The sequence below is a fragment of the Cherax quadricarinatus genome, chromosome 75 (assembly GCF_038502225.1).
Source record: "Cherax quadricarinatus isolate ZL_2023a chromosome 75, ASM3850222v1, whole genome shotgun sequence".
NCBI lineage: Eukaryota > Metazoa > Arthropoda > Malacostraca > Decapoda > Parastacidae > Cherax > Cherax quadricarinatus.
The window spans coordinates 21,885,288-21,957,376 of NC_091366.1; the positions used below are offsets into that span (position 1 = coordinate 21,885,288).

General features: G+C 42.8%; 2 protein-coding genes across 2 annotated transcripts; both read right to left on the bottom strand.

Annotated features, from left to right (window-relative positions):
- Positions 1 to 42,826: 42,826 nt before the first annotated feature.
- Positions 42,827 to 48,492, bottom strand: LOC138854944 (uncharacterized). Its single transcript, XM_070101091.1, has 2 exons — positions 46,874 to 48,492; positions 42,827 to 43,604 (listed from the first exon to the last, which is right to left on the bottom strand). Exon 1 carries the CDS (start codon positions 48,490 to 48,492, stop codon positions 46,963 to 46,965), a length of 1,530 nt encoding a protein of 509 aa, XP_069957192.1. The 3' UTR covers positions 42,827 to 43,604; positions 46,874 to 46,962.
- An 8,123-nt stretch (positions 48,493 to 56,615) lies between these two features.
- On the bottom strand, positions 56,616 to 58,576 carry LOC128691952 (gastrula zinc finger protein XlCGF57.1-like). Its single transcript, XM_053780941.2, has one exon. The coding sequence runs from the start codon at positions 58,014 to 58,016 to the stop codon at positions 56,952 to 56,954; it is 1,065 nt and encodes a 354-aa protein (XP_053636916.2). The 5' UTR covers positions 58,017 to 58,576; the 3' UTR covers positions 56,616 to 56,951.
- Positions 58,577 to 72,089: the final 13,513 nt, after the last annotated feature.

The following is a 72,089-nucleotide window of genomic DNA, read 5'->3' on the forward strand; positions in this document are numbered from 1 at the left end:
TTTTCTAAATGCATTGTATTATATTGTTTTGTACTGATTCTGATTGGGTCTTCAACCTGGAGATCTTAACTTAGTCAATAATTCTAAATCATGCCTATTGTCTTAACTTTGCTGTTAATTCCAAGAGTCTGATAACTCTTCTGCTTAGGAATGGTAACTGATTTACTTCCTTAAAGCTCCCATAGTCGTTCTTATTTGAACTGTTCATTGTAATTATTGTATTATGCTTAATTCATAAGGATTTGAACATAAGCGTTATATTAAGAATGTCAGTTTCATGTAGTGGGAAACCACTAGTTGGAGCACCAGTTACTAGTTCAGGTACTGGCCTGTCTCCCGCCAAGTCACGTGATCCATCCTGACGTCAGTTTACCACTCAGTGGTACCATCAGTAGGTTCACAGCACTTGCTCAGAGAAGGTTCACCACCCTTGTTCTGAGTATGTTCCCACGTTCACTCTGACTAGCACTCCCACTTCTAATCTGATTTCTAAGAGTTCACTGATCATGTTACTTAAAATCGTATTTTAGCAACATATTGATTGCCTAACTCTACTACTGAGAATTGTTTCCTAGTAGACTCTTGTGTTGCAACAATAGTTGTATATATATATATATGTCGTACCGAATAGGCAGAACTTGCGATCTTGGCTTAAATAGCAACGCTCATCTTGCCATATAGGACAAGTGAAAATTTGTGTATGCAATAATTTCGCCAAAATCATTCTGAACCTAACGAAAAAAATATATTTCACTGTGTTTGTTTAGTATTAAATTATTGTAAACAGATCTAAAATATATTTAGTTGAGTTAGGCTAAAATAAATTGTTCTTGTTATAATAAGGTTAGGTAAGTTTTCTAAGATTCTTTTGAAGTAAAATTAAAAATTTTTACATTAACATTAATGAAAAAAATATATCTTTAAACGTATAAGGGAAAATTTTAGAAAGGACTTAGTTTTAAATGAGTTCTTGCTAACTGACCAGTTTTACATATTCGGCACGACATATATATATATTAGTATCCTTAATGTGTAAAGAAAAAAGTAATTTTATTTCTCAGCTTTAATTAAGATAAAGTTCATAAATTTATGAAGATCTTATGTAAGTTTTTATTGTTATTAAAGACAGATTTTAAGTTTTGGCCATCCTACAAAAAGGTTAACAATGAAAGTGCTTAAAACTGTTATATTTGCAGCACTAAAACCTTGTTGCTATGGAGTTCTTCCCTAGACAATGTTCAACCTAGCAACTGATTCCCCATCAAGGATCAGTAGCCTAATGTTATACACTCCATATCATAAATGGCGGCCTGTCTGGGATCTTGATCTGTGCTCCACCCAATAAATGGATGCCCTGCATCTGGAAATCTGATCCAAAGAAAAGGATCAATGCAGTATGTTACCACAACAAATGGAAATTCCTTCTTTCTGATTAAAATGGATGACCTAAAAAAGTTAAAGTATGGCAATCTGTAAAGATATTGACTCTGACAATGATCACTACTGATGTTTGACTCTCTTACGACTCTAAGAAACTACAGGGTATTGGGAACTTTTCTTCCCCATTGCTATGGTATTGGCGACACCATTACTGAGTCCAGTGAAAGGATTGATTTTGACAGGTTCTTGGTGGGTGCCCCCCTGTAAGTTTGAAGCTATGACGATTGGCTTTATCATCTCCTCGGGTATCAGAGCTGCCAAGAGCATCCACACAAAGGAAGCTAGCATGGTTGGTGCTGCTGTTTGCATCTCAAGTAAGACCAAGAATTTCAGTCATTTTCGGTGAGTCACTGCTGTCCTAGGATGAAGCATATCATCATAGATGGTATATTGAGAGGATGCAAGTGGAACAGAACCTACTCTCTAGTTCCTTTATGTCTGCTGCAGGTTAATGTAGACTTCATTAATCTGTTCTACAGCCGTATTGCCATTGTTTGCTCAGCTACTGTTCTAGCTGATACTGCTGGTGCCTCTCTTTGTACGATTTCTGTATAAAGAAATCTTTGTACTGCTGCTGGTCTCATTAGTCTTATTGTCGACTTGCAGACGTGAAGACTAAGATGAGAAATAAGACTTGTATTTGTTCAAGCTTTTATGGAAAAAGTATGGTGATATCTCGTGTTTTCACCTCTGGCTCTCGGTAATGAGGGTTGAGCGGAGATGAAGAAAAAATTATAAGGGCTACTCTTGGACAACAGTCACGGGTGATGCTACAGTCACAGGTGACACACTACAGTCATGGATCACACTACAACCTTAAGTGACTCTACACTCACGGGTGAGATGTTAGTCACTGCCGACGCCCTCAATTGCAGGTGATGCGACACAGAATTCTTCAAAGAAATTTACTTACAGGAGTAATAAAGGTGTGGTCAAGTTACTGTCACTTGAGACATTAGCAGTGCTCTTGACAGGATATTTACGATGGGGAAGTCACTGTCTGAGTCGGACTTGTCAAAGGCACTCTCATATTGTTTGGCTTGTGTGATTCAGGGATTGTCTTCCAGTCTGTTACTGGGCCGTTGCTTCAGGAACTTGTTGTTGCTCAGATGAGAGGAGACAGAGGAGCAACTCATCAGAACCCCAAGACATGCTTTGAAAACGACGGTTTTCTTGCCGCATTGTCTCGTGCTGTTGCATCTCTTCTGAGTATCTCACTCAGAACTTCCATCGTCGCCTGGAAGAGGTAGTTTTGAAGGTATACACACGTCCAGCAGAGGGACACGAGTAGACATGATGAACACTTCAGGAAGTTCTTCGTATTCTCTTCAAGATGTCGTTGTTCTTGGTGCCTGGGAAAGATTTCATTCCCAGCATTAATATTTAATACACACCTTCTGACATTAGCCTGTATTATAAGCTAGTCCCTGAGCAGAAGCCTGCATATACCTCCTGACATACTAGCCATTGTCGTATAAGCTAGTCCATGAGCAGAAGTCAGCATACACTTCTGATACACTAGCCTCTGTACCATAAGCTAGTTCTTGAGCAGGAGCCGACATACACTTCTGACACACTAACCTCTGTATCACGAGTTAGTTCCTGAAGAGGAGTTAGCATATTCTCCTTACACACTAGCCTATTTATCACAAGTTAGTCTCTGAGCAGGAGTCTGTATTTCCGCCAGACTGGTAAACTGGTGAGCCTCTTGGAGCAGAACCTAGTTGATTGTTCTGTCAACTATGATAATGGCGACTATAGTGGAATTGATGCCGAAGATGCCTACCCTGTGAAGCTGAGGATGACAAATGTCGGTATAACCCATGCAAGTCTAGTGCCGAAGACGCTGGCTTTGTTGATTTGTGATAGTATGCCTATGTTCCTGGCAGTATGTTTCTGGGAACAAACTATTGGCTTTCCACGTAAAGAGTTGGAAGGTGAAGAGCATTAGTGTTCAAGCTGAAGACGTCTTTGTTCTGAAGGTTTTGATGGCGACCAGCACTGTAGTCTTCTTGCGAGTGATACACCTCAGTGTGAGTATCAATGAACATGACCCTCTCCGATGATTTCTCCGATGTACACTTCAGTGCTTCCGCTCGTCATCTTTGGTCTTGAGAGTACAGAAGTTGCCCTCATCATCGACGATTTCTGCATAGTCTTCAGAGGCACTACCACAACCTCTCTTGGCATTTCTTCCAGTCTTGGAGCTGTGTCGTGAGCTCCTGCTGCTGGCCCTCACTCCCCTTAGTGTTCCAGAGGGAAGTGCGACTATTTTGTCGACCAGGTAACATGTTTGAGGTCAGTAAGGGATTCGGCAATTGGCAACGCTGAGACAGGTAACGCTCAGATCTTCTGCCATTCCCACTACATTGAGCTGGTATCTACATTCTGGTAGGTAGATGAGTGTTTAGTTCAACTTAGTATGAATATTTTTACCAGTTAAGGTATATCATGCTTTAAGCTGCTTCTTTTATGCAGTCTTTTTGTTTAATTCTAGTAATTGACAAGGTCGTATTTGTCTAATACAGTTTAAGTACAGAACTCGCTCCATATTTGTGGTGAAAAGATGGAGAAGTGTTTTGACTGCTAAATGGCTGTATTTTTTTTTTATTTAAAACAGTGCGATACAAAATGACAGAAATATATTAAAAAAAATTACACGAAAAAAAATTAATGCACAAGAATCTCACTTAACCCTAACACATAACAACACCATACAGTATAATGGTAATACACCTCACACACAACACCATACAGTATAATGGTAATACACCTCACACACAACACCATACAGTATAATGGTAATACACCTCACACACAACACCATACAGTATAATGGTAATACCTCACACACAACACCATACAGTATAATGGTAATACACCTCACACACAACACCATACAGTATAATGGTAATACACCTCACACACAACACCATACAGTATAATGGTAATACACCTCACACACAACACCATACAGTATAATGGTAATACACCTCACACACGACACCATACAGTATAATGGTAATACACCTCACACACGACACACTATACATTACAGCGAGTTTCTTTTTTTTTGTTTAAGAACACCACTAACAAGGTTATGTATTACAAAAAACATCAAACACTGGAAATTATATAGATTGTATAATAAAACATTGTGATAAAAACAAACACACACACACAAACACACACGTATACACAACATGACACTACATCAGGCACATACCAGGTAAGGTCTCCGCCTGTCAACACACATGTATACACAACATGACACTACATCAGGCACATACCAGGTAAGGCCTCCGCCTGTCAACACACATGTATGCAAAACTTAACCTAAGATCTCAGGTGCCCAACAGAGCACCACGATACACACACATTAATTTAGGCGATTATCACGAGATCTTAACATAGACATAGGTATTAACGATTCAAAGAAGGAAACAGGATAATACTACAAGTCACAAAATAAAAACATCCAACAAAACAAAACTACGATGTGATATTTTACATTTCAGCAAAACACAAAGAAAAAAAACAATGCAATCAGTTGCATGTAATATAATATAATATTACTGAAAAGCACACTTCAACACAGCATAAAATATAAACATAAAATAAGAACCAATCACGTATGGCAGGAAACACATCTATACAATATACAACAATGTCTTGTATCGAGAGATAAATGATGGAAGACCTTTTAACTTCTGTACATACAAAGTCTTAACAGACACAACAACATCACCATTACATAGGAGACGTATATACACACGGAGACAAAACATTCACATAACTATTATACACAATTAGTCACAGCTGACCAGTCGTTAGATCACCCACTGAACGCTCACAAACTATCTCAAATCTCTTAACTCCAAGGCTTTATATTCAGATGAGAAATCTTTCTCCCATCTCCCCTCACATACCAACTTGTTTCTACACTTTGTCCTATAAATCGCTCCGCTAAAACCCGAATTCTACTATTACTTTCAAAGTGCCTCATTGCCCATGACACATAAATATAATCGGCCACAATGTACGACACTGCACGTTGTACATGCATGTCAATCCCACCTACATCAAAACTCAACACTCAGAATGCCGACAAACATCCCCCCACACCAAGCACAAAACCCTACTGAACCACTCATGTACCATACCTAAAATCTCACAGAAATGCACAACATGAAAAGCAGATTCCTCCGCCCCACAAGCCGAACAACCACGGTCCTCCTCCAAACGCCAATTATACAACACCACCCCAGACAGCAGGATTCCATGCAAAAATTTAAAAACCACTTCCCGTACTTGAGGTAGGTGACGCAACTGTATATGGTATACGCGTATATGGGGTACATTCCTTCAACTCACACCACGACTCTCTCCATACCAGCCCTTTCCAAAGTACATAATTTAACACTCTGCATGTCCTGCATGCGCAATAACATGCGGAGCATCGTCTCGCACCTAATTAAATCCCTCACTCCCCACCACCTGCACCGGTTGCAATACATTTCAGTTAACCCACCATGCATCCCACCCAGTTGGAGAAAACGACGCTTCATGTAACATGCTATGACACGAGCCCCTAGAGGAATGAGACCTAACCCTCCCTGATGCATTGGTGTCTCTACCACCGCTCTTGTGAGCCAATCGCACCCCGAGCCCCACAAAAATCTATAAACTCTATGCAAAAGATGTTTGACATCCCCCTGCAACAGAGGATACAATGCAGCAACATGCCATACTTTACTAAAGAGCAGAATATTAATGACCACCGCCCTATAGTAAAGTATGGCATGCTGCTGTGCTGTATCCTCTCTTGCAGGGGGATGTCAAACGTCTTTTGCATAGAGTTTATAGATTTTTGTGGGGCTCGGGGTGCGATTGGCTCACAAGAGTGGTGGTAGAGACACCAATGCATCAGGGAGGGTTAGGTCTCATTCATCTAGGGGCTCGTGTCATTGGTGCAGGGTTAAATGTCACAGCCATAGACTATTTAAACGCTGCAAGACACTATGTACCACCCTCCCCATATTACATGCCCTTGTCTGATCAATCTCTCACATATACTGAATACCACATATAGTGATATGATCAACCACCGTCAACGTCTCTGTACCCACTCCTTCTCCCACCGACTCTCCCAACACCATAATCTTCGATTTTTCTCTATTAACACACATCCCCGTAGCCTTACCAAATACATCAACAAGTCTCCCAACAAAACCCAACTGCTCCCAAATACGTAATGGCACAGTAGTATCATCTACATAACCTACAAGGGCCGGTCGACCACTACTTGAACCCAACGACGAATCTACTCCCTGCCCACAAACAGCCCAGTAAAAAGGGTCCTGCATACAAGCAAAAAGCATTTGAGACCTGGGGCATCCCTGTCGAATGCCCCTGTTCAAGTGGACAAAGACACCTAACTTCCAATTAATTTGTTCTTTAAAACCAGCACCATTATACAAAGAACTGGCCCACATGACGACCTCATTTCCAAAACCCTGCCATCTCACGAACTTCCACAGCACCTCCCTTTCCACACTATCAAAAGCAGCTTGCCAGTCTAAAGCCAAAACACCACCCCCACCACTCATTCCGCATTCCTCGACAAACTCCCTGATGTTCTCATGACCATCATACATCGACCTACCTGGCACGCCAAACTGACCCTTATGGATTACCTTTATTTATTTATTTATTTAATAATTTGAACATACATACAGAGGTACAAAAAATACAGGCAAGAGCAGCATGCCAAAGCCACTTGTATGCATAGCATTACGGACTGGCTTATGATTAACTTAAGAATAACTAAACAATGATGTATTCAGTGATAAAGCATTATTGTAAACAGATAACAATAAAGCACAAATGAGTATTACAAAGACAGGTCATATGGTTGCATGCATTGCTGTACATTCAGTAGAATGGAGTATTCTGTTAGGTAGTGTATTTAAAAAATAACAAAGTTAGATTGGGTCTTAGGTTTAACATTTATGTGATATAATTGTGAGAAACATTTAAGATATACAATTTATAAGGTTCAGTTATTCAGTATTTATTTGGTTTTGGGTGAGTAAGTGATCTTTGAGAAGAGACTTGAATTTATAAACAGGTAGTGTTTCTTTTATATTTGCAGGTAATGAATTCCAGATTTTAGGGCCTTTTATGTGCATTGAGTTTTTGCATAGCGTGAGATGGACTCAAGGAACATCAAAGAGTGATCTGTGCCTTGTGTTATGGTCATGTGTTCTCTTGAGGTTGGCAAGATGTTTGAGGGGAGGGTTAATATCAGAGTTAAGTGTTCTATGTATGTAATAGGTGCAGTAATAAGTATGGATGTTTTATATGGTGAGTAGGTTTAGTGTTTTGAATATTGGTGGAGTGTGCTGCCTGTAGTGAGAATTTGTTATCATTCTGACTGCAGCCTTTTGTTGGGTAATTAGTGGTCTGAGATGGTTAATTGTTGTTGAGCCCCATGCACAAATTCCATAGGCGAGATAGGGGTAAATAAGAGAGTGATATAGGGCCAGGAGGGCTGACTGTGGAACATAGTACCGTATCTTCGATAGTATGCCTACGGTCTTGGAAATTTTCTTAGAAATTTGTTGTATATGTGTATGAAATTTGAGTCTATTATCAAGGTGGATTCCTAAGAATTTTCCCTCTGTTAGCTTTGTGATAGGTGATCCATTTATCATTATGTTAAGAGGGACATCTGTAGCTCTGTTACCAAACTGAATGAAGTAGGTTTTGTCAATGTTTAGTGTAAGTTTGTTAGTCCTCATCCAGGTAGATATTTTCTGTAATTCTGTATTTACAGTATTGGCTAGTATGACTGGGCTCTAGTGAGAGAAGACGTATGTAGTGTCATCTGTAAATAGTGTGGGTTTGAGTAATTGCGAAGCATTTGGTAGGTCATTTATGTATATGAGAAAGAGAAGAGGGCCAAAGACGCTTCCCTGTGGGACACCAACTGTAATTGGTTGTGTGGAAGAGTTTGCCCCATTTGTGTACACATATTGGCTTCTGTTGCTGAGGTATGACTTGAGGTAGTTGAGGGAGTGCCCTCTTATACCATAGTGTGACAATTTTATGTGGAGCAAGTCATGGTCAACTGTATCAAAAGCTTTACATAAGTCAATGAAGATCCCCAGTGGGACTTCTTTTTTCTCTATTGCAGTGTATCAAACACTTATCAAACACTTTCTTAATCCTATTCATTAAAATTTTTGCATATAATTTATAGTCACTACACATTAACGATATGGGTCGATAATCCTTAATTGCTACGGGTACGTCACATTTTCTAACACCAAAACCTCAGTATGCTGAGACAAACCTAACCTCCCCCCCTCCTTCATCACATTTACCTGGAGTTTACCTGGAGAGAGTTTCGGGGGTCAACGCCCCCGCGGCCCGGTCTGTGACCAGGCCTCCTGGTGGATCAGCCCCTGATCAACCAGGCTGTTGCTGCTGGCTGCACGCAAACCAACGTACGAGCCACAGCCCGGCTGATCAGGAACTGACTTTAGGTGCTTGTCCAGTGCCAGCTTGAAGACTGCCAGGGGTCTGTTGGTAATCCCCCTTATGTGTGCTGGGAGGCAGTTGAACAGTCTCGGGCCCCTGACACTTATTGTATGGTCTCTTAACGTGCTAGTGACACCCCTGCTTTTCATTGGGGGGATGGTGCATCGTCTGCCAAGTCTTTTGCTTTCGTAGTGAGTGATTTTCGTGTGCAAGTTCGGTACTAGTCCCTCTAGGATTTTCCAGGTGTATATAATCATGTATCTCTCCCTCCTGCGTTCCAGGGAATACAGGTTTAGAAACCTCAACTGCTCCCAGTAATTGAGGTGTTTTATCTCCGTTATGCGCGCCGTGAAAGTTCTCTGTACATTTTCTAGGTCGGCAATTTCACCTGCCTTGAAAGGTGCTGTTAGAGTGCAGCAATATTCCAGCCTAGATAGAACAAGTGACCTGAAGAGTGTCATCATGGGCTTGGCGTCCCTAGTTTTGAAGGTTCTCATTATCCATCCTGTCATTTTTCTAGCAGATGCGATTGATACAATGTTATGGTCCTTGAAGGTGAGATCCTCCGACATAATCACTCCCAGGTCTTTGACGTTGGTGTTTCGCTCTATTTTGTGGCCAGAATTTGTTTTGTACTCTGATGAAGATTTAATTTCCTCATGTTTACCATATCTGAGTAATTGAAATTTCTCATCGTTGAACTTCATATTGTTTTCCGCAGCCCACTGAAAGATTTGGTTGATGTCCGCCTGGAGCCTTGCAGTGTCTGCAATGGAAGACACTGTCATGCAGATTCGGGTGTCATCTGCAAAGGAAGACACGGTGCTGTGGCTGACATCCTTGTCTATGTCGGATATGAGGATGAGGAACAAGATGGGAGCTAGTACTGTGCCTTGTGGAACAGAGCTTTTCACCGTAGCTGCCTCGGACTTTACTCTGTTGACGACTACTCTCTGTGTTCTGTTAGTGAGGAAATTATAGATCCATCGACCGACTTTTCCTGTTATTCCTTTAGCACGCATTTTGTGCGCTATTACGCCATGGTCACACTTGTCGAAGGCTTTTGCAAAGTCTGTATATATTACATCTGCATTCTTTTTGTCTTCTAGTGCATTTAGGACCTTGTCGTAGTGATCCAATAGTTGAGACAGACAGGAGCGACCTGTTCTAAACCCATGTTGCCCTGGGTTGTGTAACTGATGGGTTTCTAGATGGGTGGTGATCTTGCTTCTTAGGACCCTTTCAAAGATTTTTATGATATGGGATGTTAGTGCTATTGGTCTGTAGTTCTTTGCTATTGCTTTACTGCCCCCTTTGTGGAGTGGGGCTATGTCTGTTGTTTTTAGTAACTGAGGGACGACCCCCGTGTCCATGCTCCCTCTCCATAGGATGGAAAAGGCTCGTGATAGGGGCTTCTTGCAGTTCTTGATGAACACAGAGTTCCATGAGTCTGGCCCTGGGGCAGAGTGCATGGGCATGTCATTTATCGCCTGTTCGAAGTCATTTGGCGTCAGGATAACATCGGATAGGCTTGTGTTAATCAAATTTTGTGGCTCTCTCATAAAAAATTCATTTTGATCTTCGACTCTCAGTCTGGTTAGCGGCTTGCTAAAAACTGAGTCATATTGAGACTTGAGTAGCTCACTCATTTCCTTGCTGTCATCTGTGTAGGACCCATCTTGTTTAAGTAGGGGCCCAATACTGGACGTTGTTCTCGATTTTGATTTGGCATAGGAGAAGAAATACTTTGGGTTTCTTTCGATTTCATTTATGGCTTTTAGTTCTTCCCGCGATTCCTGACTCCTAAAGGATTCTTTTAGCTTAAGTTCGATGCTTGCTATTTCTCTGACCAGTGTCTCCCTATGCATTTCAGATATATTGACCTCTTTTAGCCGCTCTGTTATTCTTTTCCGTCGCCTGTAAAGGGAGCGCCTGTCTCTTTCTATTTTACATCTACTCCTCCTTTTTCTTAGAGGAATAAGCCTTGTGCATACATCGAGTGCCACCGAGTTAATCTGTTCTAGGCATAAGTTGGGGTCTGTGTTGCTTAGTGTATCTTCCCAGCTTATATCGGTTAGGACTTGGTTTACTTGGTCCCACTTTATGTTTTTGTTATTGAAGTTGAATTTGGTGAATGCTCCCTCGTGACTAGTCTCATTTTGTCGGTCTGGGGCTCCACGCATACATGTCTGAACCTCAATTATGTTGTGATCTGAGTATATTGTTTTTGATATGGTGACATTTCTTATCAGATCATCATTGTTAGTGAAGATGAGGTCTAGTGTATTCTCAGTCTAGTAGGCTCTATTATTTGCTGGTTTAAATTGAATTTTGTGCAGAGATTTAAAAGCTCGTGTGAGTGTGAGTTTTCATCAGAGCTGCCTCCTGGTGTTATTTCTGCAACAATATTATTTGCTATATTCCTCCATTTTAGGTGCCTTAGGTTGAAATACCCCAGGAGCAAGATGTTGGGTGCAGGAGCTGGAAGATTTTCCAGACAGTGGTCAATTTTTAACAGCTGTTCCTGGAATTGCTGGGATGTTGCATCCGGAGGCTTGTAGACTACCACAATGACTAGGTTTTGGTTCTCGACCTTTACTGCTAAAACTTCCACTACATCATTTGAGGCATTAAGCAGTTCTGTGCAAACAAGTGACTCTGCAATGTACAGGCCAACCTCCCCCTTTTGCCTGTAAATGAACCATAAAAGTCCGGATTACCTCCCAATGTTTGATATAAAATTCACACAGAATGCTGTCAATGCCTGGCAACTTACCTTTGCTCATTCCCTGCAATGCCTCCCACACCTCCACCTCAGTTATAGGCCCACCCATGAGAAAGTGATCTTGATCATTCAACTCATATCGTACACCCCGCCCCAATTCCTGTATTGCATGCTCACTCACTTCTTTACTCTTCATTTGGAGCTTACACCATGTATTGACATAAAAACTTATTCCTTCAGTTGTTGTTAAGACCTGTCCCTCACTATTCCCATCAACTCCATCCTGCCCTTCTAAACTCACAATTTCAGTCGCCTTTTGCCTTTGTGCCTGACTACGTAAGACACAAGTAGATGGCTTATCACCCCATACAGCCTCCTCCACCCCACTCAAAATACATGCCCCATTAAAAACCTTATTTTTCAGTACCTGGATCTGTTCCTTAAGATCGTCAATCTCGTTCACTGAGTAAATTCCAGACGCCTCTCCCTGTGCATAACAATGCCGTAAAGAACCCTGCAGGTACCTCAGAAAACCATACCCCAAGCGAGAGGCCTCCTTACCCCGATGCACATAAAAATCCTTAATTCGAGGCTTCACAACCTCATCTCATTGTCGCACTAAATCCCACCATTCCCAGGAGTCTACTCCCATAGACACCCATAAGTCCATGAATAGTGTCCTATCATCTGCACTTTGTAGCAGTCGCATGTTTAACTTCCAATATCCCTTAAAATGGTTCGGGAGACCTCCCCCCAGTCAAGCTCCAAAAGAACTCTGCGATGGTCGGAGAAATAGAAGTTTAACACGAACACACTGATTATGACCACCCGCTGAGACACATACACCCTATCTAAGTGCTCTGCATAGCCCCTATGCACGAAAGTATGCTCAATCCCCAAGTCACGTCTTCCACTTACATCCACCAACCCCAGCCCAGACAACAATTTACCCAAAATAAGCGAACAAAAACCCGCCCCTCTCGGCTCAATGGCACACCACACAGTTCCAGTCACCACTGACCACTGTAATATCCAGCAGGGGCCTCAAATAGTACACTAGGACATCTTTAACAAAAGTATTTTTAATATTAACATCATGTTTGATAATATAGCATTTATTGTGGTGGAGACGGAAAAAAAAATAGAGAAGCTAGATACAGGGATTGATAAACAAAGGTGGAGGCTCGACCGTTCGTCATTGTAGGAGTGCCAGCAGTCACCGGCTCTTCAACACGCAAGTTATACTTTTGTATCAATCAAATCACATATTACTCGGGTAGATAATTTCCAGTAGATCCTTCATGTGTTAGCTCAAATCACCGACCAGTATGGTTTAAATAAGTGACCCACTGATCAGATCAGATAGACTGGTCCGAACCCTTGACTGGTCCGAACCCTTGACTGGTCCGAACCCTTGACTGGTCCGAACCCTGGACTGGTTTCAAACGGTTTCGTTGTGCACCACCTAGCAGGTTATTAATAGAATATTCAAGAGGTTGCTAGTAGAATTGCAGTAAATCAACCATTCAAATCATTATGAAGCTGTGTGTAGTCTGTGGTCAGTCAAACAAACGGGCTTCCACATGCATAAATTGTCATTTCTGTGGAAATTGGTGTCACGCCCCTTGTGCAGATATCCAAGAACTAGCTACAAGCAGTATTAAAACAGGGAAGTGTTTTTGGGTATGCCCAAATGAGATAAATCTGTGGACTAAAATCACAAGGGTATTAAAAGAGGTCAACATCAAAGCTGCTTTCATAGAAAACCTGGAAGCTTTCTACAACAGATGGGAACATAAAAAGTCTGGGCTGAATGGTACTGCCCTTGATACTGGCCATGTAGTCAATAACTGTAAGGCTGGAGATGATGTCCTGGTAGTCAGTAAATGGGGGGCTGATAGTGCTGTCCTGGGAGACAGTAATGGGGAAGCTGGAGGTGCTGTCCTGGGAGACAGTAATGGTGAAGCTGGAGGTGCTGTCCTGGGAGACAGTAATGGTGAAGCTGGAGATGCTGTCCTGGGAGACAGTAATGGGGAAGCTGGAGATGCTGTCCTGGGAGACAGTAATGGTGAAGCTGGAGATTTTGTCCAGGTAGTCGGGAATTATACGCAGGAAGGAATACATATGAATGACCTCATAGGGGACAGGAGCCATAGTAGGGAAACAAGTGTAGTCAAAGATAAGATAAAACCAATATTGCAAACTAGAAATACCGCAGGAAATAGCAAACAAGAGGACTCCACTAGCAATAGTGAGGATATACTACCAAAAACAAATGGTGGGAGCTCCATTGTTGGTGCTAGGGAGGATAGAAGTAAGACAGGGAAACATGCACCAACAGGGAATACAGTCACAGAAACCCAAGGCAAACGGAAACCAAGCCTGTGCACATACTATGCACTCGGTATCTGCTGGCATGGGAAATCTGGAAAAACAGATGGGACGTGCAACTATGACCACCCTAGGAAATGCCATGCCCATATGACAACAGGAAAATGCAAACTCCCTTCCTGTAAGCTTTTTCACCCTGAACTGTGTACCTCTTCAGTACAGGAAAGACTGTGCTATAACTTAAATTGCCAGGCATACCATCTAAAGGGGACAAAAAGATACAAAACATCCAGGCCATGGGAAAACCTGGGTAGCCACAGCCACTCAAGAGGGAGAGGTTTTTTAGTGCCAGGAAGGAAAAAAAACTGGCAGGAAATGGCAGAAATCGTACACCAAATCCAGTCATTCCTGGAGTGGAACCACTGTCGATGGCCTCCACTCCAAACCAACAGATACAGATACTAATGCCGGAAAAAAAATCCCCCCCCCAGTACCAACAATACCACCAGTCCGATAACATTCTTCTTTGCAAATATACAGGGTCTAAAGCCAGCAACAAACAACAAAATACCTTTCATCCGTGGACTGCTTGCAGAGGCAAAGGCAATGTTCGCGGCTTTCACTGAGACCCACATAAAGGATCACTTGGACAACGAAATATGGATCCCAGGTTACAACCTATACAGATGTGACAGAGTGAACAGGCAAAAGGGGGGGGTTGGCCTGTACATTGCAGAGTCACTTGTTTGCACAGAACTGCTAAATGCCTCAAATGATGTAGTGGAAGTTTTAGCAGTAAAGGTCGAGAACCAAAACCTAGTCATTGTGATAGTCTACAAGCCTCCGGATGCAACATCCCAGCAATTCCAGGAACAGCTGTTAAAAATTGACCACTGTCTGGAAAACCTTCCAGCTCCTGCACCCAACATCTTGCTCCTGGGGGATTTCAACTTAAGGCACCTAAAATGGAGGAATATAGCAAATAATATTGTTGCAGTAATAACACCAGGAGGCAGCTCTGATGAAAACTCACACTCACGTGAGCTTTTAAATCTCTGCACAAAATTCAATTTAAACCAGCAAATAATAGAGCCTACTAGACTGGAGAATACACTAGACCTCATCTTCACTAACAATGATGATCTGATAAGAAATATCACCATATCAAAAACAATATACTCAGATCACAACATAATTGAGGTTCAGTCATGTATGCGCAGAGCCCCAGACCGACATAAGGAGATTAGTCACGAGGGAGCATTCACCAAATTCAACTTCAATAACAAAAACATAAAGTGGGACCAAGTAAACCAAGTCCTAACCGATATAAGCTGGGAAGATATACTAAGCAACACAGACCCCAACTTATGCCTAGAACAGATTAACTCGGTAGCACTCGATGTATGCACAAGGCTTATTCCTCTAAGAAAAAGGAGGAGTAGATGTAAAACAGAAAGAGACAGGCGCTCCCTTTACAGGCGACGGAAAAGAATAACAGAGCGGCTAAAAGAGGTCAATATATCTGAAATGTGTAGGGAGACACTGGTCAGAGAAATAGCAAGCATCGAACTTAAGCTAAAAGAATCCTTTAGGAGTCAGGAATCGCGGGAAGAACTAAAAGCCATAAATGAAATCGAAAGAAACCCAAAGTATTTCTTCTCCTATGCCAAATCAAAATCGAGAACAACGTCCAGTATTGGGCCCCTACTTAAACAAGATGGGTCCTACACAGATGACAGCAAGGAAATGAGTGAGCTACTCAAGTCCCAATATGACTCAGTTTTTAGCAAGCCGCTAACCAGACTGAGAGTCGAAGATCAAAATGAATTTTTTATGAGAGAGCTACAAAATTTGATTAACACAAGCCTATCCGATGTTATCCTGACGCCAAATGACTTCGAACAGGCGATAAATGACATGCCCATGCACTCTGCCCCAGGGCCAGACTCATGGAACTCTGTGTTCATCAAGAACTGCAAGAAGCCCCTATCACGAGCCTTTTCCATCCTATGGAGAGGGAGCATGGACACGGGGGTCGTCCCACAGTTACTAAAAACAACAGACATAGCCCCACTCCACAAAGGGGGCAGTAAAGCAACAGCAAAGAACTACAGACCAATAGCACTAACATCCCATATCATAAAAATCTTTGAAAGGGTCCTAAGAAGCAAGATCACCACGCATGTAGAAACCCATCAGTTACACAACCCAGGGCAACATGGGTTTAGAACAGGTTGCTCCTGTCTGTCTCAACTATTGGACCACTACGACAAGGTCCTAAATGCACTAGAAGACAAAATGAATGCAGATGTAATATATACAGACTTTGCAAAAGCCTTCGACAAGTGTGACCATGGCGTAATAGCTCACAAAATGCGTGCTAAAGGAATAACAGGAAAAGTCGGTCGATGGATCTATAATTTCCTCACTAACAGAACACAGAGAGTAGTCGTCAACAGAGTAAAGTCCGAGGCAGCTACGGTGAAAAGCTCTGTTCCACAAGGCACAGTACTCGCTCCCATCTTGTTCCTCATCCTTATATCCGACATAGACAAGGATGTCAGCCACAGCACCGTGTCTTCCTTTGCAGATGACACCCGAATCTGCATGACAGTGTCTTCCATTGCAGACACTGCAAAGCTCCAGGCAGACATCAACCAAATCTTTCAGTGGGCTGCAGAAAACAATATGAAGTTCAACGATGAGAAATTTCAATTACTCAGATATGGTAAACATGAGGAAATTAAATCTTCATCAGAGTACAAAACAAATTCTGGCCACAAAATAGAGCGAAACACCAACGTCAAAGACCTGGGAGTGATCATGTCGGAGGATCTCACCTTCAAGGACCATAACATTGTATCAATCGCATCTGCTAGAAAAATGACAGGATGGATAATGAGAACCTTCAAAACTAGGGAGGCCAAGCCCATGATGACACTCTTCAGGTCACTTGTTCTATCTAGGCTGGAATATTGCTGCACACTAACAGCACCTTTCAAGGCAGGTGAAATTGCCGACCTAGAAAATGTACAGAGAACTTTCACGGCGAGCATAACGGAGATAAAACACCTCAATTATTGGGAGCGCTTGAGGTTCCTAAACCTGTATTCCCTGGAATGCAGGAGGGAGAGATACATGATTATATACACCTGGAAAATCCTAGAGGGACTAGTACCGAACTTGCACACAAAAATCACCCACTACGAAAGCAAAAGACTTGGCAGACGATGCACCATCCCCCCAATGAAAAGCAGGGGTGTCACTAGCACGTTAAGAGACCATACAATAAGTGTCAGGGGCCCGAGACTGTTCAACTGCCTCCCAGCACACATAAGAGGGATTACCAACAGACCCCTGGCAGTCTTCAAGCTGGCACTGGACAAGCACCTAAAGTCAGTTCCGGATCAGCCGGGCTGTGGCTCGTATGTTGGTTTGCGTGCAGCCAGCAGCAACAGCCTGGTTGATCAGGCTCTGATCCACCAGGAGGCCTGGTCTCAGACCGGGCCGCGGGGGCGTTGACCCCCGGAACTCTCTCCAGGTAAACTCCAGGTAATGTTTGGCCGGCCCATATACTCCTACGAAACCAACCCTTCTATTACCCCAATCTCCCATGACTCGCACCACCCAACCCTCCCCCCCTTCCTTGCAATGTTTCATCACAAACGGGCTGGTTGCTTTTATCAACACAGCCGCTCCACCTTTCAGATGTCTTGAGTGAGTCATATAAACATCATAACCATCTATCTCAAACAAACTTCCTACTTTATGATTATGTTCTCGCAAAAAACACACATCCACTGCAAAGCGATTCAACCACTCACGTACCTGCACACGCTTTCTGAGAGTTTTCAAACCATTAACATTAATAGTTACATGCCTAACTTTGCCAAAGGTGGCTTTCCTCTAGGGGCCACCACACCTTTTTTCTCTTTGCGTCGGCAAGCACTTAAGGCACCGCCCATACCTTTGGCATTCTCCGTGATATTACCTGCTGTCCTGGATCCGCGTGACCCCCCACCCGTGATTTCTGAGCAGGTCTTCTTCCCTGACCGTTGTCCAGGGGTCAAGACGTCGTCGGAGTTGGACGGGGTAGCCGCATGCTTGCTTCCTAGAAACAGCATCCTCCACTATGTAAGGACTTGAGATGTTCTCCTTGTGAATGTCTACCTCAACAGTATGAAATCTCGGACCCTCCACATCTTGCACGTTGTTGTGATAGAAACACAGGCCTTATCTCTAGGCTTTATTGAACATAGAATCTTCATAGTACTTCTGCAACAACAAAATATAATGACTAGTACATCTAATAATGGCTTCTACAGGGATGGTGATGTCTTGCATATGTCAAGAGAAAAGTTATAACTACAGGCCACATATTTAAACTCACCATGTAATCTGCATCACTGATAAATGGATATAGTAGGAGAGAATCACACACCATGTGTTGGCGCCCATGACACACACCAAACTGTTGTTGTTGTTAAGGGCCCCAAGAGGTGGTGCAGTATTATCCTGCTGCTGCTCCCCACAGGACCAGTATCACTACAATCTCCCCCTTCTAAAATATCAGAGACAGTAATCTCCCAAACTGTTAGGTGGGCGGCGTATACGTCCCGACCTTCGTAGCCCTTTAGCCTCTTCACCAGGTTCGATATTTTCCAGCGGGGTTTGATTAACTGCTGGAGCAGAATCCTCTATTTCCATAGGGGTAGTCTCAAGGGGCTTTCCAGGAGAAAACGAAGCATCTTTCACATCTATTGGTGTATCTTGAGATTCCACACTAATAGGGATTTCAACTGGGGATAAATGTCTTGTAGATACTGTAGTCTCTTCACCATTTTGGTAGCGAATGTGGGCGTAATGTGGATTAGCTTGCAGGAGCTCTACCTCTTCCACTAAAGGATCTGTCTTGTTCATTCTACGGTGACTCTTCAGCAGAACGGGTCCAGGATGACATAACCAAGTGGGCACGGAGGCTCCCGTAGAGGAACGACGTGAATAGTTGAGGAGTCTTTCATGAGGGGTTGCATTAGTAGCTGTGCACAGCAGTGATCTAATAGAGTGAAGAGCATCAGGTAGGACAGTTTGCCAGTGTTGAACAGGTAGATTGCGCGACTTCAATGTCATTGTAACTGCCTTCCATATAGTACCATTGAACCGCTCCACTTGACCATTGCCTTGAGGGTTGTAGCTTGTTGTTCTGCTGCAGGCAATACCTTTGCTAGCCAAAAACTCCTGAAGTTCGTTACTCATGAACGAGGATCCCCTGTCTGAATGGATATAAGCTGGCATACCAAAAATAGAGAACAACTGTGAAAGACAACTAATAACAGTTGAAGCAGCCATATTTGCACAGGGGAATACAAAGGGAAACCTTGAATATTCATCTACTATGTTAAGGAAATACCTATTCTGATTTGTGCTTGGTAGAGGTCCTTTGAAATCTATATTCAATCTTTCGAAAGGCTGGGTGGATTTTATGAGATGAGTCTTCTCTGGCTGATGAAAGTTTGGCTTGCACTCTGCACATACTCTGCATGCTCTGATCACTTGTCGCACATCTTCCACTGAGTAGGGCATGTTCTTTGATTTGACAAAATGGTACAGGCGTGTAACTCCTGGGTGACACAAAGCCTTGGGGAGAGCTGAGAGTGATTGAAAATCATGACATGCTGCTCCACAGTGGGACCTAGAGAATGCATCAGGTGAGATGTTCTCTTGACCCGGTCGGTACAGAATATCAAAGTCATAACACGATAGTTCCATCCTCCAGCGTAATATCTTGTCATTCTTTATCCTACTTTTGTGCTTCTTGTCGAACATATACATCACGGACCGTTGGTCAGTCCTTATGGTGAAATGTCTACCAGTTAAATAATGCCTCCAGTGGCGAACTGCTTCTATGATGGCCTGGGCTTCCTTTTCTACAGCAGCATAACATTTCTCTGATCCTTGAAAAGTTCTCGAAAAGAAGGCTACTGGTCGTCCTGCCTGAGATAAGACTGCAGCAATGGCAATGTCAGATGCATCCGTTTCCACTTCGAATGGTAGGGACTCATCAATGGCTTGAACTACTGAGTTTTCAATGTCCTGTTTGAGAGTATGGAAAGCGGCTTCTGCTTCCTTTGTCACAGGAAATGTGGTAGCACTCAATGGGCGGACTTTACTTGAATAGTTGTAGATCCATTGTGAGTAATAAGCAAAGAGACCAAGAGTTCTTCGGAGTGACTTTTTGTCTTGAGGCATTGGAAGTTCCCGTAGAGGTCATAGTCGTTCAGGGTCTGGGAATATTGAACCTCCTTCCACTACATAACCAAGGATGCTAAGCCTTTTAGTTGAAAAAGTGCACTTTTCCTCATTGTAACTGATATTTTTCTTCTTGGCGGCTTCCAAAAACTTATCAAGGTTTGCATCATGTTCCTCCTGGGTCTTGCCACAAATGGTAACATTATCTAAATACGCATAAGTTCCCATGAGTTGCTCTTCCTGAATGAGTGAATCCATAATTCGTTGGAAGCAGGCTACCCCATTGGTGACTCCAAAAGGGACTCTGGTAAACTGATACAGGCCATCACTAGCCTGAAACGCTGTGTATGGTTTATCTTCATTCCTTATAGGGACTTGATGATAGGCACTCTGTAGATCAATTGTGCTAAACACATAGTACTGAGCAATTTTGTTCACTGTATCGTCAATTCGAGGTAGAGGGTACCCATCAAGAAGTGTAAATTTGTTGATTGTCTCAGAGTAATCGATAGCCAGTCTCCGTTTCCTATAACCATCTTTAACAACAACAACCTGTGCACGCCAAGGGGAATCACTCGGTTCTATAATACCCTCCTTCAGCAGCCTCTGAGTTTCTTTCTCAATGAACATCCGATCCTCATAAGAATAGCGGCGTGACTTAGCTGATATAGGATGGCAATCCGCGGTAAGATTTGCAAACAGCTTTGGTGGGTCTACCCTTAAAGTGCTAAGTCCACAGACCACAAGAGGAGGCAGTTCACCTCCATATGTTAAGGTGACACTACCATGCAGCTTCTGAAAGTCCTGACCAAGGATAACATCAGAGCACAGTTGTGGCAGAATAGCTAAATGTACATCTTGATAATCCTTTCCATTAACTCTGAGATTTACCTTACAAAACCCTAAGGTCTGAATAGAGAGAGATGTTGATGCCATGGAAACGGTACCTGATGAGTGATGTAGAGTCAAGGAGAGCCGTTTAACTAAGTCAAGGTTGATGAAACTCTCTGAGCTGCCACTATCAATAAGACCATCTACTTCTGTTCCTTTGATGAATACTTTCACAACTGCCTTTGACAGTGAATTTGGAGTAGCCGCAGAAGTCACTGTTGCTAGAGTCGCATGATCACTGGAATGTGTGGAGGCACTAGCTCTTGTTGATGCATTAGCACGACATACTTTAGCAAAGTGACCTTTCTTGTGGCATTTACGGCACATTGCTTCACGAGCAGGACACTTTGGACGTGGATGTCTTGAAAAACCACAAAAGAAACTCACCATACCTGCTGCTGCTGTCACTGAGGCAGGTTCCACAGTAACTTCATTGCAAGAGTCTTGGTCAGGAATTGCAGCACTTACCACTCGAGAAGGCTGAGTGGTACTGTATACTTCAGAATTCTTCTGGGCTGAATCTAGAGCTCTTGCCTGGTCAAAGGCAGCGGCTAAGTCGAGAGTTTTATTCTCCAATAAACGCTGCCTTATTATTGGTGATTGCAGGCCACTGATAAAAGCATCCCTGATGGACTCTTCACAATACTGAGCAGCTGTCACTGCTTGGAAGTGACAGTCATTACCTAAAATTTTCAGTGCTTGAAAGTATTCCTCTAAGGATTCATCAATCTGCTGGCGGCGAGTTGCAAGGCGATAGCGTGCAAAGATTTCATTTGTAGGTTTAATATACTGAGACTTGAGGGTTTTGATAGCATCTTCGTAGGTATTACACTCAGAAATAGCCTCATATATCTTAGGTGACACAAAATTGATGAGCAGACTTAGTTTATCTAGATCTTCTTTAGGAAGGGCTCCCAAGAAGTTTTCGAAAGTCTTAAACCAGTGCTGGGGTCACAGTCTAGCCTCTCAGGTTTCAGTAAACGCTCCATGTTGTGATGTAGTCTAGCGCAGGATCACCACCAGGTAGCCCAGGATTCTATGTTCAATAAATTGTTGTGATAGAAACACAGGCCTTATCTCTAGGCTTTATTGAACATAGAATCTTCATAGTACTTCTGCAACAACAAAATATAATGACTAGTACATCTAATAATGGCTTCTACAGGGATGGTGATGTCTTGCATATGTCAAGAGAAAAGTTATAACTACAGGCCACATATTTAAACTCACCATGTAATCTGCATCACTGATAAATGGATATAGTAGGAGAGAATCACACACCATGTGTTGGCGCCCATGACACACACCAAACTGTTGTTGTTGTTAAGGGCCCCAAGAGGTGGTGCAGTATTATCCTGCTGCTGCTCCCCACAGGACCAGTATCACTACACACGTTAAACCCATCCTGTGGCTGGTTGTCACACCATACCCTTCCTGTGGGTTGTAGTCACCCTATACCCATCCTGTGGGTGGTAGTCACTGCATACTGATCCTGTGGGTGGAAGTCTCCCCATACCCATCCTGCAGGTGGTAGTCACCTCTTACCAATCCTGTTGGTGGTAGACACCTCATACCCATCCTGTAGGTGGTAGTCACCTCATACCCATCCTGTGGGTGATAGACACACCATATGCAAACTGTCATTGGTAGTCAACTCATGCTGTTGCAACCCCTGAATGGTTGCAATGATTATGTATATATATAATTATTACCTTTTCATTTAATTTTATATTGCTTATATTTGCGATAATAGCTAAATCGTAAATGTATTGCTTTATATTGTTATTTGACGTAGTTTCCTTTGTTAGGTAGGATGTAACATATTATGTGCTCAGTTCAAGTCTTGATTGTCTTACTGTAATTATCGCTGTTTGCTCGTTATATTGCCGGCTTCTTGCTGGGCGACTGCTACCCACGGAGCTATCACGTGTTCGAGAGGGGGGGGGTGTCCTCACCTCACGTGAAGTATTCAGTCTGATCTAGACTCTCTTGGTGGTTGGACAGATTGTCTGTCTCATTATTCTTGTTAGTTCTGTAGAACTCTGTTCACAGAACATTGTATAGACTTAGTGATTTTCGACGTTGTACTGAGGTTGTGTGTCTCATAGACACTCTGAGTAACTCAGGTCCTGACCTAATTTGTACTGGTATCTGTGTATTATCACAGTCGGGGATTTTCTTATGCTGAACTTAGATTCAGTAGTATGGGAGTTTTGTGACTTTTGTGGAGGATCTGCTGATGGTCTCTACTTAGTGTCGTTATATTATCTCCTTGATCCTGATTGTTTCGCAGTTGCTTGTTGTATTGCTATTGGGCTTAGCATTCTTTTTATTGTTCAAGCAGACTGTTCTGGTTGCCAGTCGGTCAAGAAGTTAGTTTATGAGAGGACTTTGTCAGTCACTTGTTTAAGTCTAGTTGAGTCGTGAGACATAACGAACTACTTAGAGCACTTACACACATACATACTTACTTGTACATATTTGTAATATCTTATTAAATGTTAATGTACCAGACAGTACTTAAGAATTATAAATGTGATATGTGCTTTCAGCACAATAATATTGTACTCGAGAGATTGATATTATTTTGATTACTGGGATTAATTTAATTTAATTAATTTGATAATATACCTCTAGACTTAATAAATTTATTAAATTTTAATTTCTCTAGTTAGTAGCCTACCAGTTGTAATCTTAAAGCACTAATAATTCATACTGAATTCTAATGGATAACTGGACAAGGATACTGACTACTTGTTACGAAAACCCAGTAACAGGCTGGATGCTAGAAGGGCAGTCCTTTCTAGTATTCACTGGAGATCTCTAAGTTTTTAGAATCGCGTTTTTTGTAACAAATGGGGGCCTGTCCGGGATGCTCTTGATCCAAGGTGTTGGAGAAATTGTCCAGTTTGACATACTAGTAACTCTATGATCAAACACTTTGAGTACTTTCCTAATCTGAAGACTTTGAGTTTAGTCTTGTACAACATACCAGGTGGATGTATGTACCTGAGTCTCTTGATCCAAGGAGATGGAAATACTGTTTGAGTTCTAGCTCTACGACAACCAACACTAAAATTCCTATCAGGATTATAGTTTCCAATAATCACTCTCTCGTAGTACAATTATTTTCGTGATGTATGCCAAAGTGAAACAGTTAATTGATACTCTGACTTTGTCTGAGTTAAGTACATTAAAACTTCAGACGTGTTGGCGAGTAGCCAAATATCTCGGTGTGACGTATAACAGGAATTACACCGCAGAAACTGTCAGAGCATTAATTAAAGATATATTGTTTCCTGCTCATACAGAGATGTCTGATTATGATTCAGATTCAGAAAGTCTAGTGTCACAATTAGGAAGTACGACTCTATTTGATGAAGAAAGAGCAACTACTGCAGAAGTGTCTGAGCCTAGTGAACCTCCGCTCACACCTTCCCGCCTCACTGACACAATAGTACAGAGTGTAGATGATTGGATGACGCAACCACATACTGGTACAGTGTATGCTACACCTGTATCTACTTATCCTAGACCAGATATAGACTCTCTAGAGACGGCTGGACGAAGTGTCCGATCTAAGGACCATCCAGACCACGTTAGATTCCTTACTCCTCCATTACCTACTGGTCCTATCTCTCAGGAACAGTTTGAGAGGTTTGAACGCCTCATTATGTTGCAGACTGCACAAATAGAGGCTCAGAGGAAATTGAAGGAAGAAGATTTCTAAAGAGAAAATGTTCGTCTGGGAAGACAACAGACTGATAGATCACAGGGCACATTTAATGTGCAGAAAGCTGCCACTATGGTTCCTAAGTTTTTTGAGAGTGACTTAGACACCTATTTTGATGTGTCTGAGAACCAGGCACATGCTATGAACTGGCCATGTAAGCACTGGGCCACCTTGTTGCATACAGGTTTGACAGGAAGAGCTCAAACTTGTACTGCTGCTTTACCATTTGCCAAGTACGTTAGTTATGACACTGTCAAGCAAACTATTCTAGAGACATATAACTTGTTACCTGTAAGTTATCAAAGCGCATTTCATACATTACAACGACGACAAGATCAAACTTGTGTAGAGTTAGCTCGTGAGAAAAAAGTTGCATTTGAGAGGTGGTGTAGGTCTGCCAAGTGTAACAACTACGACAGCCTTGTTCAGTTGTTACTACATGAAGAGTTTAACAACTGTATGTCTGCTGACATACAAGAATATCTGATCGATCATACTACCTTGGATATTCTGGAAACTGCAGCATTAGCAGACAATTACAAGATTTCTCACAAACTTGTATGTACTAAAACACAGAGAAACAAGGTAACTAAAAATTGTCCTAGAAGTTGGCAACCTAAATCAGCTGCTCATTGCCGGCCAGATGTACCTGCTACTGTAACTTCTTGTACCTTTACCAGGAAAACTCACAATCCTGAATCTGTCTCTGTGGCTAGACAGAAATCTGATATCAAGAAAAAGAAATTAAAATGTACCTATTGTAACAGAAAAGGACATGCTAGAGAGTATTGCTATAAGTTAGAAAGAGATACCAGAAACAGTCGTGCGGCTGGCGCCCCCACACAAGTCGTATCCTCTTCCGAGCAACAAAGGCACCAAAATCCTAGTAATACCTCTGATTTTACTGTTTTAGATAATGTTACTCAGGACAGATGACTAGCGTCAGAAAGTGTATCTGACAAAAAGATTCATTCAGCCATGGGTCCTTACTTTTCGAGAGGTAAAGTAGGATTTGACGAATCACATCTAACTGAGATAATTACTTTCAGAGACACTGGCAGTTATCTCACGTTATTAAGAGAAGATGTACTGCCCATAACTGATGATACCTATTGCAAGATAGATGTATTGTTAGAAGCCTATGGAGGGGCTGTTATAAAAGTTCCTCTTCACAAGGTATACATTGAAACAAGCTATTATGCTGGTTATATTTCAGTGGGTATATCCAGTGGTGTATTTCCCATCAGGTCAGTGGACTTGTTGATAGGGAACGATATCCTTCATGCTGGTATATGTAAAGAACCACTTGTGATTGATAACAACACTGATGATAATTATGCCATTGAAGCTTGTAGAGAGAAGCCTATTTTATTTCCTCTCAGCGCAATTACTAGAGCTATGTCAAAGATACAACAAACATCCTTGTCTCCTGTTGAGTTAGTTGATGACAATGATTTGGGGTTGAATATGTTGTTTAGTGACGCTCTGCGCCCAGGATCATTAACACTGACTCCCCCCGGTCATCAACCTAGTCAGGACACAACTGACGTTAAATTTCTAACTCATGATGATTTAATCAAGGATCAGTTTGTTGATCAGTCACTGGAAAGACTGAGAGATATAGCAGTTACTGAGAGTGAAGCAAAGGATCTCGATAATTGTTACTATTATAGTAACGGTGTACTGATGGAGAAAAATACATGTAAGTTGTCAGCTGATAGTGTTTCCACCACAGTCAAGCATCTCATAGTGTTACCAGATACATTTCGTGAACAAGCCATTGATTTTGCTCACAATAGTCCCATAGGAGGACATTTGGGTGTCAAGAAGACACTCGGTAAACTGGCAAAACATTTTACTTGGCCAAAGATGAAGGAAACAGTAGCTGATCATGTGCAACGTTGCCACGTGTGTCAAGTGACAGGCAAGCCAGCACACACACCTCCACCTGCACCTCTCACTATGAGCTCTAGTAGCAAAGTTCAGTTCACCTGGACTAGTGATTGTTCTGATTTGTTCAAAAGGTTGAAGCATCTGCTTTCCTCTGTTCTTGTGAAGAGTCCTAATTTCAATCTTCCTTTTTTACATATAGATGCGAGTGTTATGCAGTGGGCGCTGTGCTGCTCCAACAGTCAACATACACTGATATTCTCTATCCTATATGTTACTATTCATCTAAGCTTAAACGACACCAGAAAAATTATGCCACTATTGAGAAAGAGGCTCTAGCTCTTGTGGTGTCCTTGGAACATTTTGACGTGTATTTGGGCACTTCCCCATTTAAAATTAATGTTTTTTCAGACCACAATCCCCTCACTTATATTAACACTATGAAGATTAAGAATGCTAGGATCATGAGGTGGGCCCTCAGAATCCAACCTTATTCTATTAGTATAAAACACATAAGTGGTCATTGTAATGTAATTGCTGACGCTCTGTCACGTCCTTAATAATAATCAGTTACATTAAATTAACGTAATTTTATGCCCAAATACCTTTCGTTACTTGCTATGTCAAATTCAGTAGAGTAACTTAATCCCTCCAGCCCATATTAGCTATATATACTCATGTCATGTCTAATTATTATATTTATATATTCACAGTATTGTTGTGTGAGGAGGAGACATAAGCTGAGTGTTGAGTGGGTAGTGTGGTGTGGGTGATGTACTGCGTGACGCAACACTGTCCTACCGCAGACCCCCCCTCACTACACACCTTAAGCTGTTTCCTACTCAGATGTCCATACTGCCTAGCATTCCACAACTACTACTTAAGAGTGGAATGCAGTCTCCTCTACTATGATCGAGCCTCAAAGTGCCCTGCTCATCTTCGCTATCCTGTCTCTGCACTGATGTACATAACCACGAGTATGCAGAGATACGATACTGTGTACTGCCCTAGTACTAGGGGCATATCCTAGTGACAGATGCTGTGAAATTGTAGAGGTGCTTGGCATAAGAGACTGATCAATTTTTATATTATATTGTTAGTAATGTAACCTGAATAATCAGTAATAATGTGAAAGACATTAATGCAACTCCTAGTGCGACCGTCTGTCATGTTGGGAGGGGGGTGTTGCAACCCCTGAATGGTTGCAATGATTATTATGTATATATATAATTATTACCTTTTCATTTAATTTTATATTGCTTATATTTGCGATAATAGCTAAATCATAAATGTATTGCTTTATATTGTTATTTGACGTAGTTTCCTTTGTTAGGTAGGATGTAACATATTATGTGCTCAGTTCAAGTCTTGATTGTCTAACTACTGTAATTATCGCTGTTTGCTCGTTATATTGCCGGCTTCTTGCTGGGCGACTGCTACCCACGGAGCTATCACGTGTTCGAGGGGGGGGTGTCCTCACCTCACGTGAAGTATTCAGTCTGATCTAGACTCTCTTGGTGGTTGGACAGATTGTCTGTCTCATTATTCTTGTTAGTTCTGTAGAACTCTGTTCACAGAACATTGTATAGACTTAGTGATTTTCGACTTTGTACTGAGGTTGTGTGTCGCATAGACACTCTGAGCAACTCAGGTCCTAAGCTGTAGCTTCTGACCTAACTTGTACTGGTATCTGTGTATTATCACAGTCGGGGATTTTCTTATGCTGAACTTAGATTCAGTAGTATGGGAGTTTTGTGACTTTTGTGGAGGATCTGCTGATGGTCCCTACTTAGTGTCGTTATATTATCTCCTTGATCCTGATTGTGTCGCAGTTGCTTGTTGTATTGCTATTGGGCTTAGCATTCTTTTTATTGTTCAAGCAGACTGTTCTGGTTGCCAGTTGGTCAAGAAGTTAGTTTATGAGAGGACTTTGTCAGTCACTTGTTTAAGTCTAGTTGAGTCGTGAGACATAACGAACTACTTAGAGCACTTACACACATACATACTTACTTGTACATATTTGTAATATCTTATTAAATGTTAATGTACCAGATGGTACTTAAGAATTATAAATGTGATATGTGCTTTCAGCACAATAATATTGTACTCGAGAGATTGATATTATTTTGATTGATTAATTTAATTTAATTTAATTTGATAATATACCTCTAGACTTAATAAATTTATTAAATTTTAATTTCTCTAGTTAGTAGCCTACCAGTTGTAATCCTAAAGCACTAATAATTCATACTGGATTCTAATGGATAACTGGACAAGGATACTGACTACTTGTTACGAAAACCCAGTAACAGGCTGGATGCTAGAAGGGCAGTCCTTTCTAGTATTCACTGGAGATCTCTAAGCTTTTAGAATCGCGTTTTTTGTAACAATGCCCATCCTGTGGGTGGTAGTCTCGACATTCCCATCTTGTAGGTGGTAGTCACCAGATGCCCATCCTGTTGGTGGTAGTCACCCCATACCCATCTTGTGGGTGGTAGTCACCTCATACCAATCCTGTGGGTGGTAATCACCTCATACCCATCCTGTGGGTGGTAGTCACCTCATACCCATCCTGTGGGTTGTAGTCACCCTATACCCATCCTGTGGGTGGTAGTCACTGCATACTGATCCTGTGGGTGGAAGTCTCCCCATACCCATCCTGCAGGTGGTAGTCACCTCATACCCATCCTGTAGGTGGTAGTCAACTCATGCCCATCGTGTGGGTGGTAGTCTCGACATTCCCATCCTGTAGGTGGTAGTCACCAGATGCCCATCCTGTTGGTGGTAGTCACCCCATACCCATCTTGTGGGTGGTAGTCACCTCATACCAATCCTGTGGGTGGTAATCACCTCATACCCATCCTGTGGGTGGTAGTCACCCCATACCCATTGTGTGGGTGGTAGTCACACCATACCCATACTGTGGGTGGTAGTCATTCCATACCCATTCTATGGGTGGTAGTCACCTCATACCCATCCTGTGGGTGGTAGTCACTCCATACCCATTCTGTGGGTGGTAGTTACCTTATACCCATCATGTGGGTGGTAGTCACCTCATACCCATCCTTTGGGTGGTAGTCAGCCCATACCCATCCAGTGGGTGGTAGTCACCTCATACCCATCCTGTGGGTGGGAGTCACACCTTACACATCCAATGGGTGGTAGTCACCTCATACCGATCCTGTGGGTGGTAGTCACTTCACACCCATCCTAAAGGTGGTAGTCACACCATACTAATCCTGTGGATGGTAGTCGTCCAATACCCATCCTGTGATTGTAGTCATTATATACCCATCCTTTGGGTGGTAGTCACCCTATACCCATCCTGTGGGTGGTAGTCAAAACATACCCAATCAGTGGATAGTAGTCACCTCATACCAATCCTGTGGATGAGACTAACCCTATACCCATCTTGTCGTTGGTAGACACCTCATACCCATTCTGTGGGTGGTAGTCATCTCATACCCATCCTGCAGTTGGTAGGCACCCAATTCCCATCCTGTAAGTTGTAGTCACCACATACCCATTATGTGGGTGGTAGTTACCCTTTACCTATCCTGTGGGTGGTTGTCACACCATATGCATCCTGTGGGTGGTAGTAACCCCATACCCATCCTGTGGGTGGTAGTCACCCCATACCCATTCTGTGGGTGGTAGTTATGCAATATCCATCCTGTGGTTGGTAGTCACCCCATACACATCCTGTTGGTGGTAGTCACTTTTTACCGATCTTGTGGGTGGCAGTCACCCAATACCCAACCTGTGGGTGGTACTTAACCCATACCCATCCTGTAGGTGTTAGTTACCTCATACCGATCCTGTGGGTGGTAGTCACACGATATGCATCCTGTGGGTGGTTGTCACCTCATACCCATCCTGTGGGTGGTAGTCACACCATTCCCATCCAATGTGTGGTAGTCACTGCATACCCATCCTGTGGGTGGAAGTCACACCATTCCCATCATGTGGATGGTACTCACCTCATGCCCATCCTGTGCATGGTTATCACATCATTCCTTTCCTGTGGGTGGTAGTCACATTATACCCATCCTGTGGGTGGTTGTCACACCATGCCCATCCAATGTGTGGTAGTCACTGCATACCCATCCTGTGGGTGGAAGTCATCCAATACCCATTCTGTGGTTGGTAGTCACCCCATACCCATCCTGTGGGTGGTAGTCACCCGATACGCATCTTGTGGGTGGTTGTCACCTCATACCAATCTTTTGCATGGTAGTCACACCATACCTATTCTATGAGTGGTAGTCACACTATACCCATCCTGTGGGTGTTAGTCACCTCATACTGATCCTGTGGGTGGTAGTCACCCGATAAGCATCCTGTGAGTGGTTATCACCTCATACCCATCATGTGCATGGTAGTCACACCATACCCATCCTGTGGGTGGTAGTCACCTCATACCCATCATGTGGGAGGTAGTCTCCTGATATGCATCCTGTGAGTGGTAGTCACCTCATACCAATATTATGGGTGCTAGTCACACCAAACAAATCCTCTGGGCGGTAGTCACCTCATACCCATCCTGTGTGTGGTAGTCTCCCCATATCCATGCTGTGGGTGGTAGTCACCTTATACCCATCCTGTGGGTGATTTTTGCTTCATACCCTTTCTGTGGGTGGAAGTCACCTCATACCAATCCTGTGAGTTTTTGTCACACCATGCCCACCCTGTGGGTGGAAGTCACCTCATACCCATCCTGTGGGTATTAGTCACCTCATACAAATCCTGTAGGTGGTAGTCACACTATGCCCATCCTGTGGGTGGTATTCACCCAATACCCATCCTGTGGGTGGTAGTCACACCACACCCATCCTGTGGGTGGTAGTCACACCTTACCCATTCTCTAGGTGGTAGTCACCCCATACCCATCCTGTGTGTGGTAGTCATCCCATACCCATCCTCTGGGAGGAAGTCACACCATACCTTTTCTGTTAGTGGTAGTCCCACCATACCCATCCTGTGGGTGGTAGTCACACTATACCCATCCTGTGGGCAGTGGTCACCTTATACCCATCCTGTGAGGAGTGGTCACTTTATACCCATTCTGTGGGTTGTAGTAACATCATACCCATCCTGTCGGTGGTAGTCACCTCATTACTATCATGTGGACAGTAGTCACCCTATACCCATCCTGTGGGTGGTAGTCACACCACATGCATCCTGTGTGTGGTAGTCACCCAATACCCATCTTGAGTGTTAATCACCTCGTACCCATCCTGTTGTGGTAGTCGTCCGATACCCATTCTGCATTTGGTAGTCACTCCATACCAATCCTGTGGGTGGTAGTCACCCCATACCCATCCTGTGGGTGGAACTCACAATATGCCAGTCCTGTGGGTGGTAGTCACCCCATATCCATCCTGTGGGTGGTAGTCACCCGTTACCCATCCTGTGGGTGGAACTCACAATATGCCAGTCCTGTGGGTGGTAGTCACCCCATATCCATCATGTGGGTGGCAGTCACCCCATAACTATCCTGTGGGAAATAGTTACCCCATACCCATCCTGTGGGTAGTAGTCACCACATATCCATCCTGTGGGTGGCAGTCATGCTATACCCATCCTGTGGGCAGTAGTCACCTCATACCCATCCTGTGGGTGGTAGTCACCCTATACCCATCCTGTGGGTGGTAGTCACCCATACCCATCCTGTGGGTGGTTGTCACCCATACCCATCATATGGGTGGCAGTCACCCATACCCATCATGTGGGTGGTAGTCCCCCATGCCCATCATGTGGGTGGTAGTCACCGATACCCATCATGTGGGTGATAGTCACCGATACCCATCATGTGGGTGGTAGTCAAAGGATTACAGAGGTACATAATGGGCCCAGGGACTGGGCCCCAAAGTTTTTATAGCTGAACATGGTACAAAGGTAATGAATTCACAAATTAGAAAGGTAATGAATCATGTAAGTTTACTAAAGTTTATACATGGTTACAATCATTATCTATTTATAGAGTAATGAGCAATTCACACGTCCACACCCGGTCACAACTGCAATGAGTTATTAGTGCAAATATTAATTGAGTCACACAGATACACACACATACATGCACACACGCACACACATAATCACACAACACACACACGAGCATGCGCACACACACACACACACACACACACAGGAGCATGTGCGCACACACACACACACACGAGCACACACATGAGTGCACACAAAAATACACACAAACACACACACACGAGTGCACTCACACCTAGGAGCACACACAAGTATACACACACAAGCATGCACATAAAGGAGCACACACGAGGAGCTATGTATCGACCCCTGTAATTCATAGAGGTAAGTAAACACATACATGAGATACATATACACACGAACACACACACACGTTCGAAGGTTTGGTACATGAATGCGGATGGAATAGTGAATAAATATGAGAAGAGGCATGAAAGAATCAATGAGAAGTCCCCAGACATCATAGCAGTCACAGAAATGAAACTCACCGAGACAATAACAGATGCAATCTTCCCACCAGCATATCAGATCCTGAGGAATGATTGAAGGAGCAGAGGGGTTGCACTGCTCATAAAAAACATGGAGATTTGAGGAAATGGAAGTCATGGGCGAGACTGGAGGGACTACATAGTAGGTATACTTCAGTCTCGGGAACATAAAGTAGTCATTGCAGTGATGTATAATCCACCACAGAACTGCAGGAGGCCAAGAGAGGCATATGAAGAGAGCAAAAGAGCAATGTTGGGCACACTAGCTGAGGTGGCAATAAGAGCTCACTTGAGCAGAGCAATTTCACTTGAGCAGAGAGATTTCAACCACCGGGATACACAAATAACCCGCACATAAAAGAGAGAAGCTTACGACGACGTTTCGGTCCGACTTGGACCATTGACAAAGTCACACTAACAGAGGTGGAGCAGGACGGCTATATATAGGCAGTTAGAGGTGGAGGTAGTAGTAGTAGTAGTAGTAGTAGTAGTAGTAGTAGTAGTAGTAGTAGTAGTAGTAGTAGTAGTAGTAGTAGCAGTAGTAGTAGTAGTACAAGAATTGTATATAATACCGACAGGATGAAATTAAGACACATGCACAACACCCGGGCATCCCCATCGTAGACGTTTCGCCATCCAGCCAGCCAATGGATGGCGAAACGTCCACAACAAAGACAACCAGACGCCGCACATGTGTCTTAATTTCATCAGTAGTTGTAGTAGAAGAAGAAGAGGTAGTAGTGGTAGTGGTAGAAGAGGGAAATAAGGATGATGAGCCAGTCAAATACAAAGGAAGGGGAGCACTGCAAGAGAGCTAGATGCCCACAGAGGGAGAGCAAGCGCACAGAGGTGCGTGAAAGGGGAAGTGGTGAAATAAAATAAATGAAGAAGGAACAGAAACACGAGACAGGAGAGAGAAAGACAACCCAGAGGAGAAAAGGAGAGAGGAAAGGGGAAGTGGAAGAAGAAAAATAAAAAGAAAAAAATGAGGATTCAGGTTAAGTCACGGGTGTTCTGAAGTTTGGAGCATTTTACAATGTAGTGGGAGAGGAAGGCATCTACAGAGATGAAGCCAGGGCTAAGGTTCATACAAGGAAAGTTGTGTATTAGAGAGGATTCAACTAGACGGCGACTGTTCGAGTTGGAAGTAGGGAAGACAGTTTTAGCAGAAGACCAGTCAATAGGATGGCTATGATCTCTGACGTGACAGAAAAGAGCATTGTTAGTGTCGGCAAGCCTAACACTATTTTTGTGCTCCCTAAGTCTGTCAGAAAGAGATCGACCAGTTTCTCTGAAGTATTGAAGAGGACAGGAGGAGCAAGAAATAGAGTAGACACCAGGAACATCTGTAGAGGGAGGAGAGGTATGAACGAGATTAGTGCGAAGAGTGTTAGTCTGGCGGAAGGTAAGCTTGATGTCTAAGGGACGGAGAGAATTGTTGAGATTAGAAAGACCAGAAATGTAGGGAAGGCAGAGGATAGAAGAGTTCCCATGAGTAGAGAGTTTGGGAGAGAAGAAATTGCGTTTAGCACGTGAGAGGGCAGAGTCTATGAAATGGGAAGGGTAGCCAAGACGGGAGAACGAATTATGAAGAGTGGAAATTTCTGCTGGAAGGAACTGAGGATCACAGATGCGGAGAGCATGGAGAAAGAGGGAGATAAGAACACTTTTCTTGACAGGGGAAGCATGATAGGAAAAGTAGTGAATGTACATGCCACTGTGCATAGGTTTGCGGTAAATGGAAAAGGAAAAACCTGTATCTGAGCGGTGGACATGGACATCAAGGAAAGGAAGTAAGGAATTAGATTCCCATTCAGCTTTAAACTTAATGGAAGGGGCAAGATTATTAAGAGCTTCAAGAAAAGGTTGGAAGAGACTGGAGTCATGAGGCCACAGAGCAAAGATGTCATCCACATAGCGGAGCCTGAGTGAAGGTTGCACATCGAGGGTAGGAAGAAGAACAGTCTCGAAGTATTCCATGTAAAGATTAGCAAGGACAGGAGAGAGAGGAGAGCCCATAGTGACACCGAAGGTTTGAGAATAATATTTCCCTTGGAAGGAAAAGGAGTTAGAGTCCACACAGAGGCGGATCAGATCAAGAAAGACATCAGTGGGGATAGGGAGATGAAGAAACCCTTCATGGGCCTTCTCTCTAAGGAAATCAAGGACATCATCAAGAGGGACATTGGTGAAGAGGGACTCAACGTCAAGATTAAGCATCTTACAGGTTGGGAGAGAGCGAACCCGTTCAATGAAGTCTTGAGAGTGACGGAGGTGGGCAGGAGAAAAAGTACCAAGAAAGGGAGTGAGGGTTTTGGCCAGCCAAGAAGCAAGAGAATAAGAGACAGAACCTCCAGAGGATATGATAGGACGAAGAGGAATATCAGGTTTATGAGTTTTGGGAAGGCCATAGAAATAGGGAAGAGAGGGACAGATGACACGAAACCGTTGAACAAGGTCAAAGTCAGGAGGACAGAGGTCGGAGAGAGTCCTTAGTTTTTTGTTGAAAGTTCTCTTGATGCGATCAAGAGCGTTGGAAACAAGAGGAGTGTAGGTGCGTGAGTCAGAGAGCAAGACATCAGCTTTACGGAGGTAATCCTCGTGATCAAGGATAACTACCGAATTACCTTTGTCAGAAGATAGTATGACAATGTTAGTGTTGGATTTAAGAGAAGAAAGGGCAAGTTGGTAATGGCGTGGAAGGTGGTGATTCTTGGAAAACAGACTAACAAGAGCAGGAAGGAGAGCACCACGAAAAGTGGACAAGTCAGGAAGATTACGGAAGCGAGATTGACGAAAGGAATCAAAAGAGCTAATCAGGGAAATACCAGCGCGAGGAGTAGGCGAAGTGGCAAAGGAAAGACCAAAACCAAGAAGTTCAAGCTCATATTGAGAGAGTGAGACAGAAGACAGATTAGTAACACAGTCAGTGAGAGAGAATTTAGACCAAGGGCTAGCTGAGATGAGACGTTGAAGTTTATTTTGTAGTTTAGAAGAATGAATTTGTGCATTCAGGCGAGCAGTGTCAAAGGCAATGGTAGAGAGAAGGTTACAGAGATCCTGTGGTAGATCCGCAAAGAGAGCACGTTGACGTTGACGGAAAGTAAAGAAGGCATCTTCAACCTGTGATTTAGTAGAAAGAATGAGCTGTTGAAGTAGGAGACGGGCATGATCAGGAAAGGGAGTGACCAGTGGGTTGGTTTTCAGGAAATGGGAGAAGGAAGGTGGCAGAACTTGTTCAGCAAGACAGTCACGTAGGAAGCGAAGCTGATTCTTACGACGCCGGGTAGCAATAAGAGCAGCCTCATAAGATCGGGAGATCGGATGGGAAAACCTGGAGCCACACGGGGGTCCCAAAACATAGAGAGCCAAGATGTTGGATGTGGTACTGGAAAACCTTATGCATCAACATGTTAAGGACACTACCAGAGAGAGAGGGGAGGATGAACCAGCAAGACTGGACCTTGTGTTCACCCTGAGCAGTTCAGACATTGAAGACATCACTTATGAGAGGCCCCTTGGAGCTAGTGATCACATGGTTCTGCATTTTGAATACATAGTAGAGTTACAAGTTGAGTGGGTAACAGGAGTTGGAAGGGAAAAGCCAAACTATAAAAGGGGTACTACACAGGTATGAGGAACTTCCTGCAGGAGGTTCAGTGGGACAGAGAATTGGCAAGAAAGTCAGAAAATGAAATGATGGAATACATAACAACAAAATGCAGGGAGGCAGAGGAAAGGTTTGTTTCCAAGGGCACTAGAAATAATGAGAAGACTCAAATGAGTCCTTGGTTTGCCCGAATGTATAGGGAGGCAAAAACTATGTGCATCAGAAAATGGAAAAGGTACAGGAGGCAAAGGACCCAGGAAAACAGAGAGAGTAGTCAAAAAGCCAGAAATGAGTATGCACAGATAAGGAGGGAGGCCCAGAGACAGTATGAAAACATAGCATCGGAAGTCAAATATGACCCAAAACTGCAGCATAGCCACATTAGGAGGAAGACAACAGTTAAAGACCAGGTGATCAGGCTGAGAAAAGAAAGTGGGGAACTCACCAGAAGCAATCAAGAAGTATGCGAGGAGCTCAGCAAGAGACTTAAGGAAGTATTTACAATGGGGACAGGAAGGCCTCTGGGTGGACAGAACAGAGGGGGACACTAGCAAGGAATATACAAAAAAGTGTTAGATGACATACACACAACTGAGGAGGTGAAGAAGCTGTTACGGGACATTGATACCTCAAAGACAATGGGGTCAGACATCTCCCCGTGGGTCCTTAGAGAGGGAGCAGAAATGCTTTGTGCACCATTAACCACAATCTTCAACACATCCCTTGAAACTGGGCAACTACCTGAGATATAGAAGATGGCAAATGTAGTACCATATTTAAAAAAGGAGACAGAAAAGAGGCACTAAACTATAGACCAGTGTCACTGACTTATATAGCATGCAATGTCATGGAGATTATCAGGAGGAGAGTGGTGGAGCACCTGGAATGGAACAAGAGTATAAATGCCAACCAGCAAGGATTTATGGAAGGCAAATCCTGTGTCACAAACCTACTGGAGTTTTATGATAAAGTAACAGAAGTAAGACACGAGAAAGAGGGGTAGGTTGATTGCATCTTCTTGGACTGCACGAAGGCTTTGGACACAGTTCCTCACAGGAGATTGGTGCAGAAGTTAGAGGACCAGGCGCATATAACAGGAAGGGCACTGTAATGGATCAGAGAATACCTGGCAGGGAGGCAACAATGAGTCATGGTACGTGATGAGGCATCATAGTGGGCACCTGTGACTAATGGGGTCCCATTCACATATACAAGAAATAGCAGATGTTTGCAGATGATGTGAAGTTAATGAGGAGAATTTAATCAGATGACGATCAGGTAAGAATTCAAGAGACCTGGACAGGCTGGACACCTGATCCAGCAACTGGCTTCTCGAATTTAATCCTGCCAAATGCAAAGTCATGAAGACTGGGCAAGGGCAAAGAAGACCACAAACAGAGTATAGGCTAGGTGGCCAAAGACTGCAAACCTCGCTCAAGGAGAAAGATCTTGGGGTGAGTATAACACCGAGCATGTCTCTGAAAGCACACATCAAGCAGATAACTGATGCAGCATATGGGTGCCTGGCAAACCTGAGAATAGTGTTCCAATATCTTAGTAAGAAATCGTTCAAGACACTGTACACTGTGTATGTCAGGCCCATACCGGAGTATGCAGCACCTGTTTGGAACCCACACTTGATCAAGCACGTCAGGAAATTAGAGGAAGTGCAAAGGCTTGTGACAAGGTTAGTTCCAGAGCTAAGGGGTATGTCCTGCGAAGAAAGGTTACGGGAAATCGGTCTGACGACACTGGAGGACAGGAGGGTCAGGGGAGAGGCATGATAACGGCATACAAAATATGAAGTGGAATAGACAAGGTGGATAGAGACAGGATGTTCCAGAGAGGGGACACAGAAACATGGGGTCACAATTGGAAGTTCAAGACCCAGATGAGTCAAAGGAATGTTTGGAAGTATTTCTTCACAGAGTAGTCAGGAAGTGGAATAGCCTAGGAAGTGAGGTAGTGGAGGCAGGAACCATACATAGCTTTAAGATGAAGTATGATAAAGCTAATGGAGCAGGGAGAGAGAGGACTTAGTAGCATTCAGTGAAGAGGCAGAGCCAGGAGCTGAGTCTCGACCCCTGCAACGACAATTAGGCAAGTACAATTATGTGATTGCACACACACACACACATGGGCAAACAAATACATGCACAAACACACATATAAGTGCACACACGTGGTAATGCTTTATTTATAGTGAGCAAAGTTAGAGTATTTCTCCAGAATGGTCTGAAATATACCACTGTGGATAAAATACTCTGATATATCTTGAACATTTCTGAGTGAGTTGTCCATGAATGCATTCACTTTATTGCACTCCAGTACATAATGATGCAGGGTGTGACAATAGCCCATCTGGCAAAGTTTACATTTCGTTTGGTGTACATCTGGAGGTGGTAATTTAAACTGCCAAATGTGGTGATTTAAACTGCCTGAGGTTCTTAATATGAGGAAGGAGCTTGGTATTTCTAGTATCAGTGATAGGATTGTTGAGATTAACACTGTACTCAGTATTAGAATGTTGAGAAATGAACCAGACTCTGTCAAAATGAATCTTACCAAGTGTCTAGAGGTAAATACACACAGATCTAAATGGATTGTGAAAATGTGCAATTGCATTGTTTTATAACCTGCATGAACTGTATCACTGTAGGCAACAAGAGCATTTCACCCCTTCATGGAAGATGTGTTCATTTAATATCACATACCTGCAAGTCCCTCTGAAGAAGCTCACTGCTAGTGATCCCTTCCTTAAATCACTTGTTAAAGCAACTGCTCAAGAAATTTCTGGCCTAGCTGGTAGTAATAAGTTATCACAAGTTATATACAAGGGTGGATCTAAACAGGAGTCTTCTGGAAGGGCTGCATCTGCTTCTGTTGCCACCTCCCTAGTTAAGAACGATAATAAATTTGTTGAGTTAGGCATAAGAATTAACAACTGGGTGTCTACACTGCAAACTGAATTGTTTGCAATCCTAATGGCGCTAAAGCTAACTTATGACACTGAGCTTGACTCTATCATCATTACAGATTCTATGTCATCACTGAAGGTTCTTGACTCATATAATGATGCCAATAACATGCTCATTGGAGAAGCCAGGTATAGATACTAAAAAATCAGGGACAAAGGAATTAATGTACAGTTGCTATGGATCCCATCACACATTGGATTATTCCTTCATGATAAAGTTGATATGTTATCCAAGAAGAGTACCCAGAAGGAGAATGTAGAATATAACTTTGGTATAACTGTGTCTAGCATTAGGAATAATATTAGGAGAGAAGTAAATAATGAAAATGATTGTTATAGGAATGTAATTAGAAGCCTGAGTAGACCTTTAACCCACTATGATAACATGAACGTAGATAAGTATGTTTATGGAGCAACGTGCAATGTGAACAGACTGACTGATGTTGTAGTGGCCAGGCTTAGGCTTGGTTACAAGTACTTCTGGCAGTCTGGGAGACACAAACATGATGATCAAACTAAATGTAAATTATGTGACCAGGCATATGGTCACTGTGCTTAATTGTCCACTTATTGAGGAATACAGAGACAGACAGTATAATAGCCTATGTGACATGTCAAGATATCTTATTAATGAAAATAAGATACTAGATATACTAAGCAAATTTCCTAAATTTGCTTGTGACAGATAAGTGAACTATAGATATGTAGATATAAATCCATATGCATTCATGTTAACCCATTGGGGCCTAGTTCCTAGGCCTTTTGTGTATCCACATGCTCTTGCACTACCATCCACAGGATGGATATGGGGTGAACAATAAACTAGCCACTTCGGTGGCAAAATCTAATCCCAGCCTGAGGTGGGCGGTAGTGACATCCAAGAGTCGGCTTATTTTATAAGATGCACCATAGACATGTGGCTTCTCCTGCATGATAGAATGATGATAGATGAACTGACTGGTGTCCATCTCCCTGAGTCTTAAGTCAATAAAATTCAGTTGAAGTTCTTTTCATATTATTATTCTCAAACTGCTAACTGACAAGCCAAGATTGTAATCTATCCCCTCTTTGAAAGCATTCAACTTAGCCAGTTCATCAGTTCTATTATGCATATGAAGACCAATGTGAGATGGAATCCACAGTATGTGCATCTGACTCCACTGTCCACAATCCTACCATACCTGTGTCTGGCTTCTGACACAAGTATGCCACAATTGATACTTAATGAGTTGAGAGCATTTATGGATGACAGAGAATCAGTTAAAATTAAAGTGTCAACCTTAGATACATGGATGCATTTGAGTGCAAGGAGTATGGCAAACAGTTCTGTTTGAAGGGTAGAGGCCCAGTTATTGATGCGTGCTCCAATTTCTTTATGAGAGCCATAACCCTGTATGACAACAGCAGCACTACCAGCTGCACCAGTGGATTGGTGTACAGAACCATCGTTGAGTGTACCTGGAGAGGGTTCATGGGGTCAACGCCCCCATGGCCCGGACTGTGACCAGGCCTCATGGTGAATCAGGGCCTGATCAACCAGGCCGTTACTGTTAGCTGTAACGTAAATAATTTGTGAAAGAGTACTCTGTGTGACTAGGTTATCACTACAGCTTAAGGAATCCTGTTTGGCTTAAAGGAATAACGGGAAAAGTTGGTAGACGGATCTACAACTTCCTGACAAATAGAACACAAAGAATAAAGTCCCAGGCAGAGCATGGTAAGAAGTTCTGTTCCACAAGGCACAGTACTCACTCCCATTCTATTCCTCATCCTCATTTCTGATATACACAGAGATATAAGCCATAGCCTACATCTCTTAGCCATAGCTCACATCTTTGTAAGCCATAGCTTACATCTCTGTAAGCCATAGCTTACATCTCTGTAAGCCATAGCTTACATCCCTGTAAGCCATAGCTTACATCTCCTTTGCGAACGACACCTGGATCACCATGGCAGTGACCACCATCGAAGACACTGTGAGACTCCAAGCGAACATCAACCAAATCTTCGAATTGGCCACTCAAGAAAATAAGAAGTTCAATGAGGAGAAATTTCAACTACTCAGATATGGAAAACTTGAAGAAATTAAATATGTATCAGGGTATACCACAAGTTCTAACCATACAATAGAGTGGAAAAGCAATGTGAAGGACCTGGGAGTGATAATGTCAGAGGATCTCACCATCAAAGACCACAACAATGTATTTGCCTCATCCACTAGGAAAATGATAGGATGGATAATGAGAACCTTCAAAACTAGGGATGCCAAGCCCGTGATGATTCTCTTCATATCGCATGCGCTCCCCAGGCTGGAATACTGCTGTACACTAATGGCCCCAATCAAGGTTGGCGACATTGCAGACCTGGAGAGTGTACAAAGAACTTTCATGGCACACATAAGTGTGATAAGGCACCTAAACTACTGGGAATGGTTGAAGGTTCTTGATCTGTATTCCCTCGAACACAGGTGAGAGAGATACATGATAATATACACTTGGAAGGTCCTGGAGGGATTGGTACCAAACCTGCACACGAAAATCACTCCATATGAAAGCAAAAGACTCAGCAAGAGATGCAACATTCCCCCGATGAAAAGCAGGGGTGCCACGAGTACAATGAGAGATAACACATTAAGCATCCAGGGCCCAAGACTGTTCAATTGCCCCCCAGCACACATAAGGATAAGGGGGATTACCAATAGACCCCTGGCTGTCTTCAAGGCACTGGACAGGCACCTAAAATCAGTACCTGACCTACCGGGCTGTGGGTCGTACATCAGCTTGCATGCAGCAAGCAATAACAGCCTGGTTGATCAGATCCTGCTCCACCATGAAGCCTGGTCTCAGACCGGGTGTTACACTCCAAGTATTGTAACCACTATTTCCTTCTTTTTAGAGCATAACAATTTTGGTCAGAGAGGTTAGGGTAATAATAGTGATCCTCCGGAATGCCTAATTTTAATTAAGTATATTCATAATACAACAAAAGCCAGAAATAATATACGAATTATCGTATATAAGTTAAGAATGCATGTTTCTTCTATAGTATCCAACATATACATAAGGCTTTCATAACAGACGATTAGGAGGAGATCCTAGATATAACATATATATAAATGGAGATTACTTTAATGCATAAAGTCTTGTTTCCCAATTGGAAGCAGTCAGAATAAAACAGAATATGTCCAGGCCGGCTAATAAACCTTGGCCAGTTACCAGAGACGAGCAGGAGTGTTCTCGTTGGCTGCTACTTCTTCACTGCTCGTCCCTCAACCTTCAGCATACAGGTAAAGTGGGTCACGTGACGTGACTCGCCAACACTCAGTAGAGTAGTTGAACATAAAGGGGGGGGGAAAGGGGGGGTATAACCATCGAACATCACAGCTAACTATACACCGGCACACCGGGCGGCAGGCAGGTTACTATACCTCCAATTAAACTTATCATGGCCATGTTACATAAATCATAATTATTAATAAGAATTAGTCTTAATAATACAAGGACGTTCATTTCCAATTTAGCTATTAAAGGAAATAACCGCAATGTAATATTAAAGGAAGGTTAACCATAGGGGCATGACACCCCGGCCCACAAGCACATATCTCGGCGTTTAAGATGCTGATGGTGTAGAAGAAACCAACCAGCTGGTATAGGGATGGAGGTACATCATTCCAAGGTTAGTCATCCACTTGCTAGAACTGGTCCAGAAACACTGCTTGACTGCAAAGAATTTCCGTAGTTAGGCCATATATTAGGATCGAGAGAGAGCATCGGCTAACACGTTGCTCGAACCCTTTATGTGAAAAATGGAGATCCGGTAAGGTTGGATCCTTAAAGCCCAGCGTAATATTCTAACATTTTTTGATTTCATAGAATTTATGAAAGTTAGAGGATTATGGTCTGAGTAAATATTTATCACATGAGGAGTATAACCGAGGTATACGTCAAAGTGTTCTAAGGACAACACTAAAGCCAGGGCTTCTTTTTCTATGGTTGAATAAGATCTTTGATATTCTTTCAATTTATAGGAAAAATAATATATTGGATGTAGAATATTACCGTTTTGGAAGGATTGCAATAAGACAGCACCTATTGCTGCATCACTGGCATCAACATGGAGGGTGAAAGGAATTTGGAAATTGGGTGCACGCAATACTGGGGCAGAGGAAAGGAAACGTTTTAAACGTTTAAAAGCTTGTTCACAATTCTCGTCCCAATTAAATTTATATTTAGGACTGGTCAATCTAGTCAGGGGGGAGGCAACTTGAGCAAAGTTTGGGCAAAAACGCCTGTAATAAGTAGCCATCCCCAAAAATCGTTGGAGGGCTTTCCTGTCCTGAGGCGTCGGGAAATTTAAAATAGCTTGGACCTTTAATTGGTCGGGGGCTACTAGTCCCTTCCCTATTTTAAAACCGAGATATTTAATCTGGGCTTTACCAAAGTCACATTTTTGTAAATTTACAGTGAAATTGTATTTCTGCAATGCTTTCAGTAGTTGCTCTAATCTTTCTAAATGAGACTGCCAGTCATCACTAAAAACCACCAGGTCGTCTAAGTATGCCTCTACACCTTCTAAGGGTTGGACTAAAATGTTCATAATTCTCTGGAAAGAGGAGGCGGCGTTACACAAGCCGAAAGGCATAACCTTATACGTAAATAGTCCATTCTTAACTACGAACCCGGAAATCTCTTGGGCCCTAGGAGTTAACGGCACCTGGTAATACCCTCTCAGCAAGTCTAATCTGGTCACAAAGTTGGCACCGGCTACAGCATCTATTAAATCATCAATCCTGGGTAATGGAAACCCATCTGGTTTGGTGACTGAATTTACTTTACGGTAATCCGTGCATAGGCGTACGGTACCATCGGGTTTTGGGACCAATAAACAGGGAGAGGCCCAAGGTGTCCAACTGGGTTCTATCAAATTATATTCCAGTAATGTATTTATTTCTTGTTGAATTAATTCTTGCTTAGCAGGAGAGACCCGGTAAGGGGATTGCTTTATTGGACTATCTTTTAACAATTCAATATCGTGGAAACCCAATGTACAAGGAGTAGGGATATCTTTGAAGATGGAGTTATATTTAGTGATTAACTCTTTTATTTGAGATTTTTGGGAGGTAGGAAGAACTTCCAGGAAATGGTCTAGTTGTTTTAAAACTTCAGAATTATGTAGTCTAAATTCTCTTACTTCCCTTACAGTGTCATTCCTTATTTCAGTGGATGTAGGTTGAATAGAGGTAATAATAGTAGGGAGAAGGCTAGACTCGTACTTCTTTAAGTTATCTATGTGATACCTCTTAATTTTCTTACGACGTCCTGGTTCACGGACCAGATAATTCACCTCATTTTCTTTGTCTACTATTTCATATGGCCCCAAATATCTAGGTTTTAAAGAATGTCCTGGAATTAAGTTTTTAACTAGCACTAATTCATTTGGAGAGAATGAACGAGATTTAGCCTTTTGGTCGTAAGATTTCTTCATTTTGGCTTGAGCTTCTGACAGATTCAGGGCAGCTAAGCTTTTTAATTTGGAGAGAGGTTCTTTCCAAAGTAGAGGACTGGGATGAAGAGGTCCTCTCTTCCCTATCCAAGAATCTCGTAATATGGCTAGGGGTCCTCGCACCTGATGTCCAAAAATCAGGTCAAATGGAGAGTATTTAGTACTTTCTTGTTCAGCTTCACGGAGGGCGAAGAGAAGAAAGGGTAAACCTTCGTCCCATTCACGAGAATATTGCTCACAGTAAGCACGTAAAGTAGATTTAAGGGTTTGGTGGAATCTTTCTAGCACTCCTTGTGACTGGGGATGATATGCTGTAGAGAGGATCTGTCTTACTCCTAATCGAGACATAGCCTCTTTAAAAACCTTAGACGTAAAATTAGAACCTTGGTCAGATTGAATTTCACGTGGTATGCCTACTTGAGCAAAGAAGCGTATTAAAGCTCTTACTATATTTCTGGAATTAATTTTGGACATTGGGATAGCATCAGGATACCGTGTTGCCATATCTATGATAGTGAAGATATACTGGTTACCCCTTTTTGTGCGGGGCAACGGTCCTACACAATCAATAACTAATCTTTCAAAAGGTTCTTCAGGACTTTTTATTGGAAGTAAAGGGGCAGACGCGGGATTGTGCGCCGTTTTGCCTATTATTTGACAAACGTGGCATTTCCGTAGTTTGTCAGCAATACAAGTCCTCATCTGAGGCCAAAAAAAATATTTCCTTATCTTTTTCTCTGTCTTACGAGACCCTAAATGACCTCCCAGTGGATTATCATGTGCTAGTTCAAATACCATATTACGTAAGGACGATGGCACCACTAACAAGTTTCCTTTTGAACTCAAATCATTATTATTTCTCTTCCAAAGAAAACCGTCTTCATCTAAAAGGTAACCTTCCTCTTTATCCTTATTGGTTAAACTTTTATCGTCCTTTAGAGCTATAAGAAATTCTTCTTTATTACATTTTCTAGCTAGGTCCGCAGGGACTGGTAAAACATTGTCACCTGTGGGTCTCGACTGAATTGCTTCGCTAAACAGGAAGTTCAAACCTAATTCATCGGACATTTCTAAAGGCTGTTGAATATCCAAATTGTTAGAGTTCTTAGCCATGGCTCTGGTGACCACATTAAGGGGAAATAAATCTAGCCCTGCCTCAGAGGCTTCTAAGGCATAATTTACATCACAAGGATTATCTAAAACCAGAGGCTCTCTGGGTATCTCCAATTGATCAATTTCGTTCCCGATTAATAGATCCACGCCGGCAATGGGAAAAGGTTTATCTGAAAGTCCCACATTGATCCAGCCTACATATCCAGGCAGTTCTACATAAATCCTTATAATAGGGACCTTTATTATTGTGCCTCCGTAAGCCTCTAATAATACGTCTAGCCGGGGTTCACTACTAGTAGGTAACTTTACCAGGTTTGATCTTAATAAAGAGAGATAGCTGCCAGTATCTCGAAAGGTAGTGATATTTACTAACCTCTCTTTACAGAGTCCGAACTTCCCCTGGGAAAAGTAGGGTTCCATAGCTACTCGGACCTTTTCTTCTGAAGCACTGTCGTGGTAAAGTCATCTATTAGACGGTCTGCTAGATGAGGCCTGAAAAGGTAGAGATACATCATCCAGAGTTTCATACTTCCGAGAGGAATTTATTACCTGGGTAGGATATCTCCCTCTTGGTTGGGTTTTATCTTCCCACTGTTTATGCCAACACTGGAACTGTCTATGACCTAACTTCTTACAAAAAAGGCACAGTGGTAATTGATCTTTAGGATACTGTCTGGAGAAAGAGCCGTTTGTCACCTGTTTTTTGTCTGAATACACCTTCAAAGGTTCGCCAGCTGGAGCTTTCCTAGCAGTCAATCTTGAACTAAAACCTTGGGAGGTAGATTTCTTTTCCGGGGCCTTAGACATTTCTGTGGTTATAGCATGGGAAATTTCAAAGTGATCTGCGTGGGCAGCAGTATCTAACAAGTTAGTAGTAGGAAACGTCAAAAGATAAGTATGAACCCTCTCTGGAAAATATTTAAAAAGGTCTTCATGCAACATCAGCTGGGAAAGTGACTCGACTGAGGCGGCTCCCGCGGCCCTACGCCAACGCTCGAAAGCAGAGAGCTTTTCCCTGGCAAAGTCCACCCAAGACTGCTGAGGATATTTCTTCAGAGTTCTAAACATCTTCAAGTAACTAACAGGTAATAAATCATAAGCTTTCAGAAGACAATCTTTTACCTGAGTATAATCAGAATATTGTTCAAAAGGTAAGTTTGCAGTTATGGTTTGGGCTTTTCCTATTAAAGATGAATGTATTAAAGCAGCCCAATATTTAGGAGGCCATTGCATCACCTTCGCCTGATTTTCGAATGCTTCAAAAAATGAATCTAAATTATCCTCCGTAAATTTAGGCATCAAAGAGGCTGCTTTACCAAGGTCAAATGAAGGGATTGTATACATATTACTCGATTCTCTTTTCTTCCTCAGTACTTCCCGTTCATAAAGCAAAGATTCACGTTCAAAATTCTCCCTTTTTAACTTTCTCTGGGTTTCAACAAATGAGGTTTGAAGCGATAAAATACGTTCTAGACATTCGAAATTCTCCTTAGATTGAATAGTAGTCAAAAGGGCTAAAGAGATTTGAGGTGGAACGTGTTCATCATCCAATAGGATTTCCTCTTGTTCTGTTTCAAAAACATCTGTAAAGGGTTTACCTGGAACCGTTTCTTTAGCCTGATGGAGTTCTGTTCCCCATATAGTCCTTGGAGATGGAATTGGAGTCGTTGTAGCAGCGTAGCGTTTCCGAGTATCGGGAAGGTCTCGTCCGTCGTCTCCAGTAGGGGTTGTTCGCGTCGTAGTTTCGGCCTCGGGTGTCTGTAGAAAAGAATTCAAAAAGGAAGGAATATCTGCTTCTCCATTCTCAGTCTCTGGATCCTGCTCATCTGGAAAAAGGACATTCTGTATCATACATCTGACTGTCTGGGCAGTGAAATGCCTGTCGTATTTTATGCCCAAGCTTCGTGCTAATTGCCAACAAGATTGAAGCTTCAAATTCTGTAATCTCTCCTTTGTTATATCTTCAAACCTCTCTGCCATTTCTACATTCATTTTAAAGGAAATTCAGTGTTATGCTCCCGGACACAGGCCCCCACTTGTTACACTCCAAGTATTGTAACCACTATTTCCTTCTTTTTAGAGCATAACAATTTTGGTCAGAGAGGTTAGGGTAATAATAGTGATCCTCCGGAATGCCTAATTTTAATTAAGTATATTCATAATACAACAAAAGCCAGAAATAATATACGAATTATCGTATATAAGTTAAGAATGCATGTTTCTTCTATAGTATCCAACATATACATAAGGCTTTCATAACAGACGATTAGGAGGAGATCCTAGATATATATATAAATGGAGATTACTTTAATGTATAAAGTCTTGTTTCCCAATTGGAAGCAGTCAGAATAAAACAGAATATGTCCAGGCCGGCTAATAAACCTTGGCCAGTTACCAGAGACGAGCAGGAGTGTTCTCGTTGGCTGCTACTTCTTCACTGCTCGTCCCTCAACCTTCAGCATACAGGTAAAGTGGGTCACGTGACGTGACTCGCCAACACTCAGTAGAGTAGTTGAACATAAAGGGGGGGGGAAAGGGGGGTATAACCATCGAGCATCACGGCTAACTATACACCGGCACACCGGGCGGCAGGCAGGTTACTATACCTCCAATTAAACTTATCATGGCCATGTTACATAAATCATAATTATTAATAAGAATTAGTCTTAATAATACAAGGACGTTCATTTCCAATTTAGCTATTAAAGGAAATAACCGCAATGTAATATTAAAGGAAGGTTAACCATAGGGGCATGACACCGGGCCATGGGGGTATTGACCACCAAAACCCTCTCCAGGTAAACTCCAGGTAAGGCGAAGCTTTAGTTGTGATTTAAGAAATATTTGGGGGGATGGAGGAATGGTAGTTTGGAATAGGGTAATATTCCACGGAGCGGAGAAGTGCCCATTTGCCTTCCTTGACATAGATCATGTATCTGGTTCATGTGGAGGGTGGGTTCAGTTTTTTAGATCCATCCGGAGGGGTGTTCACCACTGCTGAGGAAAATTTAAAGGGCTTCTGTGCAGCAGTTTGAATGGACTTGCCTGAGCATATTAACCCCAATTAGGATATTTCTTTCAGTAATATGATCTGTGATGCTTTGAATCTCAAAGGCGGCCTCCAGAGATACACCCATCGCCCGAAAGACACCCAAAGCCACTCCTGGGGAGACCAGAGAGGGATCAGGAGATCCCCAGATGATCCAGATTCCACAGCAAACTACACAACCACCAACAACCTCAATGGAATGAGATGGACCCTGGTACCCTTCCCCCTATCTAGGAACTAGCATGCCTGTGGGAAGAATCCCAAAGGCCAAAAAGAGGAAGGGAATGAGGGAGGGGCAGGGAGGAGAAGGAAAGGAAAAAGGGAGGATGGGGATAATGGGATAGGGAAGGGAGGATTGGGGGATAATTAGGTTCGGTCTGAGGAAGGAGACCAACAGGTTTAATTCCTCAGACCAAGAGCCTCTTCACCACATCAAGGAGCCCCCCTTGAAGAGTGTGTGGGTAGATTATTATTATTATAATCAAAAAAAGAAGCGCTAAGCCACAAGGGCTATACAGCGCTGCAGGGTAGGGAAGGAAGCAAGGGAATTGGATGGCAGAAGGGAGGGGGGATGATCAGCAGGTTACAGAAAACAGCGGGGCAGGGGATAGTACGGGGGTAGAGGGTAGCAAGAGATTGAAGTAGAAAGGGCTGAAGGTATCAGAATTTGTGAAGTAAGTCAGTCGTTGTCAAAAAGTCAATGAGAGAGTCCGGATGAAAGGTGGGTCCATCAGCGAGAAGGGAAGGTAAAGAGAGAGCAGCGGAGCGAAGACGACGACAGAGGTAAATTCTGCGTGCTCGTTGATAAAGTGGGCAGTCCAACAGAATGTGGCTGACTGATAATGGAGCTTGGCAATTCTCACAGAGAGGAGCAAGACGCCTCTCCATGAGATATCCATGAGTAAGACGAGTATGGCCAATGCGAAGACGGGAGAGAGTAGTCTCCCAACCTCGACACTGGTGATAAGAAGACGGCCAGTAACCTATACTCGGTTTAATAGACTGAAGTTTGTTGCCGAGCATAGTAGACCAACGTTGTTGCCAACGAGTATGAAGGTGGGAAGATATTACAGCAAAATAGTCCGTAAATGGAATACCTCTATAAGAAACTGGTAGGTCATGTACTGCTGACCGCGCAGCAGTGTCTGCCTGTTCATTGCCCTGTACGTCAACATGACCAGGGACCCAACAAAAAACAATATCTTTATGCTTGGTAAAGATGCGGCGTAGCCAAAGTTGGATACGGAGGACTAAGGGGTGAGGTGTATCAAATTTTTGTATAGCCTGTAAAGCACTAAGGGAGTCTGAGACAACCACAAATGATGACACAGGCATAGTTGCAATACGGATAAGTGCTGTAAGGATGGCATATAATTCAGCAGTAAAAATACTAGCCGAAGATAGTAAATGCCCTTGTACGACGCTGTCCGGAAACACTGCTGCGAATCCTACGCCGTCAGAAGACTTAGAGCCATCTGTGTACACAGCAATGGCATGAGAATGAGAGTGAAAGTGGTCAAGAAAAAGAGAGCGGGAAGCGACCGTAGACAGTTGGGCTTTCGAGCAAGGGAGGGAGAAAGAACAGACTCGAACAGCTGGAACTTCCCAGGGGGGTAGGGAAAAGTGAGATGCTACATGTACATAGAAAGGTGGTAGTTGAAGAGAAGACAAGAGTGAATGAAGGCGAAGAGAGAAGGGACGGAGTAAACAGGGGCGGCGAACAAATAAAGAATGTCTACTAATATCAGTGACCATTCTATAAATGGAAGGATTGCGGAGATCATGAGAGCGTACATAGTAGCGCAGGCAATGGGCATCACGGCGATCGGGTAAGGATGGAACGTTCGCTTCTGCATAGAGGCTCTCGACAGGGGAAGAGCGAAAAGCACCAAGGCATAAACGTAATCCTTGGTGATGAATGGGGTTAAGGCAAGAGAGAGTAGCAGGAGATGCCGCTGAATAGATCTGGTCACCATAATCAAGTTACGATAAAATAAGGGTGGAATGTAGGCGAAGGAGGGTTCGACGATCAGCTCCCCACGAAAGATGAGCAAGGGTTTTAAGAAGGTTCAGCCGGCTGTGACAAGTTGCCTTCAGAGAGGTAATGTGAGGTTTCCAGGATAACCTACGATCAAAGAGGAGGCCCAGAAACTTGACTGTATCACGTTCAGGGATACGGGAGCCATAGAGGTACAAAGGATGATCGGAGATGACAGAGCGTCTAGTGAAAGTGATTTGGTGGGTTTTAGTGCTGGAAAATTTAAACCCACGTGTGGTGGCCCAATTGGAAACACGGTCGACTGCATGTTGGAGAGAAACTGTAAGGAGGTGACAGTCAGCGCCTGCACAGGCAATAGCGAAGTCATCAACATAGAGTGATGACCAAATATTTGATGGAAGACTAGAGGCCAAATCATTAATAGCAAGGAGAAAAAGTGTTGTGCTCAGAACACATCCCTGGGGGACACCTTCAGCTTGGATAAAGTCCGGGGAGAGCACATTATTAACCCGAACACGGAAATGCCTGTCAGTTAAAAAGTTCTTAAGGAAGGATGGTAGATTGCCTCGAAGGCCTAAGGAGTGGGCTTGGGCTAAAATATTATACCTCCAAGTTGTGTCATATGCCTTCTCAAGGTCAAAAAATATGGCAATAACTGAGTGGTTATTCGCAAAGGCATTACGAACATACGTATCCAAGCGTAGTAAGGGGTCTATGGTAGAACGTCCCTTACGAAAGCCATATTGACGAGTGGAGAGACTGTTGTGTGTCTCTAAATACCACACTAAACGTCTATTTACTAGGCGTTCCATTACTTTGCAAACTGCACTGGTAAGAGCAATGGGACGATAGTGGGAGGTTTCATGTCCCGTAGTGCCTGGTTTGCGGAAAGGGAGAACAATGGCGGATTTCCACAGCTGTGGAAGAACTCCTTGTGACCAAATAAGATTGTAAAGGCGTAATAGGACTGCAAGGGCTGACTGATGTAAATGTTGTAGCATACGAATATGAATGTCGTCGGGCCCAGCTGCCGATGATCGACAAGCTGAGAGTGTTGCCTCCAGTTCTTGAAGTGTAAAAGGCACATTATACTGTTCTTCTCTGAGAGAAGAAAAGTCCAAGGGTGCTAACTCTCTGGCAGACTTTGAGGAAAGAAATGAGGGGCATAGATGGAGTCCCTGAGAAATACGGACCAGATGATTGCCAATTTCATTGGCAACATCTAGTGGGTTTGCTATATCAACACCGGCAACCCGCAGAACAGGAGCCGGGTCAGGAGAATATTTACCACTCAGTTTTCGTACTTTTTTCCAGACTGCACTCATAGAGGAAGCAGAGGTGATGGTGGAGACATAATCTCGCCAGCAAGTGCGTTTAGCGTCACGGATGACACGGCGAGCGATCGCACGCTTCTGTTTAAAATCAAGGAGTCGCTCTGTGGTTCTATTGTACCGGTACCTGCCCCATGCAGCGCATTTCAAACGTACTGCACAAGCACAAGCAGGAGACCACCAAGGCACGCATTTCTGAGAATGCCTGCCCGAAGTTTGGGGTATAGAATGAGAAGCTGCGGTGAAAACGGAGGATGAGAAGAGGTGTAAAAGCTCATCGATGGAGGACGAAGAAGGAACCTCTTTAAAAACAGTTAGGTGTGAGTAAAGGTTCCAATTTGCCCGATTAAATTGCCAGCGTGGGGTGCGAAGAGGTGGCGAATATGAAGGGGAAGTAAGAATGATTGGGAAATGATCACTGTCATGTAAGTCCGGGAGAACAGACCAAGTGAAGTCTAATGCGGCGGAGGAAGAGCAGATTGAGAGATCGATGCAAGAGAGAGTATGAGTCCGAGGATCAAAATGGGTGTGAGTACCTGTATTTAAAACATGGAGGGGGTGGGTGGCAAGAAAAGCCTCTAACTGAATTCCACGGGAATCACAGTGAGACCCCCCCCAGAGGAAATGGTGGGCATTAAAATCACCAAGTAACAGAATCGGTGGCGGTAATGACGAAACAAGGAAGGCAAAATCTGGAATAGATAATGCCCGAGAAGGAGAGAGATATAAAGAACAGAGCGTATACCACCTATGTAAGTGGATACGGGCTGCTGTGTAATGCAGCGAAGTATGAACAAATAGCTGATGGTACGGAATATCAGTGCGGAGAAGAAGGGCACTTTCATTAAAGGTCCCATCAGGAAAAGGATCTGAAGAATACAATAAATTATAGCCTGAGATGTGAGAAATAACAGCAGAGTGTAATTTTGGTTCCTGTAAGCAAACACCAACAGGGGCAAACTGGGAGAGTAACATCTGAAGCTCACCCCGATTACCCCTGAGGCCGCGTATATTCCACTGTAAATAGGCCATGATTGGCAATGATAAAGATACTTGAAATCCGCAGGTAAGGGTTCCTACGGACTAGAAGGGTTAGAAAAGTCCACATGCGGAGGCAGTGGAAAATGTTCAAGCAGCGAAGGAACGGTGCGCTGTGAAGAAAGGAGTTGCGCAGATGGAGCAGAGGAGAGAGAAAGAGCGGAAGGTGGATCAGTGTCCATTGATGGTTTGGTCTCTGCAATATATTCAGAGATTGCTTCAAGTGTTTCGGAATTCAGAGATGTCGTATGGGAGACAATATTGGGAATGGTAGGGGGAGGATGAGTAAAGATTGGAACTGTATTGGACTGTACCAAGGTAGGGGGGGGGCGAAAGGGTGGAGGGAACTGGAGAAGCGTGGCAGGGGACAGAAGTGGCAGGAACCTGGGAGGTGGCAGAAGAGGAAGAAACTTGGGAGGGAACAGGGGAGGAAGGTACATTACGAGGAGGAGGGTGAACCTCTGCACTTGTAACTGAGCCAGTGAGAGGGGAAGAACTAGGGACAGAGACAGGGAGGGTAAAATGAGGAGGTGGAAGATGGGTAGGAGGTGTTACCGGACCTTTTTTTGACTTTTGAGAAGTAGAGGGACGATTGGGAGGAGGTGTCGTACGAGGTCTCGTCGATACTGAGGCTTGTGAGAGAGAACTCGAAGAAGCGAGATTAGACTGAGGCGTTGAAGTAGGGACGTCTGAGCCGAGGACAGCAAAAGGATTAGATACAGGAGTGATTATGGGAGAGGTAACCACAGAGGTGGGTGAAGATGGGATACCAGAAGTGGGGGGACGTTTTGAAACACGGGAATAAGAAACACGTGGGAGTCTCCCTTGGAGGCGGAGATGAGAAACTGCCATGGCATAAGGGAGACCTTCTGTCTCTTTGAGGTAACGGATTTCCCGCTCGTTTAAATAGACCTGACAACGGCGAGAGTACGAAGGGTGAGCCTCATGACAGTTAAGGCAAGAGGGAGATCGATTGCAAGATGTATTAGAATGGTCATCGGCACCACAGACTGGGCATTCGGCGATAGATCTGCAGTATTTCGCTGGATGGCCAAATCGCCAGCAATTTCTACACTGTTGTGGTGTAGGGATCACCTTTCGAACTTGTAACCGATGTCCTGCTATATAAACTGAGGATGGGAGTTCTCGGCTGTCAAAAGTTAAACGAGCCACATTGCTAGGGTATTGTCTCCGCCCACGGGCACGAAGAACGTAAGTGTCTACCTTGAGGATTGGGAGATCTTGGAGTTCCAGCTGTTCTAGAATGTCAGTGCCACATGTCTGGAAATTTTGTTGAACTATGGTATGTGGTAGAATGACGGTACCACTACAAGAATTGAGGGAATGATGTTTTTCAAGAGTGACAGGAACAGTATCGATATGGGAAAGACGAGAGAGCTCATGAGCCTGGGTAGCATTCTGTACGGTAATGATGCGCGTACCGCTCTTAAGAGCATGAAAAGAAATATCTTTACCAACATGGCGTAGGAGTGCCTTGCCAATACTATGGTCAGAAAGATAGGCAGTAGAGGAAGTTGGTCGTAAAGTGAAGAATTTAGTCCACTGTTCAGTCTGAAACTGAGCGTGGAAAGGTAGTGAAGGACGTGTCGATCGTTTCTGAGAAGAACGAGGTGGAGAAGTATCATCAGCAGGTAATTGTCGTTGGCGTTTAGGCGTGGGACCAGAGTTGGTCCGACGTGGAACGGGTCGGCGATTTGAAAATTGCCGCACCGTAGAGGGAGAGGCCGGAAGCATAGTCAGAGGAGAGCGAAGGTCCGATAAATCGAAGGAGTCAGTCGAGGCCTCAGTACCTGAAGCGGGTGAGGAAACAGCACCGGCAATAGGTACAGAGGCATGAGGAATGTCTGAAGAGTGGTCCAAAGATGAGGCGGGGTCAGAACGGGGTGCGGTATCAAGAAGGGGCCCGGGGGTACCAGGTTCATGGACTAGGGCTGCCATGGTTAGGTTACTTCTTTCTTTTTGTTTTTAAGAAAAAAAAAGAAAGAAGAAAAGAAAATAAAAATAAAAAAAAGAAAAAAAAAGGGGGGACCGGGGAGGGATAGGTCCTAGGAGGAATGAAAGGGCCAGAAATCTCCCTCCGCGCCCAAGAGGACCTCAGCACCGCAAGTAGCGCAGATGCAGCATGGAACCCGTGCCATACCCTACCCATCATGCTAGTAAACTAACAATCCGGGATAGCAACCTCACATCTGCCGAGCTACCTCGGTGGACAAAAGAGAGGGCGGCCGGATATCCACCACAAAGCATACCTCCTTCGGCCACCACCCCCGGAATCCGAAAGGTGGCTTCCAGAGATACACTCGTCGCCCGAAAGACACCCAAAGCTACTCCGGGATACCGGAGAGGGATCGGGACATCCCCAGGCGATCCAGATTCCATGGCAAACTACGCCACCGCTAAGAACCTCAACGGAATGGGATGGACCCCGGTATCCTTTCCCCTACCTAGGAACTAGCGTGCCTGTGGGAGAAATCCCAAAGGACAAAAAGAGGAAGGGCAAAAGGGAGGGGTGGGGAGGGGGAGGAGGAAAGGAAAAAGGGGAGGATGGGGAGGATGGGATAGGGGAGGGGAGATTGGGGGGTAATTAGGTTCGGTCTGAGGAAGAAGACCGATAGGTCTAATTCCTCAGACCAAGAGCCTCTTCACCACGCCAAGGAGCCCCCCTTGAAGAGTGTGGATAGAAACATTGGGCATGTTTCTTTACACTGGTTGTCTATGTTCACCCATCAGTAAGATGGGTACCTAGAAGTTAGTGGACTGGTGTGGGTTGCATCCTGGGCCAAGGCCCTAATTTGTGGGAAATGCTCAGCGTAACAAGAGGCTTTCTATATAGTAGAATGTCACTGATGCCAGCTAGGCCTGTATACCTTGTACATGTACTTGTAGTAAGCAAATATATTATTATTATTATTATTATTATTAGTAACATATTTCACTCTCAACACTGTTATGGTAAATTCATTTTATATATTCTGATGAGTTTATAACTAAAATATTACTTTAACATTCAACACTAACATATTTTATCTCCTGCATGTACTTTCATATGTGTCACAAGATTGCCTTTTTGACTAAAACATTTCAAACACTGTGAACATTGATATGGTTTATCTCCTGCATGTACTTTCATATGTTTCACAAGATTGCCTTTTTGACTAAAACATTTCAAACACTGTGAACATTGATATGGTTTATCTCCTGCATGTACTTTCATATGTGTCACAAGATTGCCTTTTTGACTAAAACATTTCAAACACTCCGAACATTGATATGGCTTATCTCCTGTATGTACTTTCATATGTGTCACAAGATTGCTTTTTTGACTAAAACATTTCAAACACTCTGAACATTGATATGGTTTATCTCCTGAATGCACTTTCATATGTGTCACAAGACTGTGTTTCACACTAAAACATTTCAGACACTCTGAACATTGATATGGTTTGTCTCCTGTATGTATTTTCACATGTGTCACAAGACTGCGTTTCACACTAAAACATTTCAGACACTCTGAACATTGATATGGTTTATCTCCTGTATGTATTTTCACATGTGTCTCAAGATTGCGTTTCACACTAAAACATTTCAGACACTCTGAACATTGATATGGTTTATCTCCTGTATGTACTCTCATATGTGTAACAAAATTGCTTTTATCAGTAAAATATTTCAGACACTCTGAACACTGATATGGTTTATCTCCTATATGTATTTTCACATGTGTCACAAGACTGCGTTTCACACTAAAACATTTCAGACACTCTGAACATTGATATGGTTTATCTCCTGTATGTACTCTCATATGTGTCACAAGATTGCTTTTATCAGTAAAACATTTCAGACACTCTGAACAATGATATGGTTTATCTCCTGTATGTACTCTCATATGTGTCACAAGATTGCATTTTTGACTAAAACATTTCAAACACTCTGAACATTGATATGGTTTATCTCCTGTATGTACTCTCATATGTGTCACAAGATGGCCTTTTTGACTAAAACATTTCAGACACTCTGAACATTGATATGGTGTACGTTCTTTATGTTTTTCCATATTTTTTAAACAATGGTATTTCATTTAAAATATTTTAGTCATACAACATTGGTATAGTTAATCTTCCTTATGTACTCACATGTCTATTTCAAGATAGTTTTTTCAACTATTTTGGAGACTGAAAACACAGTTTTCCTTATGAACATATTCCCATGTTAAGATTTATTTAAGCAAAACTTTCCCTACTTATAAGCACTAATAAAGTTTATATTGTGCATTAAAACACTATCATAATTTTTGTTTTGTGTGTTAAAAGAGTAATATATGTAGTGGAACACTGCAGATACACTCAACATCACTTTTATTATTATTTTATCTTGTTTTTATACAGATTTTTCTGAAAATTATTAATTACAGTATTACTAGCATGTATTTTTCTATTAACTACCATGCATATTTAGATAGAATTCCCAATATCAAAAGTAAAATTGTTTAATTAGGAATACTTAGGTAGTTAAAAATTCACAAGGATAACAGATGTTGCCTTTCTTGTAGTACTGAAGATATAATGTCTGGCAAGACACAACTTGGTAATCTTCCACAAAATATTTCTGCAATAGAAACATGAGTCAGTATAGTACAATATTCCACAATTAACAACAACACATACTCAACAAGAAAAGATTTTTTCCCAATTATCACGTTTCACTAAACAAAATTGTCACTTTTAACCCATTCACTGTCAGTCCCATATTATTATGGCTTAGAAGCCAGTGTCAATCCAATAGTACTCTGCCAAAATTCTAGTAGCTTTCAATCTTGCAGGAGATAGCTGGTAGGCCTACATATGAGAGAATGGGTCTGAGTGGTCAGTATACATAGCATAAAAAAAAATCCTGCAGCACTCAGTGCATGAGAAAAAACTGGGACTGTGTTTTTGTTTAAAACAGCAGATAAATCCTGTGAGCTTGCTAGTAAACCGGGAAATCCATGAGAAAGTGAAGAACCGAAATAGAGGCCTGACAAGCCTCACAGAGAGGGACAGGGTATCATTCCATGAGATACCCATAGGTAAGGAGAGTATGGTCGACGTGAAGATGGGAGAGCACAGTCTCCTGAGTATGGCAACAGTAGTAAGAAGATGGCCACAAACCCAAAAGTGGTTTAATAGAGTGCAATTTGTTATTGTGCATGTTCAACCACCGTTGCTGCCAAAAGCCATGAAAAGGGTAGAGATGATGGTAAAATAATCCCTGAATGGAATATATCTATAGGAAACCAGATGATCATGCACTACAGACCATGCAGCAGCATCCACCTGTTCATTTCCTTGTACATCAACGTGTGCAGGGACCCAACAGAAAAAGTAGTCCTTGTTTTTACTATCTACACAGCGTGAAGTTGAATATGAAGGACCAATGGATAAGGGAAATTAAATTGTTAAATGGGCTGTAAAGCACTGAGGGAATCCAAAATGATAACAAAAGCCAATGAAGACATATATGGAATATGGAGAAGCACTAAGAGGATGACATACAACTTGATGGTAAAAATACTTGCCGAGTCTAACAAATGACCCTGGACAACATCAACAGGGAACACCACCATAAACCCAACACCGTCAGAAGATTTAGAACCACCTGTATAAACAGTGACAGCATGAACATGCGACCGGAAGTGATCAAGAATAAGAGAGTGAGGAGCAGTCATAGGTAGAAGATCTTTGACACACAGCAGTAGGGGAGAACAGACACAAACCATTGGAACCTCCCAAGGAGGAAAGGAAAAGACAGATGCTTTATGAACATACAAGGGAGACAAGTGGAGAGAAGACCTGAGTGAGTAAAGACCTAGGAAAACAGATGGATTAAGCAGGGGTGCCGATCAATTAATGGGCTTCTACTAAAGTCTGAGACAAACCTATACATAGAAGGAACCCGAAGGTCATGAGAGTGGACAAAGTAATGAAGGCAATGAGTATGATGACAATTGGCTAAGGAAAGAACATTCATCTCAGCATAGAGGATTTCAACAGGGAATGAATGAAAGGCAACAAGGCATAAATGATGAATGGGATCTAACTTAGAAAGAATTGCAGAATAGACTTGGTTGCCATAATCCAGCTTTGACAAGATTAGGGCAGAATACAAGTGGTGGTAGAGACCAGAGATCTGTAGATGAATGGTTCAGAGAACTGACACATTGATAAATTAGACACATGTGCAACTCTTGGGTATCTTTACTGGCCGGAGATCTGCTCCCCACAAACAATGTGCAACAATTTTAAGGAGGATCAGCCAACCATGGCAAGCTGCCTTCAAAGAGGAAATGTGAGGTTTCCATGTCAACCAGCGATTGAATACAAGGCCAAAAAACTTAACCATATCACATTCTGGGATACGTGATCCGTGCAAATACAATAGAAAATCTGGGACAAGAGGACATCTAGTGAAGGTAATAAAATGGGTTTATACACTAGAAAAATTAAATCCATGAATGGGGGCTACTAAGAGGTGACAGTCAGCACCTGTGTAATCTATGGTGAAGTCATCCACATGAAGCAAAAACCAAATATGAGAGGGAAGAATGGAAGGTAGGTCATTTATAGCCAAGAGAAAAGGGGCAGTGCTAAGTACACAACATTGTGGGACTCCCTTGGCCTGAACAAAGTCAGAGGAAAATGAGGTGCCAACACAGACACAAAAATGTCTTTCAGATAAGAAAGCACAAGCAAGCTTGGTAGATTAATGTGGAGGCCTAAGGAGTGGCCCTGAGCTTAGATGTTATACCTTCAAGTGCTAGGATGGAGTATTTATTAGCAAAGGAATTTTGTAAATAAGTATCTAAGTGGAGCAAGAGGTTCAAATTAGAGCGGCCCTTGCAAAAGCCACAATTGTGAGTCTCAAAATATCACACCAGACATCTATTCACCATTTGTTCCATCGCCTTGCAGGCTACACTGGTCAGAGCAATGGCACAATAGTGAGAGGTATCAAGCCCTGAAGTGCCTAGTTTGCAAAACAGTAGTACAATGGAAGATTTCCATTGTTGATGAAGAATCCCTCACATCCAAACAAGATTGAAAAGATGCAAAAGGACTGTAAGGGCTGTAGAATGAAGATGCTGTAGCATACGGATATGAATATCATCAGACCCAGTTTCCCATGACCAGCAAGCGGAAAGTCTGGACCCTAGCTCTAAAAGAGTAAAAGGTACATTATATGGCTCCATCCCATTAGAAGAGAAATCCAAGGGTAACTGCTCCTTGGCAGACTTTGAATCAAGAAATGAGGGACAGGTGAAGCCCTTGGGAGACACAAAAAAGACAGTTCTTGATTTCCATGGCAACTTCAAGAGGTTCCACAACACTAACACCAGCAACCTACAAAACAGGAGGTGGGCCTGGAGTGTACTTGTCATACAACTTCCACACCTTCTTCCAAACCGCATACATAGGAGAAGTCGAGGTAAAGGTAAAAACATAGTCTTCCCAACAAGTGCATTTAGCATCACGTATGAATGACAAGCAACTGCCCTTGCCCACTTAAAATCCAAAAGACAATCCGCTATCCAATTATATTGATAACAGCCCCATGCAGCATGTTTCAAATGCATTGCAGGGCACACACTGGAGACCACCTAGGCACACTTGTCTGAGAATGTCTGCCTGAGGTATGAGGAATGGAACTTGCCACTGCAGTCAAAACTAAGGTCGAAAACTGGTGCACCAGCTCATCAATAGAGGACAAAGAAGTGGTAAGATGAGAGGATAAGTCCCAAATCACTTGTACAAATTGTTAATGGTGGCAACGAGGTGGGCTGGAATACAAGGTGGAAGTAAGAATAATAGGAAAGTGATCACTGTCATGCAAATCTGGGAGAACATACCAAGCATAATCAAGTGACGAGGAGCAGAGACAATGCAAGAGAGACACTGAGTGTGAGTCAAAATGAGTCGGAGCTCTCATAAAAAAAACATGAAGAGGATGAGAAGTAATAATTATCTCCAAGTGATCACCATGAGAGTCACTGTGGGAAGCTCCCCAAAGATGATGAATATTAAAATCACTTAATAACAAGTTGGGCAGTGACAGAGAAGAGATCAAGAATGCAATATCAGAGATACAGAATGCACGGGAGAGAAAACTGTATACCACCTATGTAGATAAATATAGGATGCAGTATAATGCAGCAGAGAACAAAGGCCTGTTGAAACGGTATACCAATATACACAAGTAGTGCACTCTCATTAAAAGTTTCATCAGGAAAGGGATCAGAAGAATGCAACAGCACATACCCCAAAATGAGATGGATAACATAAGAACATAAGAAGAAGGAACACTGCAGCAGGCCTACTGACCCATGAGAAGCAGGTCCATGTTCTCCCCTCTGGATTATCCCAGTGACCCACCTAGTCAAGTCACTTCCACTTAAGGAAGGAGCACGGCATCAGACCTAGTAGCACAAGCTAGTCAGGTCCAACTCACACCCACCCATACCCACTCATGTATTTATAAGAATATAAGAAAGGAGGAACATTGCAGGCGGCCTGTTGGCCCATACTAGGCAGGTCCTTTACAATTCATCCCACTAACAAAACATTTGCCCAACCCAATTTTCAATGCTACCCAAGAAATAAGCTCTGATGTGCAAATCCCACTCAAATCCAACCCCGCCCACTCATGTACTTATCCTACCTAAATCTGAAACTACCCAAAGTCCTAGCCTCAATAACCCAACTAGGTAGACTGTTCCACTCATCAACTACCCTATTTCCAAACCAATACTTTCCTATGTCCTTTCTAAATCTAAACTTATCTAATTTAAACCCATTACTGCGGGTTCTCTCTTGGAGAGATATCCTCAAGACCATATTAATATCCCCTTTATTAATACCTATCTTCCACTTATACACTTCGATCAGGTCTCCCCTCATTCTTCGTCTAACAAGTGAATGTAACTTAAGAGTCTTCAATCTTTCTTCATAAGGAAGATTTCTAATGCTATGTATTAATTTAGTCATCCTACACTGAATGTTTTCTAACGAATTTGTGTCCATTCTGTAATATGGAGACCAGAATTGAGCTGCATAATCTAGGTGAGGCCTTACTAATGATGTATAAAGCTGCAGTATGACCTCTGGACTTCTGTTGATTACACTTCTTGATATAAATCCCAGTAATCTATTTGCCTTATTATGTACGCTTAGGAATTGCTGTTGATAAATTAGACACATGTGCAACTCTTGGGTATCTTTATTGAGGAAACATTTCGCCACACAGTGGCTTCATCAGTCCATACGTAGGAGAAACTTGAAGAACAGGAGGAGAATGAGGTAATCAGTCCCTCAACCTTGAGTCGATGTGTTCAGTCCATCAATCTTGAGTAGAATACGGCATATGAGCGGAGAAGCAGCTTATAAACCGTATGGCAGGGGAGGTGTAGCAGTCATAGGTGGTGTTACATTTGTTCAATGTGGAAGTAGGTCGTGCCCAAGAATTAGGCAAGCGAAGAATTCCTAAGTATTAAGATCCCAAGATGAAGCCACTGTGTGGCGACATGTCGGTTCTCTGAACCATCCATCTACAAAGGCATTGCTGTCTTGGTTAAAGGTTGCTGCTTACCATAACCCCCAAGTCCTTTTCGCAATCTGTATGGCTAAGTTCTGCATTATTTAACTTATAAGTGCTAGGGTTATGGACACTCCCGAGCTTCAGAACCTTGCATTTATCTACATTGAACTGCATCTGCCACTTTTCTGACCAAGAGTAGAGTTTGTCTAAATCCTCCTGAAGTTCCCTAACATCTACGTTTGAATCAATTATCCTACCTATCTTCGTGTCATCGGCGAATTTGCTCATATCACTAGTAATTCCTTCATCAAGATCATTGATATATATTATAAACAACAACGGGCCCAAGACTGATCCCTGTGGAACGCCACTTGTTACTGATCCCCACTCGGATTTAACCCCATTGATGGACACTCTCTGCTTCCTGTCTGTGAGCCATGATTCGATCCACGAGAGCACCCTTTCCCCAATGCCATGAGCTGCTACTTTCTTCAACAGTCTTTGGTGCAGAACTCTATCAAATGCCTTACTAAAATCTAAGTAAACAATATCAAATTCTTTATCGTGGTCAACAGCCTCAAAAGCTTTACTGAAGAAAGTTAATAAATTATTTAGACAAGACCGGCCTCTTGTGAATCCATGCTGAGTATCATTAATCAAGCTATGCTTATCGAGATGGCTTCTTATAATCTCAGCTATAATTGACTCTAGTAATTTGCCTACAATTGAGGTCAGGCTTATTGGGCGGTAATTTGACGGTAACGACTTGTCCCCTGTTTTAAAAATAGGAATTACATTAGCCATCTTCCACATATCAGACACTACACCTGTTTGAAGAGATAAATTAAAAATATTAGTTAATGGTTCACAGAGTTCCATTTTGCATTCCTTCAGAACTCTTGAAAAAACCTCATCAGGACCCGGTGACTTATTTTGCTTCAGTCTGTCTATCTGCTTCACAACCATTTCACTAGTGACTGTGATGTTACATAATTTATCTTCTTCTGGCCCACTATAAAAATTAATTACCGGAATATTATTAGTGTCTTCCTGTGTAAAAACCGAGAGAAAATAATTATTTAAAATCGAGCACATTTCATTCTCTTTGTCAGTAAGATGCCCATAGTTATTTTTAAGGGGACCTATCTTATCTCTGACTTTTGTTCTATATACCTGGAAAAAACTTTTTGGGTTAGTTTTAGAATCCCTAGCAACTTTAATTTCATAGTCCCTTTTAGCTTTTCTTATCCCCTTTTTAATGTCCCTCTTAATGTCAATATACTGATTCATAAGATGACCCTCGCCTCTTTTGATACGCCTATAAATTCCTTTCTTATGCCCTAGTAGATATTTCAGCCTATTATTCATCCATTTTGGGTCATTTCTATTTGATCTAATTTCTTTATAAGGGATAAACGTTCTTTGAGCAGCATGTATTGTGTTCAGAAAACTGTCATATTGATAGCTCTCTTTGTTACCCCAGTCAGCAGATGATGAGTGTTCTCTAAGCCCATCGTAATCTGCTAAGCGAAAATCTGGGACTGTTACTGAGTTATCCCTACTATCATACTTCCATTCAATTCTAAATGTAATTGATTTGTGGTCACTAGCACCCAGTTCCTCTGAAACTTCTAAATTATTAACAAGGGATTCATTGTTTGCCAGAACTAAGTCAAGCAGGTTATTACCCCTTGTAGGTTCTGTCACAAACTGCTTCAAAAAACAATCCTGAACTACTTCTAAGAAGTCGTATGATTCTAAATTCCCAGTCAAGAAATTCCAATCAATATGACTAAAGTTAAAGTCTCCTAGAATTACTACATTATCGTGCCTTGTGGCCCTAACAATTTCCTCCCATAGTAGTCTCCCCTGGTCCCTATCTAAATTTGGGGGACGGTATATCACACCTAAAGTTAATTTTTCATGCCCCTCTGAAAATTCTATCCAAACAGACTCTGTATGTGTTACTTCAGACTTAATACCCGTTTTTATGCAACAGTTCAAGCGATCTCGGACATACAATGCCACCCCACCCCCCTTCCCGATACTTCTATCTACTTGGAACAATTTAAAACCCTGAATGTGACATTCTGCAGGCATGTCCCGACTTTTTGAATTAAACCACGTCTCAGTAATGGCAAATACATCTATGTTACCTGCACTAGCAACTAGTCTCAACTCGTCCATCTTATTCCTAGCACTGCGACTATTTGTGTAATAAATACTTAAAGACCCTCCTCTCTCTTTACCCTTCCTGCTCCTTTCTGTTATTCCACTAAACCTATTACTGTCCTTGTCAATTAGTGCCACTGGCTTTCCAATATCCACCTCATTTTGCCTATTACTAGCTCTCCTAGTACTCATATTACTACCCTGAGACTTCACAGTTTTCCCGCAAAAACCCATACCACTAACTATTCCTAGTTTAAATACCTAACAGCTCCCTCAACTGCGTTGGCCAGTGCTCCCACCCCACACCTAGATAAGTGAACCCCATCCCTGGCATACATGTCATTTCTGCCATAGAAGAGGTCCCAGTTGTCAATGAATGTTACCGCATTTTCCTTACAGTATTTGTCCAGCCAGCAATTGACACCAATTGCTCTGGGCAACCATTCATTTCCAACTCCTCTCCTTGGCAAAATGCCACATATGACAGGTTTCCCACCCTTCCTCCTAATTATCTCTATTGCTGACCTATACCTGCTAATCAGGTCCTCACTCCTATGTCTGCCAACATCGTTGCCTCCAGCACTGAGACAGATAATAGGATTGCTCCCATTACCTCTCATGATGTCATCCAGACGGCTAACAATATCCTTCATCCCAGCTCCAGGAAAACACACTCTCTGCCTCCTACTCCTGTCCTTCAAGCAGAATGCCCTATCCATGTACCTAATCTGGCTATCCCCAACAACAACAATGTTTTTACCTTCCTTGGCGTCGTCCGTCGTGATGCTTCGAGTAGTCGACTCACATTCGCCAGGTAGCATTACACCACTTGTAGAATTCGTCAAGACGTTCTCGATGGTCTTCGTTGGGGTTTCTAGGGATGTCTCACTCACGTCTGCCAATGCTTCTTTGGTGCTCGTTGTGGCATTCCCAATAGAACACTCACATTCGTCGGGTAGCACCGAGAATGGGTTGGAAGTTTCCACGGTAGTCTTCTGGTTTCTCGTTGTTTCTGCCTCTCCAACCGTTTTCTTGATCTTCAGCTTGGTTCCATGTTGCCCGGCCACTGACCAAGCTCCCCTCTTAACCTGGGGACTCACAACAGAAGGATTACTACGAATCCTCTTGTTCTCCTCCGTTAATCGCCGTATCTCCATCTTAGCAACTCTGAGCTCTTCTCTCAGCTGCTGGTAAAGTTGCTCAAGAGAGGGCATCCTGGTTCAGATTCACAGAGAGCACACAAACAGGTCTTTACAGAGCTAAGTACACGTCACCTTCTTGCTGTCCAAACTGAAGACGGCAATACCATGAGTTTAGAGACAGGTGAGATAGAGCAAGTAGAGATCAGGGAGACTATGGAGGGAACAAAAGAGGTCTGAGAGGGAAAGGGAGTAGGATCCTGGAGAAATGTGCCAACAAAGAGAGAAAAGTCATGCAGTGGAACAGGAAAGGAAGGGGGGATGGGCAAGAAGTCTGGGGGGAACAGAAGAAGTGACCACAAAAATGGTGATTGAACCTCAACCTTCATGTGAGAGTTAGAAACAGGTTGAGAACTGAGCACTGGAGAAATGCAAAGATACTTAAGAGACAGGTCCAGCTTGACAGGTGATAGGTTCAGCTTGACAGGTGATAGGTTAAGCTTGACAGGTGATAGGTTCAGCTTGACAGGTGATAGGTTCAGCTAGACAGGTGATAGGTTAAGCTTGACAGGTGATATGTTCAGCTTGACAGGAGACAGGTTCAGCTTGACAGGTGACAGGTTCAGCTTGACAGGTGACAGTTTCAGCTTGACAGGTGACATGTTCAGCTTGACAGGTAAAAGGTTCAGCTTGACAGGTGATAGGTTCAGCTTGACAGGTTATAGGTTCAGCATGACAGGTGATAGGTTCAGCTTGATAGGTGATAGGTTCAGCTTGACAGGAGATAGGTTCAGCTTGATAGGTGATAGGTTCAGCTTGACAGGTGACAGGTTCAGCTTGACAGGTGAAAGGGTCAGCTTGACAGGTGATAGGTTCAGCTTGACAGGTGATAGGTTCAGCTTGACAGGTGATACATTCAGTTTAACAGGTGATAGGTTCAGCTTGACAGGTGACAGGTTCAGCTTGACAGGTGACAGGTTCAGCTTGACAGGTGAAAGTTTCAGCTTGACAGGTGAGAGGTTCAGCTTGACAGGTGAGAGGTTCAGCTTGACAGGTGACATGTTCAGTTTGACAGGTAAAAGGTTCAGCTTGACAGGTGATAGGTTCAGCTTGACAGGTTATAGGTTCAGCATGACAGGTGATAGGTTCAGCTTGATAGGTGATAGGTTCAGCTTGACAGGAGATAGGTTCAGCTTGACAGGTGATAGGTTCAGCTTGACAGGTGATAGGTTCAGCTTGACAGGTGATAGGTTCAGCTTGACAGGTGATAGGTTCTGCTTCACAGGTGATAGGTTCTGCTTGACAGGCGATAGGTTCTGCTTGACAGGCGATAGGTTCAGCTTGACAAGTGATAGGTTTAGCTTGACAGGAGACAGGTTCAGCTTGACAGGTGATAGGTTCAGCTTGATAGGTGATACATTCAGCTTGAGAGGTGATAGGTTCAGCTTGACAGGTGATAGGTTCAGCTTACATGTGATAGGTTAAGCTTGACATGTGATAGGTTCAGCTTGACAGGTGATAGGTTCAGTTTGACAGGTGATAGGTTCAGCTTGACAGGTGATGGGTTCAGCTTGACAGGTGATAGGTTCAGCTTGACAGGTGATAGGTTCAGCTTGACAGGTGATAGGTTCAGCTTGACAGGTGATAGGTGCAGCTTGACAGATGATAGGTTAAGCTTGACAGGTGATACGTTCAGCTTCACAGGTGATAGGTTCAGCTTCACAGGTTATAGGTTCAGCTTCACAGGTGATACTTTCAGCTTCACAGGTGATATGTTCAGCTTCACAGGTGATAGGTACAGCTTCACTGGTGATAGGTTCAGCTTCACAGGTGATAGGTTCAGCTTGACAGGAGATAGGTTCAGCTTGACAGGTGATAGATTCAGCTTCACAGGTGATAGGTTCATCTTCACATGTGATAGGTTCAGCTTGACAGGTGATAGGTTCAGCTTGACAGGTGATAGATTCAGCTTCACAGGTGATAGGTTCAGCTTCACAGGTGATAGGTACAGCTCCACTGGTGATAGGTTCAGCTTCACAGGTGATAGGTTCAGCTTCACTGGTGATAGGTTCAGCTTGACAGGTGATAGATTCAGCTTCACAGGTGATAGGTTCAGCTTCACAGGTGATAGGTACAGCTCCACTGGTGATAGGTTCAGCTTCACAGGTGATAGGTTCAGCTTCACTGGTGATAGGTTCAGCTTCACATGTGATAGGTTGAGATTCACAGGTGATAGGTTCAGCTTCACAGGTGATAGGTTCAGCTTCACAGGTGATAGGTACAGCTTCACAGGTGATAGGTACAGCTTCACATGTGATAGGTTGAGATTCACAGGTGATAGATTCAGCTTCACAGGTGATAGGTTCAGCTTCACAGGTGATAGGTTCAGCTTGACAGGTGATAGGTTCAGCTTGACAGGTAAAAGGTTCAGCTTGACAGGTGATAGGTTTAGCTTGACAGGTTATAGGTTCAGCATGACAGGTGATAGGTTCAGCTTGATAGGTGATAGGTTCAGCTTGACAGGAGATAGGTTCAGCTTGACAGGAGATAGGTTCAGCTTGACAGGTGATAGGTTCAGCTTGACATGTGATAGGTTCAGCTTGACAGGTGATAGGTTCAGCTTGACATGTGATAGGTTCAGCTTGACAGGTGATAGGTTCAGCTTGACAGGTGATAGGTTCAGCTTCACAGGTGATAGGCTCAGCTTGACAGGTGATACCTGGAGTTTATCTGGAGTTCCGGGGGTCAATGTCCCGGCGGCCCGGTCTGTGACCAGGCCTCCTTGTGAATCAGACCCTAATCAACCAGGCTGTTACTGCTGGCTGCATGCAAACCAACGTACGAGCCACAGCCCAGCTGGTCAGGTACCGACTTCAGTTGCTTGTCCAGGCCATGTTGGCAACATGTACAATGACAATGTCATGTCCCATTAAAGTAAACTAACTGCACAACTGTGCTCAGTTGACTGGCCTACAGAATTTTCCAATGTCGCTGGTATCGATGAATGGGTAGAGATTTTTCTAAAAAACTTAAACGGATCATGAAAAGAGATTAAGTTGCCCATGGCTTACTAACAGCAGCGTAAGATCCATCAATGTGAAACATCAACATTAGAAAGAAATTAGAAGGGGCTTAATAAGTTTGGTTGAGAGGAATTACAGTTTTGATTATTAACCTAAATCTCGTTATGCAAAATGTGCCAAAATATATAGTGTTTAATATAATACAGTAACTTGTTAATCAATTACTTGTTAATTCAGTTGCTGCTAAACCACTAACTACCTCTGTTATAATATGAAAATGATGTTCAATTTGAACCATGATATGAATAACAAAACAAAAAGCAATACTGTGACTGGAACAATACACATATAACAAATAGTATTAAGTAGTCTGTTAAGCATTAGGTTTAGTCTGTCCAAAATGCCCCAGCATGATAATGACTTTCTTTGTACTTAGCAAATCAAAATTGTAATTACACATTATAAACTATGCAAAGAAATAAAATCCTTAATCCTTCATCCTTAAGGCAGACACAATGAAGAATTAACATATGAGATGATTACAGATACTAAGAGTAAGAATATATTTTTTTTATTAATATTAACAGGGGCCTGTCATCCAATTAATTGTTGCTTTTTTGTTTACCGTCAGATTTCCTTCAGTTTTGGTGCACAAGACGAAGTGTTTTCTCTAGTTCTTATAAATATTTATCAAAAAATTACCTCAAACAACAACTGAGAAAAGACTGGAAAAGGACTGATTTACAGAAAATGCCCTTTAGCAGGAAGGTGATCCTACATGGGACGACGTAAGGTTGTTTGGACACTTGGTGCCCAGAGAACATTGCTAATACTAATTTTCCCCGAGACCTTTCCTCTAAATAACTTTTCTTTATTTCACAAAAAAATAAAGTTTGTTAGTTTTTGGAATGTTGAAAAAAATCTGCCCTTTACTCCCACATAAACCCCAAAGTATTTGGAATATTTCCAAAATTCCCTCAAAAATAATTAGTGAAATCATTATTTTACCTTTTCTGTGAATATTATTCTGCTTAACTAAGTAATAAAGGCGTACCTTAGCGAAATAAGTGAATAAGGTACATCCGAGATATTGGCCTGGAATGCCGGCCGGCCCGCCGTCTTGAAAAAAAAAATCGCGAGAATCGCGTTTATTTCGGTGTACCCACAGGGAGGTGTGCTCAGTCCCACACTGTTCAATATTCTAATTAATGCATTACTTAATGCTATGCCTAGTCAGCCCCATCATTATGTGATTAGTTTTGCTGATGATATAATGATTCACACCACCGGATTCTCCAACACCCAAAACATTCTTAATCATGTACTAGCCTCGTGTCAGGACCTGGGGTTGATAATCTCTACTGATAAAACAAAGATACTCAATAGGCGTCCTCCTCGACAGAGAGGCACAGTTCGTCAGATCCAATAGCATGATGGGTCTCTTCTAGAATATGTAAGCAGATACAGGCATCTAGGCTTTGAGGTTCCACCACTTGGACCTGTTGTAACAAGACTTTGTCGCCAATACAAAGAAAGGCTGAGAGCACTTAGAGTTGTGGCAGGGCTTCACTCCAAGTATGGTGCTAATGTTAAAATTGTGAAAATGATGTATCTTGCTTATATTAGATCATTGGTTGATTATGCTGCGCCACTACTTGCTCTTGTGTCTGACTGGAAGCTTGGAGGGCTGGAAAAACTGCAGAACGAAGCAATGAGGATCATCCTAGGATGCCCTCGTACTGCCAAAATTTTAAATATGCAAAAAGAATTTGATATTCCAAGCATCAGAGATCGTGTTACTGAAAGAAATATCCTAATTGGGGTTAATATGTTCAGACAAGCTCATTCAAACCCCTGCACAGAAGCCCTCCAAACTTTCCTCAGCACTGGTGAACACTCCTCCAGATGGATCGAAAAAAACTGGAACCGACCTCCGCATGAATCAGATACATGATCTATGTCAAGTAAGGCAACAGCAGCACTTCTCTGCTCCATGGAATATTACCCCATTCCAAACTACCATTCCTCCATTTCCCCCCAAACTACTTCTTAAATCACAACCAAAACTTCGCCTTGAAGCCAAACATGATGCCTTAAGCTGTACTGATAACTTAGTCACACAGCATACACTCTCGCAAATTATTTACGTTGATGGTTCTGTTCACCAATCCACTGGTGCAGCTGGTAGTGCTGCTGTTGTCGTACAGAGTGATGGTTCTCTTACAGAATTTGGAGCTCGCATCAATAATT

Excerpts from the sequence above, each read along its gene's own strand:
- LOC138854944 (XM_070101091.1), bottom strand. The coding sequence starts at position 48,492 with ATGAATGTAGAAATGGCAGAGAGGTTTGAAGATATAACAAAGGAGAGA.
- LOC128691952 (XM_053780941.2), bottom strand. The coding sequence starts at position 58,016 with ATGAAATACCATTGTTTAAAAAATATGGAAAAACATAAAGAACGTACA.